This window comes from Mugil cephalus, chromosome 2 (assembly GCF_022458985.1).
Source record: "Mugil cephalus isolate CIBA_MC_2020 chromosome 2, CIBA_Mcephalus_1.1, whole genome shotgun sequence".
NCBI classification, from domain to species: domain Eukaryota; kingdom Metazoa; phylum Chordata; class Actinopteri; order Mugiliformes; family Mugilidae; genus Mugil; species Mugil cephalus.
Genome location: NC_061771.1, coordinates 12,947,017 through 13,019,105, shown reverse-complemented (window position 1 = coordinate 13,019,105; position 72,089 = coordinate 12,947,017). Strand labels below are relative to the sequence as shown.

Sequence of the window (72,089 nt, the reverse complement as noted above, 5' to 3'; positions counted from 1 at the left end):
TCAGTTTGGACAAACAAGTTTTGCTGACAATATGTTCGGCAGCTAAACTGACCTATTTGTAGTGGAAATATCAGGACATTGTTAGGTTGCCTGTATTTGTGGCAACAGAACCGAAAGGGAACACACAGTGCACTGGTAGGTAATTAGTTTAAGAGTGCAAAAGTGATTATTTGTAGGGTTAAGGATGAGGGAATAAAAACACTTGTGTGCACTATATGGATGTGTCCGTTGTGGCACTGACCAGGTTCTCTCCCCACTCCGTCAGGCTGTAGTCCACAGTGATCTCCTCTCCCTTGGTGATGTCTCGGATGGCGATAACAACCAGGCGCACCTGGCTGCCGCAGTTTACCTCCCGGATACGGCAGTTAGGGGAGGGAGGGAAGGAGCTGGCCGTCGGGGCCGGAGCAGAGGCCGCCGGGGCAGCTGGAGCTGTGGATGCTGGGGTCAGAGAGCGCGCTTGAGCTGAGGTCGCAGTGGCCGGGGCGGGAGCGGGAACTGGTGTAGGGGTTGGGGCTGAGGAAGCAGCCGGAGATGGAGCTGGTGTAGAGGCTGAGCAGGAGCTGGTCCTGGATCCAGTGGACATCTTGCCATGAGCCATCTCTGATGGATCACTGGCAGGTGAAAGACATTGTGGGTCAGATTCATTACATTCGCCAGATACACCGATCAGCCACAACATTAAAACCACTGACCATCCTGTGACAATACACTGATCTGCTGGTAAACGTTTGGACCTGGTATTAGAGTTACTTAGACATGTACCACCCACCAAGACCTGACCAGGCACCTCCACCTGATAGCAATGATACCACAGCAGGATGCACACACACACAAAAAAGCTTTACGAACATATCAAAAAACATGAAAGACAGAACAAGGGGTGAACTGCAAATTCACTGATCAAGTATCTGTGGGATGCACTGGAACCAGTCTGATCCACAGAGGCCCCTCCCCTCAACCCACAGGACCCAAAGACCCCCACTAACAACATCCTGTTACCAGACACCACAGGACACCCTCAGAAGACCCATGTCCATTCTCTGATGAGTTTAGGAGGCACAGGGGAAACCTACACAATATTCATAATGTTTCACCTTATTGGTGTATGTTCTTGACATTTATTCTGTTGGATCTTTTTTTTCATGCTGTTTTTCATAAAACAATCCTGAAGGTGTCTCTAATTACTAATTATCATGTGTCTCTGGTTCATTGTGAGTACATACGCTTTAAAGGTTGATACTACTTCTTAGGTCCTTGCACTAAGGTTTCTGTGTGTGTGTCTCACATATTGCTTGAACAGGGACATTTCAACAGCAGTGACTGAACTGTAGTATGAATATATGTTTGTTTCTTCTAGCTGTTAGGTTAGCTTTTTTTTTTCTTTGACTGCAGGGCCCGAGCAGTCAAATGCATGTAAAACAAACACAAAGAATCCACACATACAAACACGCGTCAGTGCTTCAGGGCAGGGATCTTCAACCCCGGGCCCACAGGGTTTTGTTTCCTACACGCTAGTCAAGTGCATTCCTCTGACATCTCACGTATAAATCAGCCACACCATGTGGTTGAAATACGAAGTGAAGATGAGTAACCATTTAGTCTGTTACTAAAACAGCAAAAGAAGACGATACTTGCGTCAATTAATAGAAACGTGGTCATTTACACTCACCAGATGTGAGGAGCTGGCTGGGTGTTGTAGAAAGGCCCGTCCAGACTGGGCCGTTTATTCTCTCCTGCTTCCTTCCTATCACCTGAGAGGACGGCAACAGTCAGTATAAAAGGACACAGGCACACACACACACACACACACAAACACACACACACACACAAAGGTCATCACCCCATCTCCTCCAGCGCACACACACAGGTGCACATAGCAGCGCACGCAAGCACATGAATACTGACATGCACAAAAGTAGGTCACACTCACTCGCACACGCTCCACCCCCACACCAATCACAGTCACACAAACATACACACGCTAACATGTACACACACACGCACGCACGCACACAACATGCACAGTTGACGGCTGCAAGAATATGGCATGCAGATATAACACATGAAAACGCACACACCTGGGCTGAAGCTGTGTTCAGGCACGCTCTCCTCCTCAGTGTGTGTAACAAAGACTTTCACTGGTGTCCCTTTTCTTTTCCTCCCACAGCCGCGCCTGCAGAAAATACACAGACACACAAATGCGCACAATTATCATTTAATCAATGGGCTCACTGGCCAAACTTCACATCAATCAGGTCACAGTGTGATCAATATGATGATGCCCCCCCCAATCAATGCAAACTGTGCTGCCCTCCCTTCCTATGTAAGAAAAAACACAACACACAGTATGTAGACAATGATTATTTACATTGTTCTTTACTGTGTGAGAGTAAAATGTAGCGCGTGGTTTTATATTTCCCTTTCAATTAGAAGTAAATCGCTCCAGTCCTGGACAACACATTTTTTGGGCATGATGATTTTTATAATGTGTATTGGAGCAATTTAAGCAATAAGTTTAAAACTCTATGTTCAGTCTGAACAAAGGGGAAATGTTGTCACCACACAGCTAAAACAAAACTTCTCAATAAATAAGAATTAATAAACACTACGTAAGAAATAGTTTTTGTTTATTTTTAAATTAGTGATGAAAAGGTTTTGGCACTGACACTGAATAACATAAAATAAAGAAACATTTCTAATATTTCTGAAACCCACCATGCAGCCATATAGGAAAAGTATCCAGATAATGATTAACACTTGATGTTAAAGAATTGTGCAGCACTGTATTCTGAAACATTGGCTGACACATAATGTATTACCACCACCTGTTGATCAGTGGATTAGCATCATACCAATGGTATGCGAGTCCTCATGCACCGGACGAACAAAACAAAGACCCACAAAGCTGCTCGGTAGCACTATAAGAGGTCTTTTAATTTTAAATAATTGAAAAATAAGTTAAAGAAAAAAAGTACAAACCACATCAACCTGGCTCACACCACTCCCCAAAAAAAGGCTGACTACGCCCCATAGCGACGCAGCTGTGATTGGTCCAAAATAAATTTCCCTGATGAAGCGTCTCAGCGGAAGGAAAAGCACCGAAATTCTCCCTCCAACAAACTCTCTCTCTCTGTTCTGTGTTGCACTGGTTTCAGTGACTATGTGTTCGACGTTTATTAAATTCAGCTCCAACCTGTGTCGCTCAGTTCCAGTGGCCATTGTGCAAAGTACACAGAAAAACTCAACACAGCTGGATAGTTGCCGACTATCGATTTAGCAGTGTAATTACTAAACGATGCCGACACACCGTCACACCAAAATAAATGCTTTACGCAACGTAGCCTTCTACGGTCTAACTGCTGTGAGAATATAAACCATAGATACTTTAGATACTTACGTTTTAGTTAAATGAGCGTCATATTGTGCCTTGGAATAAATAATAATAATAATCCACTAGCCAGGTTTATTTGTTAGTCCACCAGAATGTAAAGTTTGAAGGTCACAAACAACTACCTTGCTCACGCCGTCACCTTTTCACAGAGTGCTGACAGTCAAGCGACAGACATGAATAATGACATCTGAATAATGACCGGACCAGTCATACTGAGATTATGAGCTCTAGTTAGGGTTTATCCTTGAGCCCGTGACCTCTGTATCGCCACTAGGAGCGTGCCATTACTCCAGAGAGCATGAATGCAGCCACCTGTGTGAGCTCAGAACGGCAGAGAGAGAGAGAGATTATCTCCTTCAGACTAAATCCATGCAAAAACAGCCGCACCACGAAGAGCCAAACTGATCCCGCCTCCGCCGAATCTGGGCTAGTTCGGTTACCACAGTTCTCAATATTGTTTTCCGTCAGTCTATTTTTTACTCACATGACATTGGAGGCCCTTAAAACTAGGCCATAGGAAGATCGTGCTTTGGATTCTGAAGTGTTCATTACTGTCTGTGTTAGTATGTGTGCACGTTAGTGTGTGTGTGTGTGTGTGTGTGTGTTTGCATGCAAACTAAAGACCAAAAGAAGGGAACAGAGAAGAAGAAAAAAAAAAACACAAGGAACTAAAAAAAAAAAAAGGGTTTGAAGAGAAAAAAGTGAAGCAGCAGAAAACAGAGAGAGTGGAGGGAGAGATACTCATTCAGCAGAGATATCAACCAGACCCACTGTCTTTCTATTGATCCACACCACTCCCTTCTGGACTGGTGATACAGAGCACACACACGTCTGTGCCGTGTGTGTGCGTGCGCTTAAAGAGACTGCACAAGATGAGCATGCGCCTCCATTTGTGTTCACATATGTGCAGACTCTCTCTCCCCCTTGTAAAGATTTTCCTCTGCAGCCGCACAAATGTTGGCTTTGAAAATAAAACTAAAAAAGATCAAAGATCAGAATCACAATCGTGCATTTTTTTTAGCAGCAGCTTCCTGAAACAACTTATCATCAATAGGGAACAAAGCGGTTAAAAAGGAAACAATCACAGCGCTGGTAAAGTTACATGACTATGTAATACGCTCCGGATGATACGACAATACATTGATTAGATGCTCTGTGGCAACTAACACTCTCCCTGTGTCACCACACATCGATGCATTAATGATGAACACGATGAACATTTAATTTATTTCTATAAACACTGGGCTGGGCAATATGGCTGAAATATTAAAATCTAATCTATACTATTGTTCTTGAACTGGAACACATACAACACAGCAACACATCACAACACCATAATAAATGCTCAATCCCATACCTGCATACACTCAAAGCCCAATTTCAGCTTTAGAACTACGCAAAGTCACGCGGCCTTTGGCTCTTTTGTTAAAGATTTAGGACTCAAACGTCTTGTTTAAATATGCTTTTTTGAAATTGGATTAAGCGCTTTGGGGAATGGTTCAGCGTAGTGTGGCTGGTCAACTGAGAAGTCTCGGTAGTTAAATGAGAAATGAAGTGAGAGTCAACACATCGCACAAGGGTAGAAATCCCACTGTGAAGGCTAACCCTACTAGCATGGTATACTGATTGTGTCATACCAGGAAACGTGCATGGGCGAATGCACATAGTTGTTTAGTTTATTTTGAACATGTAAAAAGAAAACAAAATAATCATGAATGGACATAAATAACACAAAATAAAAAATAAAAATGATGTACACAAACTGACTTCTCATCTCTTCTTAATAGATCAACAATAGGAGGCAAACATGAAATCTATGGCGTAGGCCGGAGCAGAGTCGTCTGTACGACAATGCTGCAACAGTTTGTCACACATGAGGTTTAGGTCGGCGTCCTATAACTACACTTCCCAACAGGCTGGCACCTCTTCCGAGAAAAACACAGTTTCCTCTGAGTTTATATTTTGCTGGATTATTTTGGGTCCTCGCTGTGTTCGTCTGTGTGTCCAGTCACGGTTCACTGAGTTTCTGGGAACTTTCTTGCCAACCGAATCTGTCTCACCTTCACTTCTTCAGCGAGCTGACCCCTCGGTATCCCCCCTCCACTCCCGTCTCACCCTTCTCGATCGATTCTCTCATTCTTCCCTCCCGTCCTCACTCCAGATAACACACACACGCACAAATACACACAAACAAGTCTATACTCAAGACCCACATATGCGTGAGCACACAGAGTCCACATGTGCACACACACACACACACACACACACACACACACACACAGACACACACACCACTCCCCCTCCCTGGCCCACATGCATGCACAAACACACACACACCCACACACACAAACACAGAGGCACGCAAACAGGCGCTCAACACTTACTCACACACACACACACACACACCCCTCCCTCTCAGGCTTACAGGCACGCAAACACACTCACTCTCTGACACACACACACACACACACAAATATCCTCTCTCCAGCCAAGCCCACATGCACGCACACACACACACACCCCTCCCCCTCTGTAAAGCTCACATGCGTACACACACGCACAGGAAAGCTCACTGAAGCGCACACACACACTCTCTCTCTCTCTCTCTCTCTCTCTCAAATATCCAAACCCACAGTCTCATGTTCCATCTCTGACACACACACACACTTTTTCCCCCTCACCGACACACACACACACACACAACGGCGAGCAAGCACGCATTCAATCTGCACATTACAGATTCTCAGACTCACGCACATCGCCAACAATATACATCCATGCATACACACATGTCCAATCAAACGCGTTCTTCTTTGTCAGTCACAAACAAATAATACTGGCAGACACAGACTCACACACACACACACACACACACACACACACACCTCTTGTCACGCAACTGTTTCTACTCCACATACGTCTGGCTTACACAAACACAATCACTCTCACACACACGCACCAACTCACTCAATAAGCCTAATGTATGCTCTGTCCTTCATGCACACTCCTCTCACTTTCTCTAACACACACACACAAACAATCCTCAATAATAAAACAGATACACAAACACATACCCCCCCCCCATATATACCATACCACCCACACGCAGTTTGCACATACACACAAATGTACTTTTCCTTTGAGCATGCACATACACACACACACTGTCCTTTCCTCTTTCATAAACAAAGTAGATGCATAAACACTCTCCTTCCCTCTGTATGACACACACACACACACAAACACACTGCCCTTGTCTAGAAGCTACACACACATGAACAGACGCACACACAAACCTTGTGTCTGTCTCCCCCTTGACACACACCCCTCCCTTTCTTACTGACTGCAGAGCAAACACACACACACACTGACACACACACACACACACACCTCTCCTTCCAGAACAAATACACAAACACAGAAAACACACACACACAGCATATGTACTAGCTACCAAGCCTTCTTTTTCAGTTTCCAAGACACACACACAGACTCACACACACACACACACACACACACAGACTCACACACACACACCCTCCCCTTCTGTTTCAAAAGCTTGCACGCATGCAAGTGAATGTACACACGCACATCCTTACCCTGTCACGCACCCTCCCTTCTCTCTTTAACACACACACACTATGTGCTCCCTCTCTCTCTCTCTCTGCAACACACACGCTCCATCTTCTCTTCTCTTTGAGACACATACACACTGTCTGTTACACACACACGCACACACACATCCCCTCCTCTGTTCATCACACACACACACACACACACATCTCAGTTTCTTAAAGACAGACTCACACTCTTTCCTTCAGCACTTTCTGCAATGCTTCTATAGTACCATCAAAAAATAATACTGGCAACACACACAATTAACATAAACACACACACACACACACACACACACACACACACAGACACACACACCCTCTTTACCAATCATGCATTGGATTATTATCCCTACCAAAAACACACTGAAACCCACAAACCACTTGGTTACACATAAACATAGTCCTTCATGCTCACACAGACACACACATCCCATCTCTCTCTCTCTCTCTCCCTCTAACACACACACAAGTGTGCACACACACAAACAAACACATTCCCTCCCCCACTCTCCCAACACACACATATGCGCAAACACACTCTCCCCTCCCCTTCTCTGTGCCTCTAACACACTTCCCCTCTATCTCTGTCTCTCTCTCACACACACAGATACACACATACAGTCACACACAAAAACACATACACTTTTTATATGCTCCTCCTCACACACACACACACTCACACACACACACACACGTCCTTCACAGTCTCTCACAATCCTTTCTCTCTGTCTCTCTGCTGCTTCACAGTAAACACACCTCTATTCCCTTCACTCTGCCTCTACACACACACACACACACAATTAGTTTCTCTCTTTCTATTGCATGTCTTTCTCCTTCTCTCTCACACACACACACACACACACACACAAACAACAACAGGCATGCAGACTCACACACACACACCCACAAAAAAACACATTTAAAACACATTTTCCCTTGTCTCAAACACACCCCGTCTTCCCAACACACACACACTTACTCATTCTCTGAACCACACACAAACTAACACAACCACACGCACACACACTCCCCGTTCTCTTTGTCACACACACACACTTCATGCACACTGCGCTCCCCTCCCTCTCCTCATCCCTCACTCACTCTCTCACACACACACAGTCACGCACACTCTCTTTCCCCCTCCCATCCCTCAAACACACTCTCCCTCCTCCTTCTTCTGCACTAGCACACACACACACACCACACACACACACATATATGCAGACACACACACACACACACACACTACCCCCCTCCCCTCCCCTCCCCACCCTCTCTCACACACACACACAGCAGAGCTCCTTTCTCTCTCACGCTCTCTCCCCTCCCCGTGTTGTGTGTGTGTGCCTTTCTCTCACGCAATCACACACACGCGCACGAGCACACAGAACACAGACGAGGGCGCGCGCTTACAGAGCTACACACACACACACACACACACACACACACAGTATAATAATTCCAACATCTTTGTGTAACTTTGTCAGACTGAAAGGCTGCACACAGCGTTACTGAAAACTTTCCCTCTCCACACTTTGAGGCGCATCACACTCACACGGGTTCACCTGAAAAAAAGTAACAAGTGTGTGAGACACATGGAAATGTTGTTGGTTAGTGGCTGTGTATGTGTGTGTGACTGAGTGTGAGTGAAATGTCTCTTCACCTACAGCAGGTACAATTCAATGACAACAGAAAAACCAAACATGCGCACGCGTACACACGCGCGCGCACACCTATTTGGAGCGTGGAATTAACCGTTAAAAACAACAATAACAACAACAACAAGCGTGAAACAAACCGCGCGTGTTTTCTCTTCTCGTGTCTCTCCCACTCGGGGTTTCGCTCGGTAACGAACTTGACGAGCAAACGCGCTTATAAACTTTAGCTCCACTTAAAAACACCGTCTCGCGCTCACACGTGCATGCGCGCACACACCCACCTCTGTGAGCGTGGCTGTCATTGGGCAGAGGAACAGCACCATGGAAGAGTTTTCTACTATCAGCTTCATGTCATGTTTCACGGTTTGCATGCTTTCTCACCCCCGTAGCGGCGGCGCGGGTTTGACGCCTTCTCCGTTCTCGCTGTCCAGGTTGTGTGGGTCCCGGTAGTCGATGAGAGAGCGTACGGTCTCCGCCATATTCACGCCGCCTATGGTCGCTGGTTTCCGCCGCTCCTCCTCCACCTCTACTACTGCCTCCTCCACCGCGGTCGTTCAGCCTGTCGCTCTTTCCCTCTCCAGCCGCTCTACTAGCTCACACCAAGGTTATTACAGCCGCTACCACCGGCGGACCAGCGGAGGGGCGCTCAGCGACAAAACACTCCTTAGTTCAGGTCGCTGTCGTCTCAGTCAGCCAACATTAATCAGGAGTATCATTTATGAACACACTTTAAAGACCCCCACAAAGGCAGTCGATTTTTAGGAGGGGTTTTTACTTTTAAGAAATAGAATGGTCTTTCCACCATCACCCCTCTAATGTGGAGGAATGGACGCGGCCAGCAAGCAGATGAAAAAAAGTAGACCGTTTCTAGAGGAGTAATTAGCCCGCTACCTGGGAGCAGAAGAAGAAATTGTTGCAATACAACAGTACAAAAAAAGGGAGATGAGAAAAATAAATTTGTCTTTCAAAGGGCTGAACCTTAAAGCATAGTTGAAAACATTCTGTACTGTTTGCAAAGATTTGCGCAATTTTTTGTTTTATCAACAGGTGAATGAATACATGGCCTGTCACAAAGATGCTCTTGCACACCTCTCAATAGATGATTAAAAAAATCTTATTAAAATTCTCTTCACCATTGCAGTTAATGTGACATTTGCAAAGTTTACAGTAACATTATTTTGGGAAGTGATATATTAGTGTGAAATATTTGACTGTCAAAATAATGTGTTAAGAAAAAATGGCTTATGACATTAACAAACCCTTGAGTGCATTTTGGCACTTCAATGGCAAAAAGTGGTTTGGCCCCAGGCGTCCACAGTTACTAGCTACATACATTAGTATATTTGGTAGGTTATATTTTAGTATATTTTCTGATTTCTAAACTATCTAAGTATTTCTTACAGTATAGCATTTGGTTATACTTTATTTCTTTGTAGTGTAGTCATCACAATCAATAAGTAAGACTAATCATTGTTTAGATTTTACATGTTGTTTGCCTGTAAATAATTTAAAAGATTTTGCTGGGATGACTTGCTGGGACCACTGAGTAAGGACACAGAGGGTGGCATACATCGCACCGTGTTCCACAGGTTTGCCAACAAAATGCTAATCAGTGGGCAAAGAGGACTACAATAACACTGATTGGCTGCTTCCTTTACATATAATTTACACATATTATATGCTGCCAGGGCTTGATTTCTGGACCATGTTGTAAAGATGAAAAAATGATTATTTACAGTGTAGTAGTGTAGCAATATACTGCCCACAGTGCCGGTGAAGAAGGCAATTTTCTGGTCACTCATGTGATTTGGCAACTGAAGGGTGAATCATACATTATAATGACAAAATAATTCAAAACTGAAATCAATTATGACACCATATGCTGTTTGCGCTGTATAAATGAGTTGCTATATGAGGAAAATTGAATGCGCAGTACATCTTTTTTAAACGACACTACATATATAGCAATGCTGTTCCATCATTCAAGTGCTAAATCATAAACTGACCAAAGGCTTCTAGGCAAAATAGACAATTACCTTGGAACATCCCTGAGGGATGAACAATGAAGTCAGTAGTAATTTTAAATTGAACATCTATATTCCACCTAAAAGCAATCTCAAGCCTAACTACCTAACTATAAAAAAAATAGAAAATTATGTAGCAAGTTATCTCTTATGGAGTAAAAATACCGTGTGAAGGCTTTTTGGAATTTCTTGTATAATGTTAATATTTTCAGTCAGAGAGCACATTTGCTTTCCCAACATAGTGACGTCTCTTTTTGGAGACAGCAGAAGTAAATTTCCATTTTTTTTAAATTTTTTATTTTTTTTTCTAACATGGTTTCAACAGCAGAGGAAGAGCGACGGTGTAGACAAAGTAACCTGACATTTTTTTTCTCAGTCCCAGCCAGACACATGTACTTTGTAAACTGTGTCTGTTGATGAGTACAACCGTCAGACTCCATCAGTACCCTGAAAGGCCCATTAATAATGTAAAGCAAAGTAAACTAGAAGGAAAAAGAGGACACAACACATAAACATTTTACATCATGGAAATCAATATCACAAATCATGTAATGTTTCATCATTTTCATACTTAGAGTATTTTGAGACACATAAGCTGCTGTAAATAGGCAGGTTAGAGCTCAGTACTGTACATGTTCTTTAAAATGAGATAAACAACTGCTACTTTATATAGAATTACATTTAGTTTTTAAGCACTGCTACTTCTTATCTTGGCAGTCACACAGCTACTTTCTCCTTGGTTGAAGATTTATACCGTTAATAAGTTGGTTGTTTACAGGTTTACTGTTTAGTTCACCCATCTGGTGTTTCACAAATTAAATTCTGGCTCATTTTGTGCATAGACAATGGTGATTCAGCTATCATAAACTGATGAAAATTTATAGCTTTATTTTTTTTTTTTATTCTAAGAAATGTATCTTCACGAGAATAATTAAAACCCATGTCTATAACGTAAACCTACAATAATGCTAATTCATGCAGCACGACTGCGTGTTGTCCAACATTCATGAAACCACTACAAACCGCCAGAGGAAGAAGAGCTGTTTTCACTGCAACAATAAAAAGAAGTCTTGACCAAATCCTAGACAGGAGTCATGTGTCCTAGAAGGGAAAAGCTGAAGTTGCACCATGTTCACCACAATCACCATTGTTTCTATGACTCTAAATTTAACGGACTTGCAGCTCGACAAGACAGCGTTAAAGCTCTGTACCCTACTAATCTGCACAAATGAACACGAACCACATATAAACCTAACAGCTGCTTGAGTAACTGTTAACTCTCTCTGCAGAAATTACCGGCAATCAGTTATTTTAGGCTCCTTTCACTTCAAACATTTGTGCTACTTCTCCTGGATGTCTGAGCGTCACTGTGCAGAATGATGTGCGCACCAGGGGATTTACAGACAACTTGACTACTCAATTTGTCAACTTTACCGCTGCGCCAGGACGCTTTAAGTATGATGTTTACTAGTCGGTGATCACGTGACAATAACAGCAGACGCCTCAGAGAAGACAGGTGAGGGGCCCAGTGGGTCGTTGCAGCAAACTAGCAGCGGTTCATGAAATGTGTGTGAATACTTCACTGGAGATAAAACCCATACTAACTTGACATGTCAGTCCAGGAATAAAACAAACGTACTACTGCAATGCGCGCTCCTACGAAATGACATCCACTGACGCAAACAGAGGAACGTCTAAATCCTCATGACAGCAGTCAGTTAATGACTCAGAGAAACCAGCTGCAAGTCAACAGTTTGTTGAAGTTATTAGGCCTTTAGCTGCAGCACACTGAGAACGCGTCAAACATACAGCTTCTTCTTTTTACCTGGCTACATTATGTCCTCTGTGAACCTGTGAAGTACTACTAAATGTAAGGTGTTGAGATGCAGCCTGTTTTTATACAGCTTACACATCTGCATCTGCAGCGCACAGTACGTAGCACATGAGCTGTCCATTCTCAGCAAATTATAAAGGTCATGAATACGGATCGCATTCTTTCAGAGAATTACTTTCTGTTGTGTTTTTATTAAGTGACGTCACCAGTTACATCAGTGACTTTCATCACACTGACTTCAAAAAATATGAAGTCGTGCGACACCTATTGCATACTGCACACACTCTTACCCTTTATATTACACATGTGGTGTATGTGGTTCACTGGACCCAAGGGTAATACAAGTGTGAGAATTGTAGGTGTAAACACACACACACAGTGTGTGTGTGTGTGTGTGTGTGTGTGTTCCTTACATTTGTAGTGGATTTTATAGACTGAATAATATCACCTCCACCATTTTTGAAGGCAACATTTCCAAGTGCCTCAAGATTATGTAGCATACCATTGAACTGGATTTCTGATTCCTGTCAGGAGATTTGAGCTAGGACGCCCCCCATATGTTAGAATTCAGGCAGACATTGATACAGACCTCTAAATGATGTACATGAATACACAGGACGAGATGTTACGATCCCTTGTGCCATGATCTGAGGCAAAACTCCTTTTGAAGCCCAGTCCAACTGGGGAACCGACCAGCAGACCAGTGGTCAGCTACTGATACACTGTTGAACCACTTCTATTTATGTGGCATTCACAGACTATTAATGCTTGTGTTGCTGTGAAATTGTATTGCTATCAATGGCTAATCTTGGTTGTGTGCACTGCGCTATATCTGACTAATCAAATCACGTGGGACACACACGCGACTGTGTTCCCTAAACCTTCACTCTAACCATAACCATCACAACTGAATGGTCAGCTACAAACCTACTGGCAGCAAATTTTCAATATGTCTCAAAATATTGTGTGGACCAGCCCTTGCTTTATAACACTCCAGCTTAGAAGTGCACAGTGAAGAAGGGGGACGTTTTGGGGTGCTGAGCCCCACAAAGTAAGGAGACCACATGAATGGGAATACAAAAAAAAACCTGAAACACACACACATGTGCACTCTCACACAAAAAAAACATAAGCACACACAGGTTGCAACATGATTGGATTTCAAGGACTGAGAATGTAACGTAGAGCGTGTGTGGATCCAGGGAGGATAGAAGGAAACAGAGATTTATGATTCAAGAGCAAGAAATACATTTGCACTGAGTAAACCTTTCATTTACCATCCAGGCTGCCATGAATCTGTTGAGTGGGGCTATCGTTTCCACAAATGATGATTGCCATTATCTCGGCGTGAGGTTTTTGAACAATAAGCTTGGATGACAAGTGAAGATTTGGAGTTTGAGAGAAACTTGAGACACAGAGGAAAGCCTATGAAAAGATGAAGCTGGTTTAGGTAAATGGTAAGATGCAGCATATTGTACAACTTAGCTTGTTTGAACGACCACTTTTTATTATATTTTTTATTATACTTTTTAAAAATTTATTTTCCATTCAGTCAAAAGATACAACTCATTCCAAATGCAAAATTACATTCTGATTAAAAAACTATAAACAGCCAAAAACCTTCTTGTTTCAGGCTTTTTGATTACGAATGTCAATTTGGTATTTTACTTTGCAGGTAGATTAACTGGTTTTAAGCGAAATCTAAACCTGCTTCTTTAAATTTGTTAATTTATTGCACATTACAGAGGCGGTTCTAGTCTGATTAGTGTCCTGGACGTACCTCAGTAACGCCTTCTGAAACAGTGTCTATTTCCATGTTTACACATACACTACTTTGTGTTGGCATAAGGTGGAATTTGACTTGACCTAGGTACAAGTACGGTATATTGATATAACATTTTTAAATTTAAAATAGGAGCAATAAAACCTTGTGGATATGTTACAAAAGGTCCAAAATATGTGTATAATGTTTATTTCCTTTATATATGACGTTACATCTTAGATTAATGAACTCAGGACACAAATAATAGAAAGGGAAAAAATAATGGTGGTTTCAAAATTACTCATGTATATGTATTGTTTTGTGTTGTAATAACATTATAGTTATAAAACAGTATGAAGTTACATTAAGTTATAGCTGCTGGTTGGAGTGACAACAGAAACTGACGCCCTATGTTAGAGAGTAGTGAGCAAGGAACATAGCAACAGGCCAATATTTATATAAGTATACTGTCCATCCTATTTCATTGTTACATACTTAATATCAACATCATACTCCTAAATAGATGACAGCAGCATATCTTTATCTCTTACATGTGTTTTCATGATATTAATGTGTCAGTGGAGAGTCAGTACATTACCCTTCACTCAAGAGGCAGAACCAAACCAGTTCACCTCAATGGTGTCCAAACGGCTTTAGTGTTAACTTTATTATTAAACACAAACCAGAAGATTCTATCGGTGAAATGATTATTAACAGTAAAATGAATTAATCTGTTTGGTTATTAGACAGATGTTTGTGGTGTCATTATAAATACGCAGTAGCTCACTCAGTGCGTTTACATGCAGAGCTTAATCGAAACCTTGTCTCAGTTTACATGCAGCGCAAGAAAATCGAATAACTGTTCTCCTCTTCCACACTAGGTGGCGACACGTGTCTTTTCAGCGGGTTAATACCACGTTAATACGGCCCAATCTCCGGTTGACCTATTACGTGATACAATAAACAAGAGTCGGTCATGCGTCAGATCGGCACTTCAAACAACAACCAGACGGATAATACTACATTTTTTAATCTTGTACATAATGTTTGCGCTACTTGTGGTGCAGGTAAGATCCGTGCTATCCCTCAGACGGCTCCGTTTCTCTTCTTCTTCTTCTTCTTCTGTGATCGGCTTTTTTTGGGCGTTTTTGTTCCGGGGTCACACGCCAGCGAAGCGGTCATGAAGCATGCGCACACGCATTATCCGATTGAAAAGTCCGATTCAATCGCATTATCTGGGTGTCTCAATCGGATAGTGAGATACATGTTTACATGCACTTAAGTTCTCCTGTTATAGTCCGATTAAGGCAATACTTATTTTTTTTCACGTGCATGTAAACGCACTGACTGTAGAGGTCTGCTATTTCATACATCCCCTGATTAATGTTGCCCCTGGGGGCTGCTAATGTCGCCCATACTTAAATCCACCTCTGGAACATTTGAAAGACACTTGAGCTTACATTTGTAATTTTTTCTCTCTCAGCTACTTATTTTAATGTTAACCTGCATGAAGGTTTGAATTATTATGACAACTCTGACTTAACTTTGAGTACCCAGTCAGCAATTAGCCAGAAGGCAGGGGGACAGTACTGTTCGTGCGGCTGTTTAATGAACCATTCCGATCATTCAGCCATCAAGATAAGACAATCTGTTAATTTATCCCTCAGTGCCAATGAATAGGTGATCATCTCATACATATTAGGGTTTCAGTATGCAGATTTAGATGGAAACATTTCCCTGGATCTTCTCATTAATAATACTGATGCTTGTATGACCTATTTGTGAGTTAAGCTTCACATTTTGGATTTTCATACACGCTAATGTTAATTGCAATCTAAGGGTGGATTTAAATCCATCTTTTTGGTGCCTGTTGATGGGACACTAACACTTTTCCTTGGGAGTGGAGCAGTGTCGCAGTGGGTGAAACACAGGGATCAGTACTACATAAAGGATTCACAGGTCTGGAAGTACTCGCTGTATTTCTCAACAATTAAGATGTAATTTCATAAGCTATTAGCTTCCATGTTTTTACCGATGTAAGTAAAATCCCATCAGTTAGACTGACATTGTTTTGTAGGTAATAGTAGATTCTGGCTTCTATGGCACCACTTTAGGCAGCCTCCCTAATCAATTGATAAAATCTGATCCCTCCACATCCACTTACAGTATAACTCAGGGAATCTAAACTGGGCGACTGACTGACTGACTTACTGACTGGCTGTGACTTGCACTGAAGATGACATCAAACAGACAGCTTTCTTATGTGACTCAAACAAACAGGAGAAGTTAAAACACAGAGGCCAGCTGCGTCTCAACTGCACCTGTTAACCTGCACCGAGTCGCCCGGTCAACGCCGCTGAAAACCTGGCCTTTGGCTGAACCTGGCGGCAAACCCCTGCTGCACGCCGCTCGACAAACAGTAAAGAACGTGAGCCGAGACGCACACACGAGGACGTAACAGTCACGATGAAGCCTAAACATGATGCGCAGCTGAGATAAGACAGAAGAAGGATGTGAAGGAAAACGTATGGAGGTGTGAGAGCTGCTGAAGGAGTTCAGTTTAATTGTAATTCTGCTCCGTTTGTGTGTGCACACCATCATGAACACTTCATCACCCGCACCAATACCCCCAATAACAGTGTGTGTGTGTGTGTCTGGGTGTGTATCCACGTACATACAAACATGCAAATACACACACACATACACACACACACACACACAACTACACAACCCTTACAGAAGACAAACATACATACGCACATACAAGCCGTGCACATGTAAAGCAACACACAGTTGTACAGTCCTCACAAACTACACACAACACACACACACACACACACACACGTACAGTTCCAATAAAGGACACACACACACACCCTCTTCCACAGAACACACTCTCACACACAAGTACACACACACTGCATTCATTTCCCTTTCATTCAGCACAGGCACATATTGTGCTGCTGTACCACACACACACACACACACACACACACGTACACACACTTGCTCCTAGCTCTCCCCGCACACACCCCTCCCCCTCTATCTCTGCCACACGCACACACGCACGCACACAGTCACACAAACACACACTGGTACACACATATTCCCTCCTACGCAGGCGCACTCACGCACACAGCCACATGAACTCACACACAAACACACACACACACACACACATTCCCTCTTTCCTTTCACACAAACACACACACACACACTTCTCTCTTGTACACCCCTCCCCCACTGTCTCTGTCTCACACACGTACACATACGCACACATACACACACGTACATGTCCTCTCTCTCACTCACTCACTCACTCACTCACTCACTCACTCACTCACTCACTCACGTAAACACACACACTCCCCTCTCTTGTTCTGCTTCTCTCTCACACACACACACACACACTGCAGACACATTCACAGGCATGTGCACACACACACACACACACACACACACGGTTCTGTCTCCTGCTTGCTCTCTCCCTCCCTCTCTGTCTGTCTCTCTGTCTGTGTGAGTCTCTCTCTCCTTCACATACACACACAAGCAAAGACACACACTCCCTCCCTCTCTCTCCCTCTCTCTCTCTCCCCCTTCCTGCCCTCTCTCCCCTTCTCTTTTTTCATCTCTGCTGTCTCTCTCAGACACACACAGACCCACATGCACACAAATGTGCTAGTACACACAGACACATGCGCACAAGCACAGCGACACACACCCATTTTCTCTCATAGTCTCTTTCCCTCTCTCCCTGTAACACACACACACACACACACACACACACACACACACACACACACACACACACACATTTTCTCTCTTACTTGCTGCACTTACACGCACACAAATGCATGTGCACACACACACACAGTTTCTCTTTTACTTGCTGCTCTTACACACACACACACACGCATGTGCACACACACACACACACACACACACACACACACACACACACACAGGCACACACACCTCCCCCTCTTCCACAGGCATCCTGGCTGCCACTCCTTCCCTAACAACCACACACACAAGCGAAAAGATGCACATGCACACGTACACACTCTTTTAAACACACACTTTGAACGAACATCCTTTCTTACAATTACACACAATCATCTCACTAACACCATTCAAACTCCAGCAGATGTTCTTTGTCACACAAATTTCTCTCACGCCATTATAATAATAATAATAATAACAACAATAATAAATAAATAAATAAGCCCCCTCCGGTCTTCCACTCTGCTCGTCACTTGTGATTCAGTCTGTTTTTAAGCAACGCACAGAGACAACTCGAGTTGTAGCCAAGATCAATTTATTTCAATCCACTCACACACTCTCAGAAATCCAATCAATGGGAGAAAAACAAGAAGACGCTTCAAACCGAAGTGTCAGAAATTAAAAACAAAAGACAGAAACATTGCTTAGATTTGCGACAACCGACGCTCATCTAAAGAAATGATTGTAAAGAAGTCATTTGGTCCTCAACAAAAACAGGTAATCAAGTTAGAGTGAAAACAACTGTGTTCTTGTTGCTCTACATTTTCTTTCACAAATAAAGGCCAATCAGCTTCATTAGTTAAATATACAGTATATATAAAAGAAACCCGTACATCAGCACATTTGGAGCGATGAGCAGCAGTGGATGTAGAGGGGTTTTGAACCAGTGACCCTACAGTCTCCCCCTTATCTAAACAACTAGTCCACAGCTCCTCGTGCTCTGGTGCCGGTGTACGGTTAAACACTTAAAAGGCCCTTTCAGTCATAATGGGAGTTTACCTTGGCTCAAATCTGAATCTCCTATGGCTACGCTTCCACTGGACGACAAACTCAAGATTATGCACGTAATCGTCCTGAGGATACTTTTCAAACCAATCAGGAGTAGTTTGGAGTGCTTTGAGCATTTGGACTCAGTAGAGAAACTTCTCCAAGCTTTTCAATGTATTTCTGTGGAATAGGCAAGAAATTGGTCCAAAGGTGGAATTAGGGAGTTTGCCCTCCACACTGATCGCACGCATCTTGCCGGTAAAGTGCGTTTCACCTCCCACAATATCTGCAAACGCTGCAGAGTCCAAACAGCTGGTGGAGTAACTACAACTCTCTGCAGAAAATAAACTGGCAGCAGTTTAATGATCAGGTGCTTTATTTAAGGCTCCCTTCGATTCAAATGGCTGCGTTACTTCTCTTGGATGTCAGCGCATCGCTGCTCAGAGAGACGCACGTCACCGAATTCTTACGCATCTTCTCGAAGTGGAAAGTTCCTCTGGGCTCTGAGGAAACTAAGGTTTAAGGTTTCGACCTGCGAGCAAGTTATGTGGCATAGGAGATGTTCCTGGCCCAAAAAACCTGAAATCTGTATTGCTTACACACTGAGAAAGGAGTTTAGTTGATGTATCGTCTTGTATCCAGTAGCATAGTTAACTGTTTTGATCCCTTTTCCGCTGATTCACCATTTTCTGAAATTAAGCTTTGAAATAATTTGAACTGAATATAGTTGCTGAGTCCAGTCGTACCTCCACTAGAGGGTTGGATGGGAATTACCTAAACTAACCCATATCTATTAAGGACACAGAAAGAAAAGTTTTACAAAATCTGGAATAGCTGGATAACATTTATAACCCCAATGAGAGCAGACTTTATAAGATCTCCCAGACACCACGCCCTTGTTTACCCATTCATTCATTTATTCGATTTCCCTTTCATTGTTTCAGTGACAGTGGCAGACGGTGGGTCCCCCATACGTTCCTGTAAAAAGTTACTTTGATGTCAACCTGTTTTAAGGCTGGTGAAAATGTGTATAGGAGGGGTCTGAGTTACAACAACTGTAACATGTCACACCGATGTAATACCATATCCTCACTGGATATGAAGCATTAGTTATTAGTTAAGAGTGGTATCCGCCCTAAGAGGAGGACGAGGCTGTAGATCCTTTTGCTGCCTCCCTATGTGCCCTGGAGACTGATCTGACTCGCACCTTTATTCTGTTCTTAAAAAATAGAAAGGGAAATAATCTATTTCACTCATGCATTCCTAAATAAAAATAGAATTATTTGTTCGTAAGGCATCGATCAACAGAGCAACGATGAGTTTCGGGTTTCCCCTACTGTGTGCAGTAGGATCTGTGGACTGTCTGCATGTCCATTATGCTACAAGGGCACCAACTGTGCACGAATTATCCATGAGAATAGCTCTAAAACAACAACTACTATCAAATAAAAAGGCCACTTTATGGTTTCTGGGACTCGGATTTACGTCTCATGGATCCTCGTGAACAGAAGAGGAAGTCAAGAGCTGGTCTTAATTGGGGCCTCACATATCAGACATCTATAACTCCACAACTGGAAAAGACAGTTGCGTATTTTAATTCCGAAAGAAGCCAACAATAACTTTTGTGACCGGGTGAAATTTTGACTGTAACATTTTTAAATATTGCATAGGCACGTTTGTAGGATTAGGATTGACCATTAATGCCAAGAGAAATGCCAGTGACACTGAAACAGTATATCAGTAACAAAAGAAAAACAGTGAAGAATATCTTCCTACTGATAAGGCTTTGTATTTTCTTCATGATACGGACATGAGAGTTGTTGTGACAACTCTAATGGCAGTTTCCCACACTGTGATTGCTGCTTATAGTGACAGTAACCTAATCCTCCCTTTGTGTTTTGAGCCATTTCTGTACAGCACACTGTCTCCACACCAGAGGTCAAAAAAGGCAGCGCTACACCTGCATAGAAGAAAGAATTATATGACTACAAATGCTTATTAGGGAAAATAAATGTAGATCTGTAGCAGGCGAATAAAACACTTATTTGCAAGGAATTTAACATTTAAGTGCTGGTTCCTGGTTGTCTGTAACGAAAGGACGTAGGCTATAGGAGTCCACATCTACGGCATAAAGCTACTGTTTTTACTTTCAATAATCAAGGCAGAGAATATAATGACTGCCACAAAAACATATTTCACAGTAAAAAATAAAAGCTTCCAAGCAGCATTTTTTTAAAGTATTGCTATCAGTTTCAAATAGCATCTAGTTTTTGTGCATAAGTAGCCTTTAAATGCAAGGATGTGTTACTTTAACTTGATGTCCTTGTTCATATTTCATCGTCATATAGATGAACATCCGCCACATTCAAGCCTTTTCTTTAAACAACAACAACAACAAAAATGAATTCATCTGCTTCTGGTGGTCATGAAGAATTAAAGAGTTTGTGCAATTACTATCACTACCAATAGATGGAGACAAAACCTGCGCACAGCAGCCTGTAAGGTAAAGAAAGTCAGGAAAGTTAATATGCCGTCTATTCCCAGATCATATATAGAAGAGCAAAGCCAGTACATATCAGATACTGCATTTCCAGTCAACCTCATTAAAAGGTACTGCAGTGCAAAAAGAAAAATAAACTACTAGGTGTAACGAATGAATTTGATTCACTTATTGGAAGCAAAACAGACGGAGTAAATACATTTTGCACATGTACAGGAGCTCTTATTTTCTCAGGGGTCGGGTTACGTCTTTGACTTAACGACGATGAATCAGACCCTCTGAAGAAATCTTCTTCCAGGAACAACACGCAGCTTTCTGAAGTCTGAACGTAATTTGGAGCAACCTGCATAACTCAAATATCACACAGGCCTGTTTATGCTCCCAGTGCACATACTAACAGTCAACCAGCTGACAAATACTGTATTCATGCTACAAAACATACAGTAACTGTTCTCCTTATCCTTAAAACAAAAACAATGTAAAGGTATGCTTACTGTTATGTGAAAGAAACTCTGTTGAAACAGATGTTTTTCTGTCAAATCTTGGTTTTGACTCCTAAATCTTCATGCATCTTTAAAGGCCAATTTAATTTTTTGGCCAATTTAATTAGTGCTGCAATCAGTGTTAGACAGACATGCACGTGAGGGTAATTTCTGAATAAGGCTCCCTATCATTTTAACCTATTACTCTTTAGCTGTCCAATATTTATATGATGGATTGCTTTAATTTCATTTTAAATTCAAACTGGGAACAGTGCCCTGAAATATTCATTCATACTGACTATTGAGACGTGGAACCAGATTTTTGTGTCCCTCTAACTTGTTGTTTAATCTGCTGACAGCAGATTGCTGTTTATGTAATTTTTATGCTATTTTAAACCATAAACATTTATCACAGAGAAGAAAACTATTTTTTTTTCCCCTGTGGAAAACTATGTATTTCCGCTGCAGTCCTCATTTAAAGCCCATTCGTATTCCCTCTGTGGTTGGACTACTGATGTTGTTTGCTGCTACTTGTGACGTGATGTTTGTACCCAACTGCAGTGCTAATAAAGTGCTCTAAAACATATTTAAAAAAAAAAAAAAAAAAATCACAAGAGCACATTCAGTTTTGACATAATTACATTTCTGAGGAAAAAAGAAAGAACGGAATGAAGGTAATAGCACTATGTAAACACTAGAGGGTGCTCTTACATTTTCTTTTTCCTTCATACATTCATCATCCTCGTGTACAAATATATTTGGTATCATTTATAGCAACAGTGATCAAACCTACAGAGATGAGTTGAGATGCCTTTTCATCCGAATGTGCCCCTTGAACAAGAAAGAAAGAAAGAAACTGTGCAATTTAACTGCAAAGCTGAATGTATTTTCTTCTTAGAACTCATCTGGAATAATAAACAATAAATATAAATTTTGGATGTGTTAGACTCTGTCATACACGACTTGTATGACTTGTTTTCACCATTTTTGAGGGCTCTGATCTTAAAAATAGCCCAGATCATTGTCTTCCTGTGTCAGCAGACACCTGTCTCTGTCTGTCTCTCAGTCTGCTTTTATCATTCATCTGTTCCTCTCTCTCGCCATAACACCATCTTCTCCCCCACCCACACCTTCCTTTCCTCTAGCCTTCCCTCTCTTTTATTTATGCTTCATCACACATTCCTCACGTCTCCATCTCATCTCCGACTGCTTCTCCTGACCCGAGACGTCCTCGCTCGCTCCTTGGCTATGACCGTGGGCATGTCTTGCAAGGTGGTGATGGCCGTCTTGGTCCAGTAGTCGACCTCTCTGTAGACCCGGTACACCCAGACTTTCAATTCAAACAGACTGGTCGGACCATTAAGCTGCCAACGACAAGAGCAGAGAATACGGTGCTAGGCCTCAAGTTCTCTCCGGTATTGACCTTTGTCAGCAACAGCTCTGGGTGACGTAGACACCTACCTCCAGGCCCTCCAAGCTAGGAGTCAAGACCGTGGTGCCATCAGCAGCTTTGAGGAGCTCTCCCGTGCAGGCTAAGAGAAGCCCCAGCCTGTCCTTCACCAACTTCCTCCGGTTCTCGTACTCGCCCTTCTGCCCGCCGCCCAGCTCCTCTTCCTCCTTGGCGATGGCTCTCTCCATCAAGCCGCGGCACTGCAGCAACGCAGAGTGGAGGCGCCAGAGCTTGTCTCTGGTGTCCAGCTGGGACGAAGGAGGAGGGACGGACACCAGACGACTGTCGCCCACATTTTCAGTGAAGCTCTCCCTCTTTTTCTTGAGGGGGAAAGAAAGAAATAAAAAAAAAAAAGAATAGAGGGTGAGATTTCAGAAGACAAGTGAGGTTTGAGACGATGAAAGAATGAGGGAGGAGGCAGGGAGAGAGAACTGAAGTGTGGAAAATTGAGGGGTGCTTTAAATCGCTCTTGGCAGTATTTTGGACCAATACTGACAATCGTCGTCAACAGAGATTTTCTCCTGATGGGATTTACTCAGACTCATTCACAGTATTTTCACAACCAGTTAAAATGATTCAAGAGCGTAAGAGTGCGGCAAGAAAAGTACGTTTGTACGCACATACAATTACACATGTAATGACGTATATGAAAATACAGTGATATGCTCCTCGGCATATCAAATAAACAGACATTTCAGGAAATATGTTATGTACCGATCAGCAACAACATTATGACCACCGGCACCTGGACCTGGCATTCATCTGAATGCTATTAAGACAAGCACCACCCACCCAGACCAGACCAGACAGCCCCACCCCCTGCAAATGACACTCCTTGATGGCAGCAGTCATCCCCAACAGGATGCAGCCTGACACACACACACACACAAACAGTTTAGGAATAACTCCAAAAAAAAAACAAAAAAACATGAACAACAGCACAAGGTGTTGACCTGACCTCCAAATTCACTCTCTGATGAGTCTCAACAGTTTTGGAGGCTCAAGAGAAACCTACACAACATTGGGAAAGTGGTCATAATGTTATGTCTGATCAGTGTACTCTAGAGTTAGATGTTTAATTTGAAACCACCTTCATGTCCACATAATAAAAACGAAGGTAACAGCTAGAAAGCCATTTGCCCAGCTTAGCATTCAGACTGAACACTGAGAAAACCAGCTCACCTGGCTAACCTCAAACATTATATTTGTGCACCTTATGTATGTTATCGCCGAAACATTCATTTGAGATCCTTAAAACAATATTTTACCACCACTGACTATTTATACAGGTAGATAAACCCTTTGTGACGTCACCCAGAGGGTTTGTGAGGACCGGCTGTGAGGTCAGCGTTAGTCGCTCGAGTCCTCAGGCATATTGCCAGGGTTTGGCGCCTTCTTTTAACTCCCGGATAATTCAAAAATGATTATTCAAAGGTGTGAGTGGAGCTGAGGTGACGCCGAGGCAGATAGCTAGCCACCTGTGAGGAACGGCCACCTGCCACTCATATGAACCACTCTCTAAATTATGCATCAGTTCAGGTCTTGAAACAACTCTTACTGACGAGTTTAATTCTGCTAATAAGTTGGCGGTTTCAACGTGCATATCTGTGGGGATTGACTCACTTTTTGTTTGAAGCCAGCCTCATGTGATCATTCAAATTGTAGAGTTTGGCACTTTCAGAGGTTTACACTTTTCCACCTTACAATAACAGCACCTCTGTGCTCTCAGAGCCACGACTTGCAACAAACTGGACAATACAATGTGCTGATGATGCCGTTGCATCACTCCTCAGGCATGATAGCTTACGTCAGCTTTTGGTGCTTGAGTGAGTTATGTATCCCCGAAGCCTCCCTGTTAGACGATACTGAGGCGTTAATGTTCAACCCTGTGTGCAAGGTGGTACCAGATTAATAGTGAAGTCGCATGTGAACTGTGTGGCTTGAAAGTCGGCGTGTGGGTGGGGGGAGTCATTGTTTACCACTCACACTGCACGGAGAACGTCATTCCGTAAGTTATGAATACCCTGGGATGTGACTGCGCAGCCAGAAGCAATATCTCGTGGAACTCTGCGAGTCAGGATAACGTGGTGGGCTTTAAAAGTGATTTAGGAGGAATGAAAAATAATGTCGTAAAAAAAAAGAAAAAAAAAATTGGAATAGGCAATGAACGGGCTGCCTGGAAATGATAATACTCTGCATGAAATGTACCAAAAACTAGACTAAGAGCTTTCTTTCTGACACATTCCATAAGGGATAAACCAGGTATGCAAACAACACTTAATTATAAATGTCAGTATGACAAGTCGAGGCATATCCAATGTTGTGCGTCTGTGGCCGTATCATTTAGGGATACAATGCACACAAAATCCAAGAGGAAGTGAAGGAAAGGTCGAGATCCTGAGGGCGAGGTGGATGTGAGGTTACATGCCAATACGAGGAGGGGAGCTGGCAGGACACCAGGAACGTTTAATAACCAGTAGCTCTCACACTTACAGGCAATGAGATGCGAGGCTGGTGGAGAGAAAACGAAGGCTTGATGACAGTGCGACAGAAAAAACGCCTACCTCTGTCATTCCAGCCAGCCACCCCCAAACTCTGCATTCCCAGCCCCCTGCTGTCCTAGACACACATGCACGGGCGTTTTATATGCGCGCACCCTCTTCCTCCTCCTTATCTTGTTTTTACACCCATTCCTTTCATCACTCTTTTGTGCTTTTTCTTCCTCTCTCTCACACACACACACACACACACACACACTTTGCCTTCTTATTATAAACACACACAGTGACACACACATGCATCAAGTCCAAGCCATGCACGCCATATACTCACAACACACACAGAGAAAATCTATTAATTTTCCATTTAACCTTGGCCTATTTCTCCTAATCTTCCTCTCTCCATACACACGCACGCCAAACGCGCGCACGCACGCACGCACTCACACGTACACACTCTCCTCTTCCCTGAATTCACGCTGTGACCTGCTGGCAGGTTGGAACCAGTGGAAAAAAAAGTAAGCTCCCCTACTCACATAAAGTTCCAGTAAGCTGGAGCATTCGTGGCGGAGCTGCTCGGCTATACCGAGGGCTCTGGCCGCCGCGGTGGTGCTCAGGTCAGAGCCGAGCATGCCTCTCGTCCGCCTCGCAGCCATTGAACTTTAAGTCGCCTTCTGCTGGGAAGCGATGATACTGCGCACACTTTGAGAAGCAGAGCAACACAGGCCAGTCTCTATTATGCACTCGTGTGCGCCCGCCTCATCCCGACAACCCCGGATTTCAGGTCAGGGTTCATCCATTCACCTCCGGATCCTCTTTGCTTAAAACCCGGCGCTGCGTTAATTAGGGTCAGTCTCCTCTCTAGGGATTCAGTAAAGCGAGTTTCCCGGTTTCGTCCGACCTTGTCCGCTCTACTGTTACTTGTGTTACAGAGTTTGAAGCCAACTCTCCGCCCTTTCCCCCGGGAACCTGATGCCAGGCGGTAGGAATTTAAAGGGACGAGCGGGGGCGGAGAGCCCAGAGGAGGAGGAAGAGGAGGAGGAAGGGGGGAGAGAGGAGCTTATCAATTTATTCATGAGTAGATTATCTGATTTACTGGTACTGAGAATACGAAGAAAAGAAAAGAAAAGAAAAGAAAAGAAAAGAAAAGAAAAGAAAAGAAAAGAAAAGGGGTGGTCTTACTTTAAGAGGGATGCAGACTGGACTGTTTTAAACTGCTTCTTTATATTCATGACCCCATGTGATAAAATATATATTTTCTCTGTTCTCTCTATTCTTATTGTCATTTCTACTATATGTACAGGAAACACAGATGATTGAAATGTCCTTTCACACAACCACAACATACTATATATATATATATATATACTCCAACTAAAAACCTACAAATAAGGCACATGGGATATGTTCTCCAAAATACAATAGGGCAATACAACAAATGATAATGGGTTTAAAAAAACAGAATATATAACTAAATATTAGTGGGTCCACAAGAAAGACCCACTCAGACCTACTGTCAGCAGCATGAACTCTGTCACACATAACATCGCCAGGCATCTGGCTACCATTCCGTCTCCTTTAGTTGGCAGTACTCCTCACCACATTGAATCTCTCTCTGGACTTCATCAACAAAGTCGGGAACATCAAACTAGGTCAAGAGGAAGCTACCGTAACCTATGCTATTAACTCGCTGTTTGCGTGTATTCCCACCACACAAGCCATAAAAGTACTAAGGGAAAGACTAATAAACAATGACACATGGGCCGATAGAACCAACATCACCCAAGAGGTGAGTGTGTTGTCTGATCCATGCCTGACTACCACCTTTTTCCCAGTTAATGCAGGTTCCTACGGGCAAAAATATGGCTGTGTGATGGGGTCACTAATGTCACCAATAGTGGCTAATCTCTGTATGGAGGAGGTAGAAATCAGAGCCCTGTCTTTCACAGGAACTACCCCCACCCACTGGTTCAGGCACGTGGTTAAAATGGTTAAAATCGGTTAACGTGGTTAAAATCAAGAAGCCTCAACACCCTGAAAGACACACTGGGAGACATCAGAACCCAACAGCACCAAGCACAAATGGTACCAACAAGGCTGGTAAAGAGAAGGGTTAAAAACACCACGAACAAACGCTCAGGACACGTGGCACATCAAAGAAACTCAGAAGCATTTCCAAGAAACATTGCATTCCTGTTTTGTCAAACTTGTTCATCCCAAAGACAAAAGACCCAGGCAAATGCAGAGCAACGTAGTTTACGCTGTTCATTGCAGTGGGGAATGTACAGACTTGTACATTGGGGAAACTAAAACAACCCATCCACAAACGCATGTACCAACACAGGAGTGCCAGCTCATCGAGAAACAATTCAGCGGTCCACCTACACCTGCAGGACAAAGGACACTCATTTGAAAACAGCAACGTCCACATTTCAGCCAGATAAGACGATTGTTTAAAAAGAGGTGTAAATGAAGCCATCTATGTCAAATTAGAAAAAAAAACAGGGGGAGGCAATTACAATACAGCTTTAACCTCTGTCCCCAAGAAGTTTCACCATTATTCACACCTTGATACTGGAGCCCCTGGCTGATAATGGGTTTTTAGACCACCATTCATTTGATGGAGGGGGACATGGACAAACATCTTCAAAAAAAAACAAAACAAAACAAAAAAAAAACAACTAAAGTCAAGTCCATTTGCCTTTCTTTCAACATTTTTGGATATGCCTGGATGACGGAGCACCTTCACAGACATACAGACTCTTTATTAATTAGTTCTTCAAACATGATAATAGGAGCACTAAGAAGAGGGGAACCTCGTGGCTGGACAAGCTGAAACAGAAGGCAGGCTCTGTGGCAGAGCTCAAGTCCATCAGTGACATCGGTGGCAGATGCAAGGACCTTAAATAAAATCCGGACCCTCGTGGACAATGTCCACCACCCTCTACACGACACCATGGTCAGAGACGCTTGTTCAGTGACAGGCTGCTGACTCTGTCCTGCTCCACGGGCAGGTTGAGGAGGTCGTTTGTCCCTCAGGCCATAAGACTCTACACTGTGGTCATTTCTGCCACCAGAGTATAAAATTTACACAGCATTATATACTGTACGTTGAGTTGAGGCTGACTTGAGGGTGAAATACCCCTCCCGTCCTGCAGGTGTCACCGCAGGCACACAGCAACACAACAGGCGCTGCGGCTAATGACAGTAGCTAACCCACTGACTGCACATACTGGAGCTAACCTAAGAGTGTTTCAGTGGGAATGACTGAATCGCATTTTCACGGGCTAATCTCTCTATCGGAAAAGATATCCAGGAATACAGTTATCTTTACATCTGAGAGCGAGCTGCCGACAGTGTGTGTGTGGTTGAAGGTATGAACTCTCTGGTTGGCTACGGAGTGTCCTCTGATTCCGACAGTGACGGGGATGTAAACAAGGGCAGAGCTGGGTAGGTACACGCTTTACAGGACATCTGTTACTCGCCACAGGTGGTTAAATGGCATTAAACTACAATATACTTATTAAGTTGGGATATTAACTTTCCTTTCTTCTGTCACTGTATTTGTTTTTTCTCCTAGCTCTGTTAAGGAGGTGTCCGATGGGGCAGCGGCTGCCAGAAAGAGCCGCAACTTTTTGCTGGAGTCTGGTTCTGCTTCCAGTGATTCAGAAAGCGAATCAGAGCCAGGGGACGAGGATCCAGAGCCTGTAGTACCACCACCAACACGTCCACACTCCTCGGCATCGTCTGCAGCCTCTCATCCCGTCCTACCAGCTCCTTCCCTGGGATCTAAACTCCCCTCCCCTCCTCTGGTCGCCTCCTCTGACAGCAGTGTCTTTGCAAACCCTTTCAAGGCTCAGGCAGAGCAGAAACTCAGCGCGTTACAGAAACACGTCCCCCTCACAATGCAGGCCAAACCCTCCCAGATAGGCGGCAAACGGATGTGCGTGTCATACAGGAAAGATGGGAGGTGTAGGTTTGGGATTAAATGCAAGTTTGCCCACGACAGTGACTTGCAGACCCCAGTTATTCCCGGTCCCTGTCATCCCCCTGAGAGCGAAGAAACATCAGCGCCAGCTAAAGCCGGAGGCAGCTCCTCTGGAGGAGGATCGCAGAACCTCAGACAAGACACAAAGGAAGAGGAGTCGGAAGGGCAGCAAATGAAGAAGAGGAGGGTTGGACTTAGCAACACCTTGATTCCTCCTAAAAGAGCTATGAAGCAGTATGCTATTCTGAGGGACAGAGAGCGGCTCCATATGTCCTGATGGATGTTTTTTATTAGTTACGACGCTACTACTACAGCTGTGTTGTTAGTACTGAGGTGAAATATGTTCTCTGAGTACATGTAGATTTTTGTACATTATAGAATCAACTAAAATTGCTGCATTTGTCAGGCGCTGTGGCCTAAAGCTACTCACAAAGCTACTACTTTTATTTCCAACCTACATGCAGAGAGGAAATTGTGGGTCAACATGCGGACACAAGGACCAGTCGTTCTACGTTCACGGTCGACTCAAACAATGAATGAATGCGCTTTGGTTAAATGTTAAGACATTTATTTACATCTTATAAATGGACAGTTTGTGTTTCCTCTAGCACACGTGAGTGATCAACATATTATAAGGTTTCTACATATCTCTGCTTATCAAATAAAATACACTTCGAAGATTATTATAGACACGTCAGTGACTGTGCTTGCCATTATTTAAAGTGTTCATATGTGATTAGCAGTGTCCCGGGTCACATTTGGACCAAGAACTTGCGTAAGAATGAAACTATATGAGCTATTATTCCTTCAACTAAAAAACTTTTTTTTCTCAAACAACTGCACAAATATTATTGAAACTGGTTTAATTTCTCTAAAATACACGTTTTGGGACGTTTTACATGCCAGTGAAGCTATTTTTTTTCCCCCCCTCCAGATTTTGAGATATTTCATCATTGTGAGATTAGGTCAGTTTCTTTTAAACTCCCTCAAATAAAACATTTTCACAGTACATCTCACCCCACACATGCCAAGAAAGGTTTCAGCTTTCTAATGTGTGTTTTGTGTTTAAATCCAACATATAAATTAAACTGATTTATTCCAGTAGGAACTTTGTTTAAGCAACACATCAAGGCATTCGATGTGCAGTATGTTACTAAGAGGTATGTTATATTATTGCATAATAGCAACAGCTTTGCAACATAACCTCATCAATTTACACACTCAAACTAGTTACGGGACAGTTATGTACAAAGTCAACAGCACACACATACAAACACATACATATCTTTCCCTGATACACATATTCTAAAAAGCTACCAAATATGACGATGAGTGAACAGTACGTAATATATTCGTGATCCTACCTTTACCTCAAACAGGTCAAGACAGTACAAACTGCTGCTATTTTCTGTGCATCGTCCTTGTTTTACAAGAGAGCCTGCTGCACGTGTCTCTCAGTGCCATCAGCCAGAATCTCCCCTTGTTCTGTCTGCTCCCACACCACACCGTCCTCCCCCACAACCTCGGCCTGCTGAAGGGAAGACCCGGCTGGAGAAGAGGAAGAAAGCGCCCGATTGTCCAGGATAAAGCTGCCGCCGTTGGTGGATGCTGAATGCTGGGGTTGGGACAGGAGAGGAGGGCTCGGGGCTGCCGTCTGCAGGGCCTGAAGCTGCTGAGAGGTTGTGAGAACGGGGATCTGCTGAATGTGGGTCTGAGACTGGCTGACGGGCTGGAAGGTCATCTGAAGGATCTGCGGCTGCCCCTGGCTCTGCTGTTGGGAAGAGTACGACTGCAGCGACTGCAGCTGAGGTTGGTGCTGGGTCACCACTGAGCCGGAGTGGAGGGTCAGTTGTTGGATTTGGGGCTGCTGTGGCTGCTGAGCAGTCTGCACAAACTGGACGGGCATCTGGAGCTGGAGGTGAGTCTGCTGCTGGTTGTCAGCTGGGGAAGGGGGGTCGATGGGGGACAAGGCAATTGTCACTGGCACCTGCATGGTGTGGAGGTTCGGATCTTGTCCCAGTAAAACAACCTGGTGACTCACTTGCTGGGCAACCTGACCCATCTGGGACACCTGAGCCATATGTTGGCCGACCTGGCCGTCCTGGCCCAGCTGATCCACCTGGACGTCCTGCTCAACGTGGCTCACATCCAGGCCGGAGACTTCCGCTTGCATGGGGTTTCCCGGCAGATCCAGCAGGGAGGCGGGGCTAGTGATGAGGGCGCCGGCATTGGCTGCCAGCGCCTCGGCGATCAGGACCTCTGGGTGACTCTTGGCCTTATGCGCCACTACACAGTCCTTCTTCTCAAACTTCTTCCCGCAAATGGAGCAGGAGAACTGATAGGTGGCGTCGGCGTCGTGCTTCTTCATGTGCCAGTTCAGAGACGCCTTCTGGCGACACGTGAAGCCGCAGATCTCGCACCTTTAGAAAGGGAAGGGCGAATGAAAACAAATACAGAGAGGAAAGAAAGCAGCATTGGGAGGAAACTGAACAAAAGCTGACAGGTACTCACTGTAGGGGCTTCTCTCCTGTGTGTATCATGCGGTGCACCGCCAGGTTGTGGGAGCTCTTGAAGGCACGAGCACAGAACTCACAGATGTAGTCCCTCTGGTCTGGAGTTACAAAACAAATATACTGAAGATGTCTTTGCTGTTTACTTTCATTATTAATTACAAATAGAGCTGATCAAACACTGCACCTAATGCATGTTTTATGTGTGTACCTGTGTGGTGCTTTGCATGACGGAGCAGCTGCTTCTGTAAGCGGAAGAGCCTTCCACAGGAGGGGTGAGGACAAACGTACTTCTTCTTAAGTAAGTGCTGATACTTGATATGATGCTGATATGCAAAACAGAGAACAGGTCATCAGTGACGACTGGATGGAGCAGTGAAAAGACTGAAAACTGTAGGTTTACGACATGTTTATGTTTTATTCTATTTATGGGTTGAAATTTTGAGAAAACTGAAAAGGTTTTCACAAGTTCCAACCATGATAACAGTATTCATAATCAAACTAATAATAATAATAAAATGACAATTAAATGTTGATGGGAACGTCCAAATGTTTGCCAGCAAAACGACTGCTCATTTAATGGCAGAGGGAGGTCTATGTACAATGCACTTAAAGCACTTTTAGTCACAGCTAAAGCAGGATTATCATCATTATTTTTTCATATGTCCTTTCTGCACAAGGGATTTATTCTGTCATTTGTTGTCTCCGGTTCTTTATTTGTGAAATAAGCTCAAAATATGACCCAACTCCTAAATGTCCTGTTAGCAAACTAATGGAATTTTATTAACCAAGTTCAATTCACAAGGATGAAAACAAACCCATATATATATATATATATATATATATATATTATTATATATAATAAGCTCATATTTTGAGCTTATTTCACAAATAAAGAACCGGAGACAACAAATGACAAGATATATATATATATATATATATATATATATATATATATATATATATATTAGTTTGAGTGTATCCTTGTGAACTCAACATTTCATCATAATTTATTGGTGGATCCAAGTAAATTTGACCAAAACTTAAATCAGAGAAGTTAAAGGGTCATTGTGTGATTTATTTATTTATTTTTTTTAAATCATTCGAATGTGTGGTGGATCAGATTTCCACCAACTCTGTGTGAAATGAATAGTTCACAGATGCAAATACTAAGTGGGCTTGTGTTGAGACAAACCTGCAGGTAGCGAGGATGAGCCAGCACCGTCCCACATCCTTCCATTTCACAGCGCACATATTGCACCGGGGGCTTCTTCCTGTGCGGGGGAAAAACAAAGATTAAACATGTCTCCACATCCTTGATGTCCCACGTGCACATGATCATTTATAACATTTTATTACTTCACCTTCTCTTTGGCAGCCGTGGCGTTTTGTCATCTTTTTTCCGGCGGCCTCTCCTAACACATAGATGACAAAAAAAGTCAGACAACGACTCCTAGTAATAACGTTTCCTACCTGAAGCACTCGTACACCACTTACTTCCTAGGTCCATCCGGATCCTCCACTACTTCCTCTTCCAGCTTTACTTCCTCTTGCACGCTCTCCAAACTGTCTGAACCTTCCACTTTAATCTCTGCAACCTCTGCAACCTTCTCTTTCCTGGGCGCCTTCTCTTTTTCTTTCTTCTCCTTCTGTCTAGGAGGAGCTCTTCGCTTTGGTTTGGGGACGTCCCTGAGAAAAGACAGACAAACATGGTTCACAAAACTAAACATGAGCTAATGCAAACAGAAGTGCAATGACAACCCCTCACACACACACACACACACACACACACACACACACACACACACACACACACACACACACACACACACACACCTTTCAGCCTTCGGGTCGTAGCTTGTGTCGTTCAAGTCGTCTCTGAAGGGAACATCTTCATCGCTGCTTATCACTTCTTCCTCCTCTACGCCGCTGAAAGTGAAATATATCAGTAAAAATCACTCAAACTGCACTGAGTACATTCGGTCCAGTGATGCACTCGAGATAAACGTACCTCTGACTCTGTGGCTGGTAGTGCAGGTCGCTGGGGTCATCTTGAAATGAAGGGTCTTCGTGATCCAAGGCTGGTTCAGCAGCATCCTCACCATCCTCTTTCTTTTCACTGAGAGATGAGTGTGAAACCCGGCAGCCGTGAAAACACAGCACCAACCTCTCATTTAGTCACACACTTTTACAGCACACAAGAACGTTAAGAAGAAAAAGACACGTCTTTAAGATGCGATATAATTAGCAAAGCCGTTTCTTTTTTAATGTTAAAATGAAGGAATAAAGTAACTATATATATATATATATATATATATATACAGTGGGGGAAAAAAGTATTTGATCCCCTGCTGAATTTGTAAGTTTGCCCACTTCCATAGAAATGATCAGACTCTGGTTTTTATGGTTGTTTACTGGTTATGGGTATAGACAGAATATCAGTCGAAAATGCATAAAAAACACACAATCTAAAAGTTATAAATTGTTATGTATTTTATTAAGGGAAATAAGTATTTGATCCCCAACAATTCACTTAGAATTCAGGCTCCTACAGATTGGCTGGTGCGCATGTGGCACACAGTTGTGCTCAGTCAACTAATTACCAATACTCCTGATCTTAACTCGTCATGTATATAAAGCACACCTGCTCTAAGAATCAGTTTCTTACATTCCAACTTCTACAGCACCATGGGCAAGACCAAAGAGCTGTCAAAAGATGTCAGGGACAAGATTGTAGACCTGCACAAGGCTGGTATAGGTTACAAAACCATCAGCAAAAGGCTTGGTGAGAAGGTGACAACTATTGGTGCCATTATTCGCAAGTGGAAGACCCATAAAAGGACCATCAACTGTCCTCGGTCTGGAGCTCCCCGCAAAATCTCGCCTCATGGAGTGAGGATGATGATGAGAAAGGTGAGGGAGCAGCCTAAAACAACACGGCAGGAGCTTGTTAATGATCTGGAAGCAGTTGGGACCTCCGTCACCAAGAAAACAGTTGGCAACACACTGCGCCATTATGGATTGAACTCTTGCAGTGCCCGCAAGGTCCCCCTGCTCAAGAAGGCACATGTACAGGCCCGCCTTAAGTTTGCCAGTGAACATCTAAATGACTCAGAGAAGGCTTGGGAGAAAGTGCTGTGGTCTGACGAAACCAAATTGAGCTATTTGGCATTAACTCGACCCGCCGTGTTTGGAGGATGAAAAAACGTGAGTATGACCCAAAGAACACCATACCCACGGTTAAGCATGGAGGTGGAAACATCATGTTTTGGGGCTGTTTTTCAGCAAAGGGTACAGGGCAACTTCACCGCATTATGGGGCCAATGAATGCAGCCATGTACTGTAACATCTTGGACAAAAACCTTCTTTCCTCAGCAAGAACACTGAAGATGCCTCGTGGGTGGGTTTTCCAACATGACAATGACCCAAAACATACTGCCAGGACAACAAAGGAGTGGCTCAAGAAGAAGCATATTAAGGTCATGGAGTGGCCTAGTCAGTCTCCAGACCTTAACCCGATCGAAAACCTGTGGAGGGAGCTGAAGCTCCGAGTTTCCAAGAGGCAGCCAAGAAACTTGAAGGATTTAGAGACTGTCTGTAAAGATGAATGGGCCAAAATCCCTCCTGCGCTGTGTGCAAACCTGGTGACCAACTACAAGAAACGTCTCATCGCTGTGCTTGCCAACAAAGGTTTCTCTACAAAGTACTGACTTGTGTTGTGCTTGGGGATCAAATACTTATTTCCCTTAATAAAATACATAACAATTTATAACTTTTAGATTGTGTGTTTTTTATGCATTTTCGACTGATATTCTGTCTATACCCATAACCAGTAAACAACCATAAAAACCAGAGTCTGATCATTTCTATGGAAGTGGGCAAACTTACAAATTCAGCAGGGGATCAAATACTTATTTCCCCCACTGTATATATATGCTGCTTGTACATGATCTCATCTTAAAAGGGTCAGTTCACCAAGATGTTTCTTGTCATTTATCTGCATGGCTAGATCTTTTTGGTAACATGCACATTAAATACATATTATAGCATTTACATACCACAAAACTTCAGCACTGAATAAAAACATACATATACTTACATCTCATATTTCTCCTTATCGTTAACCTCTCCCTCCACTGATGGATGAAGGACAGAGAAATACAAAAGCAGTGTTAGCTACTAGCATATAAAACACTCTGTGGAGGTGAATTAGTCGACGGGCTGGCTATGGTTGTTTTCATTTCCTACAAATGATCTATGATTAGAGACCAGATGACACTGACGGTTTTCCGCTGAGTAAAAAACAAACAAACCGAACAGCAGTGTTTCTAACACAGACCCACACACTAGACCAGACCAGCTCATTGTCAACAGGTTGCTCACCGGCTGGATTCTCCATTCCAGGTTCGGTCTTACACACGGGCTTGGCAGAGCTGCGGGAGGCCCTGCCAGACGGGGGCTTGGCACGGGTCTGGGCTGGGGGACGTCTGGAGGGATGAGCTGGAGCGACGGAGTGAAAGCAAATGATCATGAGGTGTGAAACAGGCGTAATGCAAGGATGTACAATATCTCTATTTGAACCACAAACATGTATATATATATACACACACACACACAGCGATCAGGCATAACATTATGACCACCTTCCTAATATTTTGCTTCTCCAAAACAGTTGTGACTCATCAGAGAATGGACATGGGTCTTCTGAGGGTGTCCCATGGTGTCTGGTAACAGGATGATGTTAGTGGGGGTCTTTGGGTTGAGGGGAGTAGCCTCTTTAGACACTTTACCAGTTTGGAGGCCGGGTCAACACCTTGTGCTGCGTTTCATGTTTTTTGAGTTGTTCCTGGACTGTTTTTGTGTGTGTCCGTGTCAGGCTGCATCCTGCCGGGGATGACTGCCGCCAACAAGGAGTGTCATAACTATGGGGTGGGGGGGCCTGGTCTGGTCTAGGTAGGTGGTACATGTCTAAGTAACATCCACATTAATGTCAGGTCCAAAACTTTCAAAGCAGAACATTGTATCGTCATTGTTATTCACTTCACCCGTCCGTGGTCATAATGTTATGCCTGATTTGTGTATATAGATTGAGATTTGTCTGAATGTCACATTATAATAGTTTTTAATGCAGCATTTTACTGATTACCTTGAACATCAGCTGCAGGTTTCTTGGGATCTTCTGAACTGCAGAAAAGAGTAAAAAAAAAAAAAAAGAAGAAGAAGAAGAAGAATAAAAAAAGAGATATGACTTCTTCTCCATCTACACAGTCAACACAGCATCATAACCCACACCTCTACTTAGACGATGCACTGATCGGTAGATGCACACACTAAACATGTGGAGGTTTCAGGTAAGTTTTACTCCACCCTTCCCATGCAGACATACAGCAGAAAGGGGACGAGCCACGCTGAAGGCGTTGCTTTTGACAGGAACTGACCCCACAGACAGACACACGTTGAAATGCCTCATTATAAACAAATGTGGCGGTCTATTAGCGAGGACCGCTCAATTAAAAACTTACTCTGTGCCTTGAAGGCTCTCTGCTGCGACAACTCCTCCGCCTTCAGCCGAACCCGCAGGTTCCGAATTCTTCTTCCGTCTGGAGTTGGAAACTTTCCTCCGCTTGGTCGCTCCGTTGTCCGGGCTCGGTTCGTCCTCGTCGTCGCTCTTACTGTCCTTCAGCCAGGCCGGTACTGCCCTCGTTGACCTGTCTCTCAAAACCCGTCCCGAGGTCTGCGGGCTAGACGCAGCTCCGTTAACGTCCGGTAATGAAGCGGAGACGCCGGACCTCGGGCGGCCCGCTGCCCGGCCTCTGAGCGCCCTCCGCGGTGTAGCGGCTGTACTTGTGGCCGGGGTCTGCTCTGCGGCCTTGTCCTCCGTCGTCTCTTCACCTTTATTTACATCCCCGGCTCGGTCGCCGGCCGGTTCCATCACCGTGAGGACACTTCTGCCGACCTCGGATTCCGCTTAAAGTCAAGCAGGTTTACTTACAAATTGAAAAACTGGCCACATCTGCTTTAATGCTGTTTTGATTACAAGCGGCCTGTAACCAACAGTGGTGCATTTTTCACTTGGCTTCGTCGCAAATTAAATGCACAAATTTATTGATTAGAAACTGAAAACTTTTCTTAATTATCTATTCAGCAATAAACCGATATAATTTTAAAGATGCAGACACTATTTTCCCGTTCTTAAAGCTATAGTAAACCTACTTATTCGCCGGGGCCTTGAGCGCAACCATTTTGTGCGCTTTGTTGCGTCTCCTTTAAGCCAAATATAAACTGAGGCTACGTTCAGGAGCGGCAGCGGCTTTCAGCAACTGCTACAATCATCTGGATTTCCCCCCCGTGCCTGTTGCAGATGGAGTCTGCCGAGCCGTATTGTTTACAGATCTGCGAAGGCAGCAGCAGCCGCGCAACAGCAGCAAGCGCACGCATGAGCGCTGCGTGGCATCGCGGGAAATGTAGTCAAAATCAAATCAACGCAACTTGACATTAGTTTGCATTATTTCTTTTCTTTTCTTTTTTTTTGCATGCGCTTTCATACATTAAAAACAGGAATTGGACACAATATTTCAGTTAGCATTTGGATTTAATTTTCTGTAATGATTATTGAAATATAGTGTAATCGTGGAACAATTTCCATTCGTGCATACATTTTTTCTCTCAATAATACATCAAAATCTCCAGTATTTGTGTATACTATGCTAATAATATTAATAAATTAATGATAGCGCGTTATAAATTGTGTGTCACTCAGCGCGCTGTGACACATATTGTTTTGCTGTTTGCAAAATGTATGTTTCAACTTCAGTAGAATAATAAATGTAATTGGTGGGGGTTTTTTTCTAAATGTAGTCCGCGCCATTGACTGTGGAACTAACATGGCTGCCACCGAGAACCTGCACTGACTGGTCTGAACAGTACATGCTGCAGGCTGCTATGATGAGATGCATCGGCCACCAGATGGCAACGTTATAACACACAAAGTCCAGCCTTCTGCTGACATCCTTTTTTTTTTTTTTGGATAAAACAGGCCTCGTTTGCAAAAGAAGTCTGAAGGAGATAATATTCCTGGCTGTAAATTTTGTATCAGTCATACATTTACCATAACAGAATGTACTGAAACACAAGCCACAGTTTGATCTGAGCAATGACTGATGGTCACGCACACAAACCAAAATAAGATTTTTTTTTTTTTTTATCAGATGCAACTAATAAAATGAATCATGCCATGCGTGGGCGACCTTTGAAATGTCTACATGATGGCCAAACACCAATCACATTTTTTTCTGTCCTGTTTTATGAAAAGAAAGTTAAAATTTAAACTAAGTTTATCACTGAATGTAGCAGCACCAAGTGCGTGGATGCGATGCGACTCAAGATGCATTCACTGAGTGAAACATAGATAGTTCACGCAGTATGACATTAATAGTTCAGGCATTACTCGACTGAAGCCTAAAAGTTAACCTAATAATTTGTTTGTTTTCGTTCTAATCTTGAAACGGATGACTGCTCGGTTGAAACATGACGAAATCTCTGTTCACCTGTATGTCGTTCCACATCATTGTGCACACGTCCTGCCATATCAGTGTTGCTAAAATCCACCCGAACCGCTCACTGCATGAGGTACAGCATGTTTCTGGAGTAAAGTTGACCTGCCACGGAGAAGTTTATGAAACATTGTCCAAACGCTGGACTCCTTCTCTTCTTTTCTCTCCACCATGACACATTGCTTAATAATGGCTCATGTATGAGGTCAAAGGCGGGTTTCCATTGACAGAAGTCAAACTCCTCGGCCTCCGGAGCTGTCAAGAAACTTCTGACCTTCTTAACACTTTCCACTATTAAGCAGTTTAATCTGAAGCTAAGGCTGACATGCCTTTGGTGCGGGACATTGGGAACCACGCTGACGAAATTATTGACAAGAGCATTGCATCCTTTGAGAAAATGCTTTATTTATCTATCACTATAAATATGACAACGCAGGAAAGGGTTTATTTTAAACAAACCTGATAGAAAACAGTCTGCATAGGTTTACAAAGGCATAGCAAAGGGCACATCTTGGCAATAAGGCACACACTAGAAATAGTATAAATGGTAACACCTATATAAAACTAGGCTTACGCTGCTCCTTGCCACTGGCATAAGGAGTTCCTTCTACCGCTGCAGTGTAGATGAAATGCAGGTGATAGAAAGTAAAGCAGGTGCTTTGAGCGGAAGGCAGAATCAGAAGGACGCTGTTTTCGGCTATTTGGTCGCACGCCGCTTGGACGGCGGCTAAATTATTACATTTAATGGTTTAGCCAACAACACTGAGGTGCAGAGTTGCAACACCTTCGGCTCAAAGTGCCACAGGGTTGTAACACTTTATTGGGCCAGTTTTATACTTCGAAACTGAGAAAATGTAGCCGAACGTCAAGGTCTCTGTGTTCCCACTCAAAACACCCAAATCCAGTTCATAATAGCAAAGTAAAAGCAAGTAAAACAAACACATTATTAACCTTGAATGTTTAAAAACTATTGGACACTTTGGCAAAAAGAGAGAGAAAAAAAAGAAAGAAAGACAGAAAGCACTTTTTTCTACTTTTGTTACTCTGACTTGTGTCCCTAAACAAGATGTAAATACAGAAAAGAAACATGTTTTTATAATATATTATACCTTTTCTTACTTCATACACAACACATGTAATGCATATATTAAATATATCCTGACTCATTGTCATCATACAAGATAATTATAAAAGTTTGTCTTTTACGTTCAATCCAGTTCGAGAGGATGAGAAGTTGTAAAATGCAGAAGACGGAGTGAGATCAGATTCAAATGAGGATCGTCAATCTTTTCATTTAGACTTATTTCAAAATGCATGTCATCCCCATAGGCAAATTTATGTGTGTGTGTCGTGAGATGACATAAACTACCGTTAAAGTAGGTAAACTGGTTTTCAAATACAATCCGACTTGAAAACGTTTGGCATGTTTCTGGTGTGAGGTTGGCGCTTGTGGAGTGTTACTTCATGATCCGCAGCTGTGTGTTGTAGTGCATAGACTGAATAATAAATTGAACTTGCATATTTCAGTGTGAGGTATTGCTCCAGTTATTCCCAGTCCAAATATTACACTTGTTTTCGACACACTGCAGAGTTTTAAAAAAGTGCCAGCTGAGCATTCAGGCGCGTTACTTTAACCTGCGTAGAAAACCCATACAAACACTGAAGAAAAAACAAAAAAAAAAAAGCCAAACTAGTCCAGTCCACACATGAATTAATGCTCAGCATTGAATATCTCTTCATCTGAAAGTGGCAATCGCTCGCCTTTTTATAAATACGTTTAAGTGCACCTCGGTCAAGCATGGTTTGGAGAACGAGAAATAAAGAGGAGACAGGCGTATGGAGTGTCAACTGAGGAGAGACTACAGGAGAGAGGTAGCCTTGTCACATCCGGCTGAATCCTACTCGTCCCACCAGGATACAGTAATACCTCATGTCTGGTTTAAGGGATGTATTAACGTATAACAAAATGGGCTATGTATTGTATGGTTTTGGCTTTGTTAGGAAAGGCACAGTGAATAGCATTGAGTCGCACTTACAATATGCAGATGATGTAAGGCACTTCTCTAGGGGTTTCCCACACTAATGTCTATGTAGCATTGTTTCTGTTTTGTTTTTGTTTTGTTTTGCTTTTTTTTTTTTGGTTAGCATTAGCAAAATGCAGGAGCTGTTCCAGTGACAGAGTCGCTCCAGTCCATATAGAAACGTCTCTCATTTCTGTCCATATTTGTTCACCTTACAAGAGTCATACAGTTCAAACACAATAATAAAAACATACATAAATGAGAAAAAAAAAAAACAATAACTAATATCTATTCAGTCTTAGTCCCCTGTCAGCGCTGTTTCTTAGGATGGGAAACATCTCCAAGCACATGATGTCTGCCAGGCTTGTTGGCCACCATTTAAAAAGTGTTCCAGTTTTCTTTCTCAATCATTTCTTCCCCGGGGGGATTCTGTCACAATTACAATATTTATCTGGCATCATGTCAGCTTAAAGTGGAGACAGAAAACAAAAACAAACAACAACAAAAAACAAGCAAACTAAATACAGGCAAATAAACGCACCTCAAACACCTAAGACCTTCATTTAAAACGACCGAAAAAACAATAAAACTAGTTATACCAAAAAAAGTACCAAACAGGCATGTTCAAAGCATACACTTCAACCAGCATGGACGGACAGCATCACCTACAGCATTTAGCACGGGCTAGAATACTATATTTTAATGAACATAAAAATACTAAAAAAACATTAGTATATCCACACACACCTGTGCTCAGCGGTATTCTCATTCATCAGTAGTTCCTGTTGTACTTGCCTTCAAATTATTTTCTCTTTCTTTCTTTTCTGTCATTTACACTCTAGACATAGTGTAAAGGTCTATCTTTCCTGTGTCAGAGAAGATAAAGAGAGAGACCTACGCAGAGCAAATCCTTAAATATATATCTTCTCTTCATGAATACTTGAACGTACCTTTGGTGGTCCCGTTGCCCTAGCAACAAGGCGGATGGGGTCAGAGAGTAAAGTAGGGAGAGACTGTGTTGTGCTATTGTGAGTCATGCTTATTGTTGTTAACATATTCAATAGAAAACCTAATTATGAACAGAGTGTGGTCACCTCGGCTCCAGGTGAGACGTGAGCAGGTGTCATTTTATCACTGGCTGTGCTCTTAATGTTTGCTACAAATTCCTCTAGAGCTTCAGGAGATGTTTCTATATCATGGGACAGACACTGCTGAGATGTCAACTTCAGCCACGGGCACGACAACGTCGCCGGTGTTTCGAGTCGTCTCTGAATCAGTATGTCTGGTAGACGTCGTGGATGGGCAGCTGGAAGGCCGTGGCAGGGAAGGCCTGCGGCACAGCGTAGCCGGCGTAACCTCCGTACGCTGCAGCCGCCACGGCCGCGTTTTTCTGCAGGGCAGCCAGAGCTGCCGTGTTGGCCGCGTAGTTTGGTATGGGGACGTACCCGGCTCCATACAGGCCACCGGCTGTTGGGATGCGCTGGACGTTATGAGCCATGGCGTAGACGGGAGTGATTGGACGGCCCTGGGAGAAAGTGAAGCGGGACAAACAGTTAGTACCAAGTGTACACCGGGCACGATCCTTGAATCAACACACTCAGTTGGGAGCTGGTTTTACTTTGAAAAGTCCAACAGTTGTTCCTACGTCGTGTGTCTTGTGTCATATAGAAAGATTGGACTACAAACTAAACCAGTGGTTCCCAACCTGAGATCACAGGGGGGGATGCGCCAATACTTGTCTGTTTCACTTGTTTTTTAACCAGCGACTAAAAAAAAAGATCAACATTTAGAAAAAAAATGTTGACGCAACATATTTTCAGGTGTGCCCACCAATTGAATGAGAGTAACACAGTTTTCCTTCTCCAAACTAGCCAATTAGAAGCAATGTGGGGGCGGGTCTTGGAAAACTTGGCTCAGAGGAAAAAAGGTTGGGAACTGCTGAACAAAACGAAGCCAGACTAAGCAAACCAAATGTGCCACTTTGATTTTTTTTTTTATATAACTATATAAGGTTCATAATAAAGAACAGCTCTCGTTAGAGCACCATTCATAGGGAAAGTGGTTAAGGGACAAACAGTCCCCACCCCCCATCAGTGACATAATAGAAATTAGTTTCTGGTTCTTAAGGAAACAAGTCAAGCAAGTTTCTGATTAGTTTTTAGCCACACAGTTGCATTTTAAACCTCAACTTCCCACCAGTCGTTTAGAACTGAAGAAGCTAATCAGATGAGCAGCGACATGTCTTCTCAAAACTCTACAAGTCAAGTTTCCTTTTTTTTTTATCGCCTTTTGATTACGCCATGACCTGGATGACTGAAAACCTTCACCTTCTAAAACACTGTCCCGAAAATCAGTGCAAAATCACTACCTTACACAGACACACACACACACAAAAAGACATAACAAATGAAAAACACATGTGTGGCGCTGGACTTTTTTGTATTTTGTATCGTCGAACTGACCTGGAAGGGCGGAGGGGTGGAGACCGCAGGCAGGACGGTGCCAGCAGCAGTAGCAGTGGTGTGTTCGGGGTGTTGCATGGCCAGAGGGTTCATGAGGTGTTCCACCGTGTGCACCTTCCCCTCCTCCATCAGCTTGGCTGTGGGAGCGGGGCTGAACACTGGGTACTGCCCGCCCAGCGTCGGCAACGCCACTGCACATGGAGAGAGGCAAATATGAAAGCTTGGATAACAGACAGGGCCCCCAGCAGACGACAGACTAAAGCTAGAGGTGAAAGATTTGAATGGCGGGTCTACACAGGAAGTGACAAGACGGGATAATCATGCATTCACCCATGCTCAAACACACACCGTTGTACTTAGACGGTGATCTGTGGAAGGAACATGCAAAGAGGTGGTGAAAGATTCAGTTTAGGCAAGAAGGAAAAAACAAGTTACACAAATTGGCATTGGGGTGTGATTCGGATTATGATGGTGCTCAACTGTGGATTAACCCCAGTGCTCCAACATGCACACACACACACACACATGGACACACACACACACACACAACATCAGTCATTGTTTCAGATGGACAAAAGTCTTTTTAATCTGGTGGTGATCCTGTGATTCCACACAGACCGAGTCTGAGCTCCCGATTGGGGTCAAATTGTTCCTTGAAGAAACATCAGCAAGTCCACTTCACAAAAGGACTTGACTTTTGCAGCAATAGGTTGTAGGTCGTATAGGTTTAGGTAGTAGTCAAAAGTTAATGATTACGATCAGCTAATTTAGTTATATGTTTAAAGACTGAAGAGTAATGCCAGTGTTTTTCCTTTTTATATATGGCTGTACTTTCTGCAATAGGTTCTCTTCTGTTTTTTTGCACTTGCATTTCCTTCTAATTACTGCCAGGAAAGACGCTAAAAAAAAATGGAATTTCTCTCCAGGAAATGATTCTTTAAAAACCACCCACCTTATAAGTTTGCTGCCACGCCTTCCTCGGCTCAACAGTTACCTCATAGACGGCTGCATTAACTCTTTGTAACACTGGTATTATCCTTCAAGTGATCAGACCAGAATGTGCACGTTCATCTTTAGTTTGTGCTCCTAAGTTTGCATTTCGCCTCCATCCTTGACTGAGATTTCCAATGTATAGCCGCTGCTCCTACAGTGAAACTTTTTGCTCTGAACAGATTCAATTTTGCCAAATACCATTTTTTTCTTTTCAGAATTTGTCAGTTCTGGCTAAGATTAAAAGACAAGGTGCAATCAGGCACCTTTCCAAAGTCAAAGTTGGAGTTGAGTGCGCTGTAAAATGCTAATGTGTAAGTATCTATAATCATGTTCAGATAGATAACAGCGCTGCAAGGAAATAAAAAATCATTTTAGTGGGGTCGGTGGCCTTTCACTTGTGAATAGAACAATACACACCAACCAATGCAGCCTATTGTGTTAATTTGACACAGCACTGTTTTCAATCTAAGCACAATCAGAAAGACGAATTTTGGATGTGGAGAAAAAGAAAAGTCTGAGGAATAAAATACAGCAGTTACTTTCCGGTCATGTTGGAAAGGGCAAACATGTTGTCTTTGCTATAAGCCCTTTTGCACATGACCATCCAGCAACAACTATAACGATTCAGAGAAAGGTCCTCAAACCATAGAGAAAGTTGCGGGCCAGAAGGTTTAGTAAAGGCTTTTTAGATGGGCGAGGACATGGATGGATATGTCTATCTCACTGACTTGTGCCAGGTTTGATGCCAACTGGGTTGACGGAAGCAGCAAGCTCCAGACTGTTCATCAGCTCATAGGGCTTTTCGGGCTGCTTGGTCTTGCCCTCATGGTAGCGGCTGTAGATGCCACGACCGGCAGAGTAACCTCCGAGGTACGACCCCCGTGGTCCAGGGGTACGATTACCTGAAGCAGCACGACCACGACCTCGCACAGTACCTGCTTGAAATACAATATGATGACAGGGGTTGTGGTTTAGGACTTGGGCAGCACGGGGCAACTTTTGTATGGAAACAAGACTTCTTTACGACCTCTTTAAAAGTTCCTCTCCAGATATTAGAACTTTTGGAGAGGACTCACTTGGCTCTGATTTCTCTAATTTCAATGATCTGCTGCTGAAGGACAGTGGCTTCAGGAAATTTACTCTAAATATTTGCTCAGGGTTTTATTTTTGGTTCTTTGGGACAAGTTTGGCGTCATTCCTGAGCACTGCTCTGTTTCTATGATTAGACGCAGTTATGTAAGTTCATCGGACTGTGGAATGGTATTCAGTTTGTGACTTTGTTGTGAGCTCTGCGATATCCCAGCATGAAATGGGAGGTGACAGCACAGCAGGAAAAGGATGGTGTTAGAAAACATATAGTTTGTCACATGACAAGAAAGCTCATTGTTCATTGAAGGAATAAGTAGAAATGAGGATGTGAGAGATTACCATTGTTCTGTATCATTGGGGATCCTTTGGAGAGAAAACCAAAACACAATGATTGAAAGTCAAATAGATTTTCCTGCTATCACCCAAGACCATATTTAATCAATCATTGAAGGTAATGGGATTAGCATTCATTGGTCCATCAGCTTGGTTTTTCTTTGCCTTTTAACAATACATCACTGATTTCAAGCCACAAACCATCATTAAGGCTCTTCAAAACTACTGTCAAGTGAAATTCTTGTCATCAAAGATTAAATCATTATTTTCATCGTCATCGTGAACATATACAATCATAATTGGCATGACTGAGTGTGTACTGTCTACTGCCACCAGCATTTAACAAAAAGTTGCTGGCTTCAAGAGAAACTCTGGCTTTTTAAACTGATAACTATTAAGAAAAAAAAAAATCACATTTCTAACCTTTTACGAAGTAGTCCCTGTTGGGTCCAACGAGGGTGCTGTAGGGATAACCGTAGTAAGCCAATGTGTAGGGATCACACTGGTAAACGTAGTTCTGAGGAGTCGCCTCTGGGGTGGCCGTGGCTCCTCCCTTTGAGGCCTTCTGGCGTGAGTACTGCTCTTTATCAACCGGCTTGGCAAGAGTGACCTCGATGCAGGACCCTTCTACCTCTGTGCCGTTGAGGTGGTCCATAGCCAGAACAGCGTCATCGCGGGAGGTAAAGTGAACAAATGCGTAATCACGGATTTTCTTCACACGCTCTACACATCCTGGGTTCCACTGACTGAAAACCTGGTCGACAGAGAAAAAATGTTTTAACACTCAAACATCAAGAATAATGAAACCTGCGAATGAACCACGCAAGTCGGTCCTACCTGTCTTATTGTCTCCTCGCTGGTCTCCATCATTAGATTCCTGACATAGAGTATCTTCACCGTTTCCATCACATCTTCATCTACATCAATCTCTGGCTCGGCCCAGTCCACCGCGATCTGGTGGCCCCACAGCTGAATGCGTCCAGGCATCAGCTTTCTGCGAGCCATGGCGGCCGCACGATGTGACTCGTACTCTACGAAGGCAAAGCCGCGGTTCTTCATCTTATCTGCAGCACTGGCATAAACTATCACATCTAATACGCCCTCTGTCACCTTGGAGACCTCCTCCAGGATCTCCTCACGCTTCTTGGTCTTGGGAATGCCGCCAATGAAAAGGCGGCAGTTGTCCACAGAGGAGCATACCCCAAGCAGTCGCCCAGGCCGCACTTCATAATTATTGAGCTCCCGCACGGCCTTCTTGGCCTCGTGTTTCTCTGTGTACATCACAAATGCGTACCCTCGGTTCTTCCCATCAAAGTCCATCATCAGGCGCATCTCATAGATGCGTCCAACGGACTCGAACACTGGCACCAGCTCGTCCTCATAAACGTCCCGTGGGATCTTGCCGACAAAGATTTCACATCCTCGAGGAGGAGAAGGACCGTTCCAACCAGGAGGGGGGCCGTATTTACGCTGACCATTTTCTTGGACCATAGTGTAGCCAGTACGCTCCATCAGGGACATCAGTGCAGCCTCATTGGGAGCACCTGCAACACCCTCGGGCATGTTCATCTGTCCATGGAGAGAGTGGTGGGAGGCACCAGAAGGTTTGCAGGGTTTGGCGGGTGCTGCGTTATTGCTCATGGTCGCGGAGGAAGCAGGATCTTCGGCTGTCATTCTGACAAAACCATCCAATCAGATCTGGGGCCTGAGGAGGTATAAAGGACAATGGTTTATTAAATTATGTTAAGCTGTATCCACATTAGCCGCCACAGACTAGAGGAAGAATGAAAAAGTGATAACGATCAGGATGCGCAGCCTAAACAACAGAAGGCCATTATGTGTCTGCAAACTGATTGGTAGTTTGCCTGCATGCAATATTGCCACCTAACAAACTAACCAAGCCACATTATGTGACATACACAATGGAAACACAACATCAATAAATCCACAGGGCGTCTTCACCTATCAGTGATTTTACAACCTTGTTTTGTTGAGTCTCTCAGATCCCTTGCTGACCTCTGACCCCTATCAGAGAAAATGAATGGCTGTAAACCCTGAATACTGCAGCTCAAAGTTCACCGAGTACGAGTGGGTCACATGCTCCGTTCGTGTGTGTGTGTGGGTCCGCGTGGTGCATGTGTGCATATGTCAGAAATAAGTTGGAGTTAAGCTTTTTGAGGAATTCTATAAAATACGACCCCATACTATGACCAAGATCTGTGCGCATTCATTTTTCTTCCACGAGAACCTGTTGCACAAACACGCATTCAACACAAGATGGTGTTGGACTTTAAACCTCCTTATCAATATGAATGTTATACAGTCTGTGGGTGCAGCTTTTAGTGTGTGTGTGTGTGTGCGTGGGTGCCTTCTCATTAAGGGGAGCAGGCCTAAAAGAGGAACAGAGAACAATCAGAAATCCGCTTCCCAGGCATAAACCTCTTACTCTCTCGTGTTATTTTCGAACACAGCAAGCATTCACAACGGAAAAATCCATAGAACTTTAAATCCCCAAATCTCCACGCTACGCGAAGCACTCAAGAAAGCAATCAAACGGGACTCCAAAACTTTCGGTCAAACGAAACCTTGCGTGAACAAATAATAATAAAATAATCAACCTCACGCAAGTCGTCTGAGTGCGCGATCATGTTTTTGTGTGCTATGACGCGGCCTGGACTGCAGCGGAGACAGGTAAGGCTGTCAACAAAGGTAACACACTACAAAGCCACGCAACCATGGTAACGCGCACACTCCTTTGACCTGACCCAACATCCCACTCTCCCACACACACAGACAAACACACACCTGTTCACTTGTTAAGTCGCCTGAGGCTGGAGGGCTTGGAGTGACCGCACATTAACTCACAGAAGAATAAAAACTACACAAATATTAGTTTGAATGATCAGAAAAAACATGGCGAGACACAATTAAATGCTACTTCACTGGTTGATTAAATGAAGGTCACAACAGGGGGAAAAACAAACGCGAGGAAACTCAGGACGCTGTTTCCTTTTCTGTCTTCAGTAGGTGGGCTGATGCATGTTGATATGGGTCAAGATGACATTATAAGAACACTATTTCTGTGTTAACATATTTAAAAAAAACATATTAAATTCAGCTCAGGGAGGACACCAGCTCCTTTTTTCCACAAAAATACATTAAAAACATCACTCAAGATCGTCCCACTAGCTTGCTCCGTTCATCATTATTTGTGTCTGCGAGGTTTACTTCCTCTGCCACGGCAGCTCGACGTGCCCTCCCTCTGTTATTTGTGTCGTGTGAAGTGCTAACATGACTCCATCTCTTATCAGCCTTATCTCAGTAGACTGATGACAAAGGGAGGACGGTATCCACTTTGGGAGTTCTGCTAGGTGATAAAATTAAGCCGAGCAACGGCGTGAGGTCGGCAATCTGTGCAACACGCTGAAGTCAGGGTGACACAGAAAAAGACCTTTTCCAGGAGATGTTTTTTGTGTGTCTAACCTTCATGTGTAGTTCGGGGGGGAGCCTGCTTCCTGCTTTTGACCACTTGGAGATATTCCTAACTTCCTCAGTGCTGACTCTGTCAGAAGTGAAGCGAAACTCAGATGGTCTATAATCTCTCTTCCTTTGCATATTATCAAAAGTATTCAGTCAGCAAGTATGTGGGGTCTTTAGACAGCGAAATCCAGCAAAAGACTAAAATACAAAGATAACAACAGGCGAGGGACGGAGCAGAAAGGACAAACTGAGGAAATATTAAGTGACGAAAAAAAAAACAACTTGTGATCTCCAGCTCTTACAATGTGAAAGCACTGACTTCATACGTGCTCGTAATCATGAGCGCTAAGAGAGCGAGGAGGAAACTTGCAGCAGAAACAGGTAGATAATTAACCGTGGTGAGCACAAATCACAGCATTTATTCACAGAGAGCATAAAGATTTACAGGTGATGTCTCAGCCTGTAAAACAAAGAGTTTTAAAAGGTTACGACCACTGAGGCGTGATTCTTATTCAGACCTCTTTTGCCGCGGTGTATCGGGATCTGTTAACATTGTTCGGTCAAACATGATCTCAAAGGACAATGAGAGCTCGGGCACGAAGTTCACCTGGTCAAAGGTTGTGAACCCAGGAGGAGACGACCGCACGTTAAGCAAGTGGAGGAAGTTAAAGAGCAAGCGTTTGATTGGGTAACCGAGCCAACGTGCTGCGTCAAAGTTTTCCAGTCACTGCCGTGGAGATTGCCCATTACATTATGTTTATGATTGATAGAAGCACCTGATTCCCTGCGTATTAACAGCGTGTTACTGGGGACCGAATGGTTTTTATGAGCGGGGTGAAAGAGCTTTTATGGGCTTCCTCCGGATCAAATCATAAACGCGGATTGCTGCTGGAAAATTCCGTCTTTTTGCATGAAAAAGCTAATGAGCCATGCCATTATTTAGTTCCTCACATAGCAAGAGGAACAACATTTGATGTGTTATGTCACGCATCTGACAATGAATCAACGCTGCCATTGAGCTTCTCAGAAAACTGCTCGGGGTTCGTAAGCCGACCAACGCTCTCTCTGGCTCCCAATTTATTACAGATTATGGAGCAACCGTAAGGAACAATGCATCTCTCAGTTAGCCGTTCTATCCTGAGTGACAGTGATCCAGAGGACTGCCGAAAACAGGCCTAAGGGAGCCGCCATCTTAGCTGTTTGCACACACATGGGCACGTGCAAGCAATTGATTCGCAGTGTCCACAGAGCAGACCCCTGACAACAGGGCCGCAGGGCAGCAGGTTAGGATCAGTGATATGCCAACGCTTGAATGAGAAGCTACGCTGCTCTTTTTACACACGCCAACATAGACAACAGCCGACGGGTCCTACACGAGTCAGACACATAAAGACGGGTCTAAAGGAAGGTTTACATACATTCACACCTTGACTCAAACCTGACACAGATTCACAGACATTACCGCTGTTAAAAAAGAACAGCAAAGAGAGTGTTGTCATTTAAGGACACCAATTCCCCAGAAACCCAAAGAGAGCTAGAAAGAGAAGGAAGTGAGACTAACACAGAGTAGAGATCTTGAGAGCAGCTATCCCAGCAGAGGGACGGAAAAGAGAAGAGGAAGCAGAAGCAGAGAGTGGTCAGATAGCAGGATAGCTACCCCTGTTGCTTCACAGCGCTCCGCTGCTTGGCCGCCTGCTCTGGGAGTGTTAGTCCACCTCCATGAGAGACAGGTACAGCAGGGCACTGAGCAGAGTCCAGCCTCCTTCACGCACACACACACACACGCGCGCACACACACGCATACACACTCTGAGCCAATGCTGCAAGCATGAGGGTAGATGAGGGCGGAGCTAAAGCAGGTAGCTGTGTGACGAGTGTATGTGTGTGTGTGTCTACGTGGATCTACTCTTACATTTTTCTACCAAACATACTAAGTGACACCATGTAATAAACAATTATAACAAATTACATGTGTGCTTTTTGTCCTTTACTTGTGTATTTCTCCTCTTGTAACTTAGTTACAAGAGATTTAAGCAGTTACAGCTGCTTAAATCTGATGACAGATTTTTACATTTAAAAAAAAGATTATATATTAAGGGGAGCTCAGAGTCTGATTTCAGGTTTGTAGTTTCACTAACTTTAAATAAAATCCTCGATAACGAAACAAATAAACATAGTTTATAATGTTCTATTCAATCTGTTTTGCATTAAAGTACCTTAAAATATATGCACTTTTTTTTTTTACCTATTCAAACGTAATATACATTAACGTAAAGAGGAGAGAATATTATTTTTTGATTTTGCTTTAGTATTTGATAATACAGTAAATCTAATTAGGCATACACACAGACACACACTATAAAAGTGATTAAAGTGTCTGCTGCATAAAAGTACAAATCTGAACTATTCCCCCCTAAAACAAGCTACAGGAGAGGTGTACGATGGGAAATGCAGTTGAATGAATTTAAAGCACTTTTCTGCTTAGAGCTGCAGAAATGTGAAAAGGGGCAGGAAACACTCAAACTGGGGTTTGAAAACTTCCTCATGTTTATGTGGCAGTGAAAAGACATTTGGAAATTCTGAGTCGGGGTTAACCACTAGTTTGATTTATGTCATGTCAGCACAAGACACTGTGTGTGTAAGTGTGAGCGTATTCGGGCATCCGTGTGTGTTTTTTGTACATAACAACGGCGAACATGTTCCTAGCACAGCTTAACTTGAGCAAACAACACACACCTCCCTGGGCAGTCAAGAGAGCAGATAGAGATACGAGAGAGGAAGAGGGAGGTAAAAAAGCAGCAGAGGCCACTGACTTGTCGAGCGTTTCTGTCTAAAAAACTCGTCCCGTACGTTTATGCTAAAAGGAGGGAGCGAGGGAAAGCAAGACAGAGAGACAGAAATGAAAGTGTGTAGTCACTGCACCGAGTTTCAGCCGCTATTGAAACCAGCCCCACTCCTTAACAACTGAGTAAACATGCAAGAAGAAAGTCTACTTTAAAGGTCAGGGAATGATGGATAGACAAAAAAAGAGAACAAATGATTTGTTTAGAATTGTAATGCAAAAGAGTTAACACTGGGAAACTGATCGACTACATCCGTAGATTTTGCGCGTGGAATTGTGTGCGGGCGTTAAATCGTTCAGCATCACAGTGAAAAATTTCGGGGCTGAATCAAAGATTAACTGTCAGTCATTAGCGGGGGCCAATCAGGGCTCAGACACGCCTCACACGGTTCAGGTGTTCTGGTGACCGCACAGCAACACCATCAGCCCAACCAGGTCAACGGTTAACCTTTAAACCCCGCGGAGACACTCCAGAGATGGACCTCAAGGAAAACACGGGCTGTCTCTCGTCCATTTAATCATTGGACATGTTTACTAAATCATTGCTCAGGCACTGTTCATATCAGATAAACCTACTCCCTCAGGTTGAATACGTGTTTAAAAAAAAAAAAAAGGAGGGGGGCCGGCAGCTCTTACATGTCTTCTTATTATCAGCAAATCTCTTGGAAAGACAAAAAAAACTAATGTGTTAGTCCGTCATGTTGCGTCATTCTGTTTGATATAAACATTTTCCTTTTTAGAAAGGCCAGCACATTTTTCTAATTTTAGAATATGAAACAGATTTAATATGGGCGACAAAGTCCACGTTCATCGTAATGCAGTAAAATATACGGCGCAGAGGACAGGAAGGAACATTTATCGCTTAAAGCACGGACAGTATCTGTTATTATGGTTAAATACAGTGAATCGGAGACGAGAGTCTTAAACATAACACTGGGTCACTGCCACTGACATTGTGTTCAAGTTGTAACACAGTTACAACTCAATCATAAGTAATCACAGAGAGTGGAGGCAGATAGCGCTTGGACCTTGTTGGATATCTCTGATAAGGTGCTTGCTTATTAAGGCCAGGGTCACACACACCTTCTCACACACACACGCATATGTATATGTATGTATATGTACGTACTGAGATCTGCTTCATAGGCAAAACAATGAATAAACTCAGCAATGAGTGAACACGGCTGTATGACAGATTATTACAAGTTATCCATTTAAGTAAATGAGTAGCGTGTCACAAGACCAGAGGTCCTGCTGTTTATTTCTGCAGAGTGATACGACCTGTAGGGGTGCTCCACCACCTCCTCCACCACCACCACCACCACCACCACCACCACCACCACCTCACAGCTCAGGCCACACTGTGTTTTCCTGGAAGCCATTTCTTCCAGTCGGACACAGAAACTGCTCCAGGAATGTAAGAAAGAAAGAGGTTCCCGTTGCGACTCCTCGCGTCTCCAGCAGCTTCGGATTCAGACCCGCTCACGTTATTTTTGAGATGAAGTCATTTGATCCGGTGAAGAAACACAAACGAGACGTCTACTCGGCAATAGTTACGGATAAAAAACTTGACAAAAGAGAAGTGAGCCCTGCGGTTGACCTCTCAGGACACATGTTGTCCTCGTGTGGAGGTTCAGCACGCAGCCAGAATAAAAAAAAATAATAGTCATAATCTATTTAACATTTAATCTACACAATATTTTCCCAAATCGGTGCCCCCCCCCCATTCTCGTCTCTGTTCTCTGTTCCCGGCTTCTCTTCTCCTTTTTCCTCCTCCCATCCATGTACCTGTCACCCTCATTCCTCTGGTTCACCCAAGCTCAAAGACGAGCAGCAGGGAGGGGGGGAGGAAGGATGTTGAAGGAGAAACAAGCAGTGGGGGAAGAAATCGCGAAAAGAGGAGGCGGCAGTGAGTGTGTACGGTGGTGGTGGTGGTGGTTGAGAGCGAGTCTGAAGAGGAAAAGACCAGATGGAGAGGAGTGAGAGAGGCTAACGAAAAGACTGAGGAGGGGGACCAAATGTTCAGGCCTCCCTCAGCGCAAGAAAGCCCTTCAAAGTGCAAATGGCCTGAAGAATTTCAGGTCAGACGGAGTGCGTAAGTGACCTCCTCCAGCCCACACCAACCTCACCACAGAGGGGTGATTCCAGTTCATTTACCCCAGAGAGCCCCCCTGCCTACAGGACCCTTCACATTTGTCTCAAATGCCACTTAAAGCATCACAATTTGACCAAAACTTAGAATCTGAAGCACTTGAAAAAAATCTCCTTTGGATTAAAATTTTCTTTTGGTGACATTTAGCATTTAGCCGTTTAGCCTCACTGCCTCACTGCACGATTGTTGGGGAAAGTCAGCTGCGACCAGACGTCGTCACTCCCGGCCCCTCATGCAGCGACATACTAATCAGAAGAGCCGCTTTAGCTTTAGCGCTAGCTGAAAGGGGCTTTGCTTCCTTAGACAAACACATTCCTCTGGCTAATCAGCTAGCCTGCTCAAGGCCATAGCAGACATTGTTTCAAGCAATTACATCTGACGTTGACAGTGTCACACTCGTGATTAAGGCTTTAGTGGCCCTCCTTCACAGCGCGTGCATATGAGGCTACATTAACAAGATTTAAGCGACCCGGGGGTGTTTGGCAACGTCTTTCACGTTCACATTCACCACACAGGCTCACAAACGAGACAACCTTCACACACACTTGGGCCCACCCTGTCGACAAACACAGCTCAACTAAGTCAGACGCCAGCCACATATGTCAATATGCACACGTTTTGTTTAAATGGTAATTTTTCCTTCAAAAGGAAAACAGAATAGTAAATAAAGTGGTTACATTGTTGCTTATTATTGTGTTCGTGGCTCATGAATATCAATGATCGAATGCTCACGCGAAAACAAACACTGGGGCAAAAGTCCACGCATTATATGACAAGGAACCCGGAAGTCTTGAGGAAACAATACCTGCTTCTCGGTTTAGGCAGTGAAGCATTTTTTTCTTTTTTTAATCCCCCACCCTAAACACACACACACACATACACACATACACACACACACACACAGTGCCAAGCTACTCCACTGGTTCCTCTGGTTTCGGTGTGAGGACACCTTTTCAATTTCAATCACTGATTGGTTTGAGTGCCTCTGTTGTATTTTTCCAATCAGATTAGTCGTGACAGTAGTGAAACAGGCAGGTCTGGTAAACTGCAACTCTCTGCAGATAAAGCAACGTGGTGAATTCTCTTAACTACAAGAGGAGACAGAAAAAAGTAGTGATGTAAAGATGTTCAGCACTAGAAACTTCTTACACGGGTCCAAATAAATAGTCTTGAATTCATCTTTGATTAAGGACCATTTGAAGTTTTGCTGGAAAATTACATTTTGTTTGACTAACCTGTAGGATTTCTATTTCTTTTTTCAGTTAATGTGCAACTCAACATGAAGACGATATTTTTGTTGTCAGTAAAAAGATCTTTAGAAAGACAGAAAGCATTGCCAGTAACACTTTACCTGTATCCCAAACTCAGGAGCGCGGATATCAATGAGCAGGAGACGCAGTTGATATGTCTTGCTTTGGCTGACAGCTTCTCTCAGTCACACTTGTCTAAAACTCTCTCCGTCCATTCACACTCCCTCGGCGTTGACAGGCTGCCACACTGAGACAGTCTCTTTGGCTGCCTGAGTCTGGTTGCTTGAGAGCAGAGGTAAGTAAAGGTGGTTTAGTGTTTACTTATTCTCAATGGCCAGAACAGAGAGGTGGGGCCACTCAGTACAGGTAACCCCCCACCTTCTCCTTCAATCTCTCTCTCACTCAGCAGATAAGGAATCAAGACAAAAGGGAAAAGGTAAAGGGATAAAAGGGCAGAGGGTGTGACGCAAATTGATGATTGACAACAATCAGGGCAAAGCTTGCATGGGAGCACAGTTAAATTCTTTACTAATTTAAATTAAAAGAGAAGTCCAGTGTTGCCATTATATATATATATATATATATATATATATATATATATATATATATATATACACATACATATAATGAATAAGAGAACAAATAATGTTCTCCCTGGGCCTGCGCTGGTTCTCTCCAGGTATCCCGGCTTCCTCCAACCCTCCAAAGACATGCTCATTAGGTTCATTGGTGATTCTAAATTTGGTTGTGTGTCTCTCTGTGTGTTGGCCCTGTAACAGTCTGGAGGCCTGTCCAGGGTCCTCATGTCCCCCTCATGTTGGACAAGTGTTGCTCGTCTGCCTCCCTGAGAGAACAACATGAGCATAAACCATCTATCACACTATCGTCAGAATCGTTGTTGCTTTGCGAGTTTCCAGTCATCCTACTTCATGCTTTTGCTATGACGTGAATGCTAATACCTGTATGCTAAGCTCACAGTGACAATGCTAACAAGCGGATATTTAGCAGGTTAATGATTACCATGTTTATCATTGTTGTTTAGTGTGTCCTTTGAACACTTCATGGTTATGAGGTAATGAAATGTGTAGGACTACTTCTTAGCTAACAGACAGATCATGGCATGTCTCTACAACAGCCGTGTCTTTAGAACGATTGAGAATATTTGCTGCATATTCCTAAACACTTATTTATGAATGTACAGGAGAAAGTAGGCGGAGGAAACCATAAAAATCTTATCAAGTGTGTAAATGTAAAACAAGAGATTACTGGCACACTAAAGGCTGTGTAGGCATCTGTCCTGCCCTGGTTTTGGCAGAACTCTTTGATTGGCTGTTAAGCTGATTGTACCAGTCATGCAAAGAGAAGTGACAAAGATGGGGGAAAAAATTCCTCTAAATCATATTCAAATACAGAGATACTTTCACAGCTACCGGATCATCTAGAATGAAGGAAGTGCAGACCAACTGATGTGGGAGGCTGGTGACGGTGTAGCTCTTTTCAAGCTGCCAGTGTGGAAATTTACTTCCTCTCACCCTTTTGCAAAATGTACATCAGTTCATTTGCTACAACTGTACTGTAACATAACAGTCTAGAGGTTTGCAGCACTATGTTCAGCTGTTACGACGCATGTTTCTGTTATATCTTTATCTTTGGGCTAAACAAGAAACGCACGTTTGTGTTTCATTCAATCAAGTTTAACCACAAACTACACTCTCCACAATGGTCACAATCAGTCATGAAGGGAGGTTTAATGCAGGACTGTTATATTGGAATGAATCTGTTTAGCTTGTGCATTCGGTGAAGTAGTATGCGCTAGCTGGCCCACTGGCTGTAGTTTCTGCCATGTGATCAAGTGGAATGTGTTGGGCCTTAAAGCCCGAGGCATTTTTAAATAAAGTGGCTTTTTCATTTGGTTGGAAAGCAAAAGCCAAACGAAAGCCATAGATAGACAGACGGATATTTTATTAACCCCAAACTGGGAAATTTCACTGTGCAGACACTCAATGTAGGGCGTTAACAGGCATCTGACAATGAGCATTATGAATTAAGTGGATGTTACTTAACTGCTTTCATTTCGTGGTAAACTGAAAGTCACTTTGGTTGCAAAACTCACTGGTAAACACATTAAAGATAAAGTGAACACAAACCATAAAGTGACACATTCTAGTCATATTTGCTAGAACCACACAGAGGGAATGAGAATAGGTGAATGTGGTGAAGTCTAAACAAGCTGTAGAGAGGACAGAGCCTACACTTCAACTTAAGTGTGCGTGCATGTTTGTGTTTGTGTGTGTGTGTGTGTGTGTGTGTGTGTGTGTGTGTGTGTGTGTGTGTGTGTGCTATTCCTATTGCTATTGTACGAGTGACACATTAACCAATGACTCTGTTAATGAAGGACATGCAATCACTGATTCTCACCTTTTTGGCAGCAAACAGCCTTAGACACAGTGCATACCCGGTTCAAAGTTTACCAATCTATTCTTTCTACAGCAGGGTGTAAACAGGTCGGAGTGAAGGCCACAGGGAGCCATAAACCTGTTTTAAAGGATGGAGAGAGCTGATGCAAACGCCAAGATGACTTTATGGCTGGCACACACACACACGTATACACACACACACACACACACACACAAACACACACACAAACACGAGTTTACTTGTACAGATTTGTACATGAACAAGGTATGAATGGCTTTCAAGAGCTCAGATTATCAGCAGCACTGTGCAACTAGATGGTATATATATACATATATAGCAGCAATGAGAACATGCTTTAATGTTACAGTTGTGTATATATGTGCTATAAAAATGTCGTGTATGTGTGTAGCATACAGTATTAAAAAGTATTGCTAAATGCTGGCATGTTAGCCAGTAATGCAGGAGGGCGCTAGTGAGCAACAAGTCTGTGGTTCATGCTTGTTCTGCTCTTCTTCTGTTCTGCTGCAGTCATTTCTTTCATTCGTTTTTTATGCGACTGACTCTCAAACATGCAAGACTGAATATCTAAGCTTAAAAAAAAATACTCAAAGCTGGACTTAAAGTAAAATCAGGAAGTGATCAATAACAGCAATAATAATAAGGATAATAATAATAACAGCAGCGTGTGACCTTTAGTGGAACAGTTTGTTATTTCGACCCACCTCGCAACATAAAGTGGAGATTTGTGACAGAGGTGTAAAAATAAGGGTTCATATTTCTTTGAAAAGAAAAACAAAATACAGACGGATGAGACACAGTGAGCCTCTGCACCTGAAAAGCGCTCTCTTCAACAATGCCCGTTATTCACATCTTCTCAGGTGTGACTGGTTACGGTAATTAAGCCCCAAAAAAAACACTCGCACTGTCACTGAAAGGCCAGCGGAGGTGCAGGGGGGCATCAAATCAGCACAATATAAAGCTTTTAGATTAAGGGAATATTTCTCTGATTATTTTTTTTTCTCTCATTTCATTTTTGTCAAAACAGAATACGTTTATTTTTGCCCATTTCTTAGGGTTGAATGAGTATGAATTATGGACTTGCGATGACAAATTCACGCTCTCTCTTTGAACCCGCCACATATGTAAAATGGTTTCTTGGTAAGTTCACATTTCTCTGAAAGAGTCAGTGCCTCAACACCCGACAAACCACAACCTCACTGCGCGTCGCCGGTGTAGAAGTGGTGGCTGGTAGGTTGGTAGAATCTGAAAGCTCGATTGAGCAAAAGAAGGAATGAAGTCACAAGGCAAGTTTCACAGCCAACGCTCAATGTCACACGGTGAACACGGCAGAAAAGACTGCGGCTGACGATGGCTATCAGCTCGGTGAGGGAGAGACATGGAGGAACCAGCCCTGCAGGTCTGATGGGAGCCATGAGAAGTTGCACACAAACAGCTTTACAACGTCCACTGTGTCTGCTGTCTCGTCGCCAACTCAACTGGAATTAACAGAAGCACAAACTCAACACATTCACTCACGTAGAATATGTCAATACACAATAATAGAGAGGTTTACAGTTTGGGCATGTTGGAATGGATTCAGCATCAGATTACAGAGCCGTAGATAACAGGTTTGATTTTTATTTGTTTATTTATATTGTTCAGGAACATGACGAGCTTTTAAATAATTAAAGTTTATTAATGTTTTAGTTCATAACTGATGAGCTAATGTGTAATATCATCTTCTGCAGGTCTTTTTCAATAGATCCAACATTGAGTTCAATACATGTATGAGCATTTAAGTGTCACAGGGTCACTGTTTGAAACAATGTCAGCAACAATAGCATTGCCTGTACTGTATGACTGACTGGAAGCTCTGTGCACCTCTGTGCTACCGTTGATGGAAACACAAACAGTTAAGTGCTGTCCTGACATGTGTGTCACCACCACAGCGCAGCAGGTGAGACAGCCAGAGGGCCTCAACAGACAAAAAAAAAAGCAGGCAAAAGTCACAGAGTCAGCAATGGTTCAAGTACGAGCATCGCTCATGCACGTATGTCGGTGACTGCTGGGGTTTAACCACATTTGTCTTTGTCTATCTGTCAGTATGTGGCCGCCCTGCAGTGTCTCCAGTTATCCCTGCATCTCCGTCTGCTTCCACTGAGCCAATCTAAAATAGTTGCACTACAACTGCTTGTTAGAAAACATCATCATTCACTGAAGCAAAAGTCAACAGCAAAAAAAAAAAAAAACAAACAAGGAGAATCCAACCTTTCTGTCTTCCGACATAAACTAAAGACCTTTGTCCAGTCCTGCCTCACGTGTTCACGTTATCTTTCACGTCTCAGAACATGGCGCATATCCACACCAAAACTAAAACTAGAAACTAAACCTGTTAATGTGACTTTTAAAAAAAAATCAACTTGGACAAAACTGGTTAAAATGAATAAAGCTCCACAAACTGTGCGTTATTACACAGATTTACACAGCTGTATAACATAACAGGGCTGGTATCAAATACATAAATAAATATTTATGCATTTCATTAGTTTTTGTGGAGCACAAGTGTGTGAAAGAAACGACAAAAACATGGATCACAACGGTTTGATTTTCATCTTCATCTTAAGTGTCCCCATCGGGTGGGCAAACCCCGCAGAGCGTCACACACCCAGATGCATGCAGAAACACGCAAAACATGCGCAAAGCACCAAGTGCTGCTCCGTCTGTTAAAAGTGTAAAAATAAACTCGAGCCAACAGGGAAATGTGTCTGCTTCTGTACTGCTGTGGCACTTCCTCATTCAAAAGAGTCACCTCACATCCTGCTGCCCTCGTCAACCAATCCCAGTGTCCCTCCTATGATTTACAAAATGACTCAGCACTTTGCCACACACGCACGCACGCACGCACGCACACACGCACACACACACACACACACACACACACACACACACACACACACACATGCGCGTACACAGGATCCTACAGCAAAGTCCCATTTTTTTCCCTTCCATTGTGATGAAAGAAGTTTCCCCTTTTGCCTAGAATGTAGTCAGCTGACACTCTGGTCATGTGTCTTGTCGCTAACCAGTGGCGGAGCAGCGGCAGCGTGTGTTTAGGTGCCACAGTCACTGCCAAGGTCAAGGAGACAAGGGCGAGGAGCACGGTCCGCAGAGAGTTACAAGGAAAAGGTTCGAGGACAGCGCAGAGGAAGAAGCATAGAGTCATGGTTATGACTGTTAACCGCACTGCAGTCACTTATTATCTGGCCTATGACCAGTAATCGCTGTAACGTCAGCGTGGATGACTGTCCTCTCCCCCAAAACTGGGAGACAACACTAACTATCATGTGATGGGGTGTAAGCAAAGATCTTGCCAAGTGTTCAGTTTTATGTGTTAACCTTTCTGATCATGCCTTTTCTTTTTTTTCCTGCCCTACAGCGAATTTTGAAGTGGCAACTGTGACGATTTTGATTTACACGAGCGCTTCACTCTATAACACAATGGTGAGTGAGCTCATGGCCTATTGACAAATGCATTGCATTATTTGTAAATTTACATTGTTATGACAGTGACAAGATTCCTGGAAAACAAAACTTTGCATGAAGTCACCGCCAATGTAATCTAACAGTGAATTGTCATCAGATAATACCTGCCGGTCTCTGAGGCTGGTGCTAATGCAAACTGGGCAGTTCCCAACCACTGTCGCATCTTCACACAAAATCATTTAAGTGGCAAAACATGGGTTAAGAATTATTACGAAGCACAGGAAATGCAACGTGACCTACTGCCACAGTGAGCTGTTAGATGAGGTGCTCATGGTGGTGACTCCGTTTACCCCTCCCCCTGCTCTTATGCTCTTATCTACTTGTGTTTGGTTCCATCCGGCACATAAAAGTCAGAATACAGACACAAATTAAACATGTGAGGTGATCTATTCCAATCTGATGTTTACATGCACCTCTACTTTTAATCAGAACAGCCGTTTTACAGACATGTGCCATGCGCAGATCTGTGAAAACATCATGTGACTGATCAGAGATGGAGGTCTCTCGTCTAATCAGCAGTAGTTCTATGGTTTTTACAGTTTTATTATTAAAGCAGTCATATCCACTTTTGCTACTGTGTTAGCCTCATAGTAGCCTGTCTTCAAGGTTTTCCAGCAGTTCCAGATTTGTTCCAAATTTCAGTCTATCCCAGCTTCAGTGAATTTTCAGAATATTTGACTCCATGTAAACACAGCTACTGTGCAGCTGAGGCTACAGGTAACATCTTTGAACCTCTTCTAACAAGTGACGCAAGTGTAACACAGTAATGATTATCCTTCCACCTCACTTCTGAGTGGGGCCTTTTCAAAGCACTTTACTTTTGACATACCCTGGTCTAAATCAGCAGCATTCACCATCTAATTTTGTGAGAGTTTACAACAAGCATAAAATCATTTCCTGTTCAGAGGCTGTATTTTATGAATTAACTATTAAAAACTAATGGAGGCAGATCAGTGACAGCCTTCGACCGATACTGTCTCTGCCGCATGCTCACGGCGGGATCACTAGCTAGCAGGTAAAACATGACTTGCTTAGTCATTGTGGCCGTCATGACGTCTACATCAACATCCAGGCATGTCCTCTATGCATATATCTTTTGGCAATCTTAAACCTGCACGTTTTAGCATAATATCCTGGAAAGACAAAATGTTCTCTGCCGCTCCAACACACACACGCAAGAGGAATGGGTAAAGTGAGAAGGGAAAGTAAAACAGGCAGATAAGAGCTGAATGAAAAGCTGGTGAAATTCAGCGCAGGACAACTCAAGCTAACGCCCCTAAAGACAGATCCCTAAACACACACAATAGCTAAAAAGTGTCACGCACACTGCACCGAAACAGCGGCTTAATGACCAGAAGAAAAAGAAGAAAAAAGAATCAGAATGAGAAAATTAAACAGTGTGAAATCAACCTGTTCACCTGCTCCTGAACTGAAACTACTCACAAAACAAAGAGTGTGGGAACGTAAGAGAGAGGGACGATGTGGGGAGGAGAGCGGAGAGAGATGAACCTGATTGTCCTCACACGAGAGCGTGTGTGTGTGCGTGGCCGCCGTGTGTCAGTTTTGTGAATGGGTTCGCAGTGGGACCCGTGGAACATTCCATTCCGACACAACGTGGGGGTCGGTGTGTGTGTGTTTGTTTGCATTGCTCATGATATGGGGACATCAATCTGCCTCCCTTTTGGCGTCAAGTCCCCAAAACATAAATGATTACAATTAGTACATTGATATGGATACATAGACACGGATGAATGAGAAGCATGGTCTCCAGGAATTGTGAGTTAATGTAGTGTCCTCTGGTGATGGAGACGCAACTATATGTGTGTGTGTTACTTAATTATGAGATGCAGTGACAAACAGTGTGTAGTTTCTGTCCCCAAACACACATATATCTGAGCACTATCCACATTTGCCTGCTTTCTCTTCAAGAATCAAATCAGCCTCTGCACAACCACACACACAACCACACACACACACACACACACACACACACACACACACACACACACACACACACACACACACACACACACACACACACAAATCCTGCCTTTTGGCCTGCTGTCCAGACAACTAGCCCATTGTGTGTGGCAACAGGTATGCAGAGAAGAGTCTGTCCGAGAACAGGCAACAGGATGCTCAGCGGCTACGTGTGTGTAAAAGCAAGTCTGCAACTTAAAACTTCATTCCCTGCAGTTGTTTCGTCCAGGCCTTAAAGACATAATGTCTTTAGTTGGTCAGATCAGATTTAATTTCCCACCACTTATATTGGAATCACACTACAAAGGATCTCCTCAATGTCAGCGTCGACGAGAGCCACAATTACTGCGACCAGTAAAGCGTTTGAGACCGTAAATGTTGTCCTAGGCGTCCTTTAACGTGCCTCTGCCGTCCCTCATTTAACCTGAAAGGGCGCGAGAGGTGGATTAAGGAACTAGCAGTGAAATGAAGCACGATAACAGCATTAGCCCAGGAGCAGGTTGGAGGACGGAGGAGGGAGGATAGGAGGAAGGGATGAAGGAGTTCAGCGGTGTCACCGCACTGGGGGGCGAAGGGGTTACGCAGGGGTCACAGGTCGAACAGCAGAAAGCAGGGGACTGTGGAAAAGGGAGTGGGGGGCGTGTTGATCCAGCCTTCACAGTGAGTGGATGTCACCTGTTTACACACTCAACAGTCCTACCACGTTCAGTTGCACAATGGCCTCATCCAACACTTTTTCTCACTGGAATCGAATCTGCAGCTGTGGTTTCATTAGTCCAGTCTCCGATAATCTAATATAACTGACCAAAACAAATCATGTAAAACACTTCTGTTCAAAGCTGCAGAACCAGTATGTTATAACAGGAAATGGCTGCCTCGTCCATTTTTCACGTGTACAGTTTCTGCATTTATGTTTACATCCTGAGTCCTGCATGTGGTCCCGTTTAGGCAACAGTCGCGCGTCTTGGCAAGTTCGTGGTGTCAGTTAAATGTTGAGCAAACAGACGCGTCATTACCCGTGCTTCGAATCTCTGCAGACTTCCATCAGCCATGAAATGTCTGATCATGCTTTGGCTGCTGAAAGAGCACGATACCGGAGGTAGCGTCACTAAAGACGCTGTCAACAGTTAGCAGAAAGGTTTGTTACACTTGATTAAATGAATTCTGTTCCATTCCATTAATAAACATTAATAGATTAGTTTAATAGTCGGCCTGGTGCTTTTACCGTCGAGTGGTTGGTTAAAGGCAGAAGTAACGCGAGGGAGGAGGTTGGGGTTGGGGTTTGGTCAACAATGCATGTGACTTTACACGTGAACGGCCATGTACGAGATGTGTTCCTGTCCTCTGGATTCTGTCTTTTGGCAATTAGCTCTGTTATAGAAGCAAAAGACAACTTAGTGTGACGATGATTAAGCAACAGGTGGAAGAGGGGTGGATGGATGGGTCATCGCAACATTTGATTTTAAAATGGGAGTTGTATTAAGCCAGAAAACTATATGTGTCATCTTCTGTAAGCATCATGACAACAGCAAAATGCCTTATTTTACCATAATTAAGTTAAAAATAATTTAAACTCAACTATCCTGACTAAGCTGCATCCAAAACCAACCATAACAACAATAATTTACAACGGTTTTAGAAGAAGCAGAGAGATTATGTTAATCATTTAAAATAAGCCTCAATGTTTTTTTTTTGTTTTGTTTTTTGTTTTGTTTTTTTAGAGGAACTGACAATTTAACCTGAGGAATTAAGTCAACAAAGACAAAAAGCGGACTACTGTTAGCAGACCTAACGCATGTCCCAGTGGTTACACCGCATTTCACCCTAAAGTGACACTTCTCCACTGTTTCCATCTTGCTGCCAATTTTCAACCCTTATTTTTCATCTTTTTCAGGAGAATCAAGCTTGAAAAGCTTCACCCAAATATTTTTCCGCGGCGAAACTCAACACAGGGCCCCTCCACTTCCACCTGTGTGCGCTACCCTAATTTCCACCTGTTTCAACTTCCCTTCCCGTCTCAGTGCGGCTCAGTGTTTGGCCCGGTCAGAGGGGAGTTGGAGAGGGAGGCGGGGGGCTGATAGTGGAAGAATGTGGCCATTGTGTTCCCCAGGTATGTGTGTGTGTTTGTGACAAACAGAGAGAAAGGGAGAGAGGAGAGTGAGGCTGATCAGATCTTGTTACAGGTGTTTCATAAACAACACAATAGCGCTAACAGGTTCCCCCCTCTCTCTCTCTCTCTGTCTCTCCTGCTTTAGATTTCTGCTTCGCTGCTGCGAATTAGTGCAGCCTTTATGGCTTTGTCACATACGCGCTAGACACAATCTGTGCTTCCCCATCACGAGCATGAGATGATCATGTGACAGTCGTGTGACGTGACCGCGTACTACATGTGTACAATTCATGCAGCCTGAGCTGTTTCTCTTCCTTATGTCTGAGGTTGGCTGGATAACGTTTTCGCCTCCCGCATTTTATTTTTCTTCCCGTCGCCCTCCGTCGTCCCGTCTTCCTGAAACTGGAGACGGCCCAAAAAACAAGGTCACGCCAGGAGAAAAGTCTAGATATAAGTTTGTGGCTTAGATGACTGTCTGCTCCCTTTATGCAAACGTGGAATGCGATACAGAGAGTCGCGAGATAAGTATCGTTCTGACAAAACGGTTTACCTCTTGAACTTACTTGCACAATCAGGAATGAAGCTACTGAATACGCACAGAATAACTGCCATACCTTTGGTGTTCAACTGGTCTCTATTTTTGCTTTTGCTTTCGCACAAGGCAGGGCGAAGGAACAATGTGTCATCACTTCATCAGGTCTGACCAGCATGTCAACGCTCACACCTTTTACACACCTTCCTTGTGTGCACAGAACTGGCAGAGAAACGGTCGCCTGCTTAGCCTTAGTCTAACATTAACAGAAAACCTAGCCTCAACATTTGAAAACTCACATTAAACACTACATTTGTCCGCAAAAAAGCAAGGTAGATCTTCAAAAAAATATGTCCTCGCAGCACGAGTAAGGCACAGGAACACGCAGGGATATGTTACAGGTGTCAGTGGATGCACCACCCCTCCTCCGTCTCCATGAGCGGTCGTCAGAAAACAGAAAGTTAGTAAGTGAAACCGTATGTTTTAACAGAAATCACACCACAATTAGCGGTTCACTTTAGCCAATGTGAAAATGAATCATCACTTCTCAATCATTTTGTTATGTCCATGTTGTCTCACAGCTCGTTCTGAAACGTACTGCTATTTTTTTTTTTTAGAGTTCCTTTAAATCAGATGCAGCGTGAGTCCTCAGTTAAAGGGCACAGATCTCGTCACCCGTCAGCATCTCATTATAACATTTAAAGTCCGCAGACTAAGACTGATTAATTGTCGACTTTATCCTAATAATCGTCCGAATAGTTCAAGACAAATAGATGTGTTGGATGTGAACTCATGCACACACAGCGTAAGTACACACACTCACACACACTCACACACACACACACACACACACACACACACACACACACACACACACACGTATACGCTCACCAAATCTGGTTTGTACAACAACAGGACACCCAAGGCTGACTGGCGCCCTGCTCGACCAGTTTATGAAACACACACGCACACACGCGAGACGAGTAGACTAGACACCGAGTGAACACACACACACACACACACACACAGACGCAAGTCCCCACACAAATAAACATCCAGTCCTCGTCCCGTAACCTTGCAGTGAAGGTTACAGCAGTCAGCTGGGTCAGTGTGAACGCCGGACCAGCTGAAGAAATGTCCTTCCAGATACCCACTGCGCTTGCCTGTGTGTGTGCTTGCGCTTCAAACTTCCAGGTGAGAAAACAACGGCACCATCTACCCTCGCAGCGTTACCATCGCAGACTAAGACCCAAGTGAGAAAAGCAGGCGGAAAGGACAGAAAAAGAGGCGAACGGGGAGCTGTGAGCCAACCTGTGGGGTGATGGGATGTGTTAGCTGTGCTGCCGTCGTAGGTTCGTCTGCCACCATTCAAAAGCAATGATCCGCTGCGTCACTTTCTCATCTTCCCTTGCTCTTCCTCTTCTCCACCTTTGTGTCTCTTCTGTCAGGTTCTCTCCGGCCTCTTGCTCGCTGTCAGGGCACCACCTGTCTCCGATGACAGGTCCCCCCCCCACCCAAAACGACAATCAGAAGAGATCTCTCTAACAACAACGCTGAGCGCACACACACACACACACACACAGTGACGGAGAGGACGAGTCAGAGTTTCTCTTCTCCTTTTGGTGTTTTTTGAATTCTGACTCAGATCCTCTCTGTTTGTCGTCTCCTCTGCTCCAGTCACGACAGCGATTGTAGACGTAACAGCAGGAGACAGGATAGGTGGTGGTGGTGGTGGAGGGGTGGGGAGAGCGCACAAGGTCTCGAAGTGGAGGAGAGAGGAGGAGGAGGAGGAGGAGGAGAGAGCAGGAGGTGGCGGAGTTGAAGGAAACGAGAGAAAGAGGGAGGGAGAGATGGAGGGAGGAAGGGCAGCGGTAATTAGTGAGTCTGTACCTGACTCTCACTGACATAAGCCCCACATTCCTCAGGACCGAAGAAGGGGGGAGAGAGACGAGGGAGGAGAGGGGGTTCTGAGCACACACACCAACACGCTAATCATCCCAACAGAGGCAACAAAAAAAAATTAAAAGTCTTCCTTACAGCCCAACACAGCTGACGAGGCGCTCGGGTCAAGGTCGCATGGTGCGAAGCGGAGCTGGATCTTCTGGAGTCCGTCACCTGAGTCCCCCAAACGCCGTCTCCAAAAGTTTTTCAGCTCCCTCTAATTTCTCTTTTTGTTTGACAGAATCTCGCTCTCTCTCAGTCTCTTTCTCTTTCTGTCTCGATGTGTGTAAGGTGTACACAGAGCCTGCGCCTGAAACTCACCAAACCTGAATCCGACTGCCCAAACCCCCAACACACCTCCTACCTCCTTCCCTCCCTTCTTCCCTCCCTCCCTCTTATCATTCCGGATGGGAAATGCTATCCTTCTGTGGCCCTGTCCGATCTGTGTGTGTGTGTGTGTTGCCCTTGCAAACAGCCAGACCTGAATCAGAGCAGCCAGAGCAACATTCCTCTAAAGGAGTTTCCTGCACACCTAGTCCAAAGAAACAGACAACAACTACCAAAAAAAAAAAAAAAACCACAAACACTTTACATGATCACCCCCCTGCCTGCTTATTACAGAGGATCGCATGTACACACCAACCTGAGCTCATTCACAAATACATGCACCCCTGAGGTCACGATGACGTGCCGTCTTTATGCTACACGGTTTTCACCTCCGTTGACGTACGAGCTGCAGATCCCTCTGTAATGACAGCTTTAAGCGACAACCGCACTCTCAGATTTCCAGAGTCGAACTGTCAACGTGAGCTTGACTCACTGACAGCTCAGAGGGGAAACGTATGAGCGAGAAACTTTTTTTGCTGTAAAGCTGAACTGAAAGCGAAGATATTTTAAATGATACTGGCTGAAGCCGGTCCTTCTCTCCCTCCCCACCTACACTCTTTATTCTCCTTCCCTTTCCGACAATATGGTACTTGTTTGATCATGTAGCTCAGTTTCACCACCCCAGTCCTCCAGTCTTTCACCTCTCATTCAACATTGTGCGCTGCGTGTGTTTGCTTACCTGAATTCCTTGGAGAGTTTGGGTGAGTGGGCGGGGCCGAGCGCTTCCTGCTTCCCGGTCTCAGGTGCGTGGTGAGCGCGGTGTCTTTTTGTGACAGCCCGTCGTCATGGAGACACGGAGACAGAGCTGCAGCCGATCGGTCACCGGCGCGATCAGCCAGCAGCCAGAATGAGGACAGAAGAGAGAAGAGAGGAAGCTGGATTTTCTGTTCAGAGTAACAACACACACACACACACACACACACACACACACACACACACAAGCATACATTCACATGAAGTCCACACACACACACACAGACGCACACACACACACACACGCACCCAGTAGGGAACTTGCGAGTGTGTGTGTGTATAGGAAACTGAGATTGAGTCAGACGTGCTCACACAGAGAAATAACGTTTCAACACAGCGCCTGAACTCTGGCAGGGAGGAGACCGGGCCGTTGGATGTGTTGCTCAATACATCTGACTTTAATGCTTACTTAACAGATCTCACAGGCCTCTAATAAATTGTGCAAAAACAGAAGCATACGTTTATATACATATATATAAAAACGTATACAACGTTTTACAGGTAGACTGCCGAGCTCATACTTGACCTTTAGTAGTTCAAGTACATCATGGAAAAAGTTGCACAGATAATCTTTCCTGTTTATTATCACAAGTGGATGCAGTAAAGTAGGATTTAATCATCAGTATTTGATACGGAGTAGGAGCAGATAAAGCCTGTCTCTAGTTCAGCGTTGTTTTTTAAACCAATAACAGGGTGACAATCAGTTCCCAAAGTCTATAGGGATTCAAAAATAATTGGATAGATGCAAGTGAAGGTAACTTTGTGTAAGACCTTTTCCAGTGAATGACCGTGTGAGAAGTATCACGCATGGACATGAGCAGACATCTTTTACTATCGCCCCCAGGTATTCTTCACCGGCAACTGCAGCTGTCACTCGCTAAGCTCGATTTATGCCAGTCAATAGTCCATGCGCGCCTCCCTTGAAATGTAAATACACACTGCAGCGGCACCGATCGCAACAGCTACCTTCTTCTTCCAACACATCATCCACTGATTTCAGTAACAGTGGCTCATTTAGCCACGTTTCATTTATTAGCTCCAACTCCGACGTGAGCCGCTGTGCTCTGATCGTGTAAAGCCTGCAGAGAAAGTCAACACCAGGCGTCGGCTAGCATTTTAGCATTTTGTTTGAACACAAAAATGCCGACACACCAACGCACAAGCGCAACAGTGGAGGAGACCCCGCGTGCATTGGCTGAGTATTATCAACAGCTCTCAGTTACTTTAAACAAACGTTGAATACGTTAACCCATAAGAATTTTTTGTGGGTCTAATACACAGATCAGCCACAACATTAAAACCACTGACAGGAAATCTGGGATGTGTTATTTTAGTGTTCCCTTTACCTTTTTACTTGCAGTGTAAATATCAATGACTATCTTGTGACAATTCAATGTTCTGCTGGGAAACTTTGGGACCTGATGTTCATGTGGATGTTACTTTGACATTCAGCCTGACACAGACACACACACAAAAACAATTTAGGAACAACTGAAAAAACATGAAGTTGACCAGGCCTCCAAACTCACTGATCAAGTATCTGTGGGATGATCCACAGCGGCCCCTCCCCTCAACCCAGAGGATCCAAAGACCCCCACTGACAACATCCTGTTACCAGACACCACAGGACACCCTCAGAAGACCCATGTCCATTCTCTGACGAGTCACAACTGTTCTGGAGGCACAAGGGAGACCTACACAATATTATGAAGGTGGTCATTATGTTATGCCTGATTGGTGTACATTAAAAAGGATTTGTTTCAATA

At 43.7% G+C, this 72,089-nt stretch overlaps 4 protein-coding genes across 15 annotated transcripts in view; 1 reads left to right on the top strand and 3 right to left on the bottom strand.

Annotated features, from left to right (window-relative positions):
- The window catches only part of si:dkey-117m1.4, an 18,210-nt gene extending 8,969 nt beyond the window's left edge, over positions 1-9,241 (bottom strand). For both annotated transcript variants that reach the window (XM_047578889.1, XM_047578890.1), the window contains exons 1-4: positions 9,048-9,241; positions 2,079-2,173; positions 1,670-1,751; positions 242-611 (exon numbers count right to left, since the gene is read on the bottom strand). In XM_047578889.1, the coding sequence (XP_047434845.1) occupies positions 242-611; positions 1,670-1,751; positions 2,079-2,173; positions 9,048-9,145 (645 nt within the window). In that variant the 5' untranslated portion in view covers positions 9,146-9,241. The remainder of the gene's footprint in view (positions 1-241; positions 612-1,669; positions 1,752-2,078; positions 2,174-9,047) is intronic.
- A 19,920-nt stretch (positions 9,242-29,161) lies between these two features.
- On the top strand, positions 29,162-30,657 carry si:ch211-113e8.11. The gene is made up of 2 exons (XM_047579190.1): positions 29,162-29,436; positions 29,567-30,657. Exons 1-2 carry the CDS (start codon positions 29,363-29,365, stop codon positions 30,249-30,251), a joined length of 759 nt encoding a protein of 252 aa, XP_047435146.1. The 5' UTR covers positions 29,162-29,362; the 3' UTR covers positions 30,252-30,657.
- Positions 30,526-38,985, bottom strand: zfp91 (ZFP91 zinc finger protein, atypical E3 ubiquitin ligase). The gene is made up of 12 exons (XM_047579176.1): positions 38,007-38,985; positions 37,631-37,668; positions 36,868-36,984; positions 36,584-36,620; positions 34,496-34,603; positions 34,321-34,413; positions 33,982-34,173; positions 33,849-33,899; positions 33,680-33,758; positions 32,696-32,810; positions 32,486-32,585; positions 30,526-32,394 (listed from the first exon to the last, which is right to left on the bottom strand). Exons 1-12 carry the CDS (start codon positions 38,414-38,416, stop codon positions 31,401-31,403), a joined length of 2,334 nt encoding a protein of 777 aa, XP_047435132.1. The 5' UTR covers positions 38,417-38,985; the 3' UTR covers positions 30,526-31,400.
- A 1,437-nt stretch (positions 38,986-40,422) lies between these two features.
- rbm47 (RNA binding motif protein 47) lies at positions 40,423-70,450 on the bottom strand. Of its 11 annotated transcripts, none has more exons than XM_047579180.1 (8): positions 70,250-70,449; positions 68,554-68,727; positions 47,773-48,640; positions 47,359-47,689; positions 46,942-46,965; positions 46,242-46,451; positions 44,521-44,711; positions 40,423-43,583 (listed from the first exon to the last, which is right to left on the bottom strand). In XM_047579180.1, the coding sequence occupies exons 3-8, from the start codon at positions 48,607-48,609 to the stop codon at positions 43,332-43,334; spliced, it is 1,845 nt and encodes a 614-aa protein (XP_047435136.1). In that variant the 5' UTR covers positions 48,610-48,640; positions 68,554-68,727; positions 70,250-70,449; the 3' UTR covers positions 40,423-43,331. The 11 variants fall into 11 exon arrangements, with proteins under 11 accessions (XP_047435136.1, XP_047435135.1, XP_047435138.1 ...); XM_047579179.1 differs by lacking the exon at positions 70,250-70,449 and adding an exon at positions 69,280-69,527; XM_047579182.1 differs by lacking the exon at positions 68,554-68,727 and having other exon boundaries at positions 70,250-70,450.
- Positions 70,451-72,089: the final 1,639 nt, after the last annotated feature.

Coding starts and splice junctions, on each gene's coding strand:
- rbm47 (XM_047579182.1), bottom strand. CDS start 48,609: ATGACAGCCGAAGATCCTGCTTCCTCCGCGACCATGAGCAATAACGCA. Junction 46,966..47,358: donor CAGGGACTACTTCGTAAAAG/GTTAGAAATGTG, acceptor TTCTCTCCAAAG/GATCCCCAATGATACAGAAC. Junction 43,584..44,520: donor CCACCCCTCCGCCCTTCCAG/GTCAGTTCGACG, acceptor ACTTTCTCCCAG/GGCCGTCCAATCACTCCCGT.
- si:ch211-113e8.11 (XM_047579190.1), top strand. CDS start 29,363: ATGAACTCTCTGGTTGGCTACGGAGTGTCCTCTGATTCCGACAGTGAC. Junction 29,437..29,566: donor GTAAACAAGGGCAGAGCTGG/GTAGGTACACGC, acceptor TTTTTCTCCTAG/CTCTGTTAAGGAGGTGTCCG.
- zfp91 (XM_047579176.1), bottom strand. CDS start 38,416: ATGGAACCGGCCGGCGACCGAGCCGGGGATGTAAATAAAGGTGAAGAG. Junction 33,900..33,981: donor GATCCGGATGGACCTAGGAA/GTAAGTGGTGTA, acceptor TCTATGTGTTAG/GAGAGGCCGCCGGAAAAAAG. Junction 33,759..33,848: donor CCACGGCTGCCAAAGAGAAG/GTGAAGTAATAA, acceptor TCCCCCGCACAG/GAAGAAGCCCCCGGTGCAAT.